Below are 57,495 nucleotides of genomic sequence, written 5' to 3'. Positions count from 1 at the left end.
CATTGCCACAATTACTTATGAAGAATATGAATCTAATGTAGTTTATGGTAAATCATCCGAACAACAATCTTCTTAAATATGTTTGTACTAAGGGATGAAAATGTCAATAGAGATTTTTTCTTAAATCAATCTCTCTGATATTTTTTAATACAGTCAAATTGCTGCTATGAATTGCTGCATAATTTTTGTTGATGACTGGCTTGGCTGCTGCTTCTGAATACTTCTACAGATATTAAACCAATACCAAATAATGACGAGATGAACAACCTATTTGCATTTTCTGAGTACTGAAGCCTGCTCAGAGGCAGAGGGATCCAATTCTGTGGATACTTTTATTAGTCAGGATTTTAACTGACTGGAAAATAAATTGGAAACACTTTGAGTTAAACAAGATAACAGTTACTTCCTGCTGAAGCCCTTATGCTTCTTTCTTTCTCAAATTCCTGGCTGTTGTATCATTTCACTAGTAGTCCATGACTTTACTGCTTCTACAGCATTTGCAAATCACTTCTTATACAAAAGTGGCCAGCAAAGTTCCAGAAATTACAATCTTATTATTGCTAGAAAGAAAAACGAAAGATCCTTGTTTTGGACTCTCACTCACTACTTAGACAGAAGGCCGCAGCTGGAAGAAAATCAGCTTTGAAAATATTCTGTGTTGGAGAACCATATCTATAACTTAGAAGGGGGGATGCTGGGACTATGAAAGTGAGTGAGCCAGGCATGGTGGTGGCGAATGCCTTTTATCTCAGTACTTTAGAGACAGAGGCAAATGGATCTCTGTGTGTACAAGGCCTCCAAGTTCAACTTGGTCTGCATATCAAGTTGCAGGACAGCCAGGGCTCCATGGATAGACCCTGTCTCAAAACACCAAAATCCAAAAGCAATTAAAAAAAATAACAAGATTGAGTCCATGTAAAGGACCCACTTCCAGTATCTAGAATTAGCATGTGATGTCTTGAGAATGATGGCACTGGCTGGACTCCAGGCCTTATGGTATAACTGCAGTATGCCTCCATGTGAGTACAGGGAAAAGAGTCTGTGTACAGCCTTCATGTTCACCATGTAGACCAAGAGTTCCTTCCCACTTGCTGTCATTTTGTCAGAATTTCTTAGCTGTAATCTTTAGAGAAATATCACTCACAGTTCCATCCTGAAAGAGTGGCCTGTGCCAAAATTCTCTCCATGCAGCTAAACTCCAAAATTATTTCCCTTCGTGTCTTCAAGCCTGATAGTTAACTATCTTCTTTATAAGGAAGAACTACAAACATTAGAGATTATCTAAGAAATAACGGATCTTCTTCCACCCAGTGGAAGGCTTATGGTGGAGAGACTTGGGTATTTTTTAAGGAATAATATATCTACAAAACAGCTCCTGCACCTAAGCTTAGTTCAGAGACCATTACAGAAAAGTGTGTGTCGGGGCGATTGTTAGAGCTGGAGGACCCAGGAGGTGTCTGTGAAATTGTGTCTCCTAGAAATGTCAGAGTCCATAAAGTCTCACCAAAATGGATGCCTATACATAGAGCTGAACAAGGACAACATTAGACATTCCAGAGTGAGTGGGGGCGAAAAGTCACAAAACTTCAACCCTGCACAAAGAACTCTGGGCAACGAAGGAATGCTGGGAGGGGGAGAAACGGTCTTCCCCAGGGAATACCAAATAGCCAGCTTGGATAACATACATGCAAGAACATTATACAGACTGGGCAGGTTGTACTTAGGACTATATATGTGTACACAATGTGAAACAATATATTGTTTTATATATACATACATGTTTTATATATATACGTACATTACATGAATATATTCATGTAATGTAATATGTAACAACAATTAATTTTAAAAAAGAGTACATGAACTTGAAAGGGAGCAAAGAGAGAAATAAGGGAGGGTTTGGAGAGGAAAGGGGAGGAGGAAATGATGTTATTACATTATAATCTCAAAAATAAAATGTATAAAAATGAAAAGGAATAAATATCATTTATAGGGGAAACTAACCCCAAAACCATGAAAGAGTTTCATCCTGGATCTGCCATCGTCATCTTTTAGATCCACCTCAGGAATCAAGAATAAGGTAGCCAAGATTGGGGTTTGCAATTCAGTAGAACTCTCTTTCTCTAAGAGAGGGATGACTTCCTGATCATTTTAATATTAAGATGTATAAAATATTGATTCTGAGGTTGGCATAGTTTTCTCTGTGGAAGACTGAAAGCAGAAATCTGTCTACAGGATTTAGTAGAGTCACGTGGAAATGATTGCACATCTCCATTGATGCTTTCAAGCTGGGGGGCCCAAAAATCAAACAGCAAATATTGAAGGAATTAAAAGGCTTGATTGATGGCAGGGGCAGGGGATGCTCTATTTCCATGCAGTTAGCAGGGCATAGAGAACTGAAATGGGGAAATACCTAAATGCCTGTTTCTGGACGTGCAGAGACGATAAGGAAATAAAGTATGTCTCTTGGCTCAGAGAGTTATAAGGGCCATGAATCTGAAGAGGAGAAATAGACCCCAAATGCGGTGCTTTTTATGAACCCCACAGCCCCCACAGCTTAGGAGGCATGAGAAGCACACAGAGGGCTTGTTCGAACATAGACACACGGCCACATACCCCAGGGTGTCTGTCTCACCACACTGGGCTGAGGTTGACAACTGGCTTTTTCCATAAGCCTATAGGTGATATTGACGGGGACAGTCTGGGACTGCATGATAAAACCACCATAGTACAGAGCTTTCATTTAAGCCAAAGTTCTTCCCATCCAAACAGTGCTGTGACTCTGCTACATCCGGAGAAAGGTGACATTTAGAGCCTGCCCACATCTCTGACATGATGGGCAGACAGCAGTGTCCAGTTCATCCAAGTACTTAATCTGTAGCTATCCATACAGCCAAATTCTGGAAAGTCTGAAGTGTCAACAAATTAACCATTTGGATTGATTTTGATTGACTTAGCATTCTGTTTCAATCCAATCTCATCTCATCCTGTAGACGCAGTCTTACTTTCTAGTAACAATTTTCAAATTGAGAAGGTACCTCCTCCTACTTGAAACGATAGAAGGTAGGTGATGCTATTGCTTTAGGGGATACCACAGTCGTGTCCCACTGGCTCCCACTGCATCTGGGTGTTTCTGATCTGTGTCATTAACTGTTTATCAGTTGACATGTCACTCACATCTCTCTTGTTGACCAACCATCTCTGTGATTTCTCAGCCAAGGAGTTTACCGTGTTACAGATGAACAGATTGGACAGAGTTAGAGTGACTCTATGCTTCTAACTTACCATGATTGATTTAAATAGCCAGAGTGCAGGTGATATTTCAATTTCCCAAACCATAGTACGGAAAGTTAATAAAATAAGACAGAAGAAATGCTGTAAATAAGGGGAGCTGGAGAGATGACTCAGCATGTGTTGCTCTTGCAGAGGACCTGGGTTCAGTTCCCAGCTCCTACATAGCAGCCCCTGTAACTCTAGTTCTAGGGAATCTGGTGCCCCCTTCTGTCCCCCTGAGCACCAGGCATGCATGTGGTGCACATATGTACACATAGGCTAACACTCATATAAGTAAAATAGAATTAATAAATCTTACAAAATAAACAATTGTGTATAGTTAGATTACTGTTATGAGTCTCTCAGGCCCCTTATATGATGGGAAAGAAAATAGCAAAAATCTGGAAAATAGAAAAAGTCTGGTCTTTCAGAATGTGCCACTTGTTTTCCAAGTAGTCTTAGAAACAACAGAATTTGAGTATAAGAAATGGATTTGTTGCACCTACAGTAATTCACAAAGTTTGAGATCTGGTTTAATTAAAATCGAAATCATTAAGTGGAAAGAAAGGAAGGGGGGGAGAAATTCTGTTTCTATACAAGCTTTTCTTTGCATTAGCTACTTCACATCAAATTATTTCAGACTAAAGACTCAATTATTTCTCATTTAGAAGGCTTATATTTTTGTGCCTCAAGACAGTGTCTCAGGTGTTGCTACTGATGTGCAGAACCATTAGCCTTAAAAGCATCTTTGAGATAAAAGCATGATACTGTATTATGCATGATGAAGAAGAAAATGAAAACTTCAAAGGGAACAGGGTTGAAATCTGGCTCTAAAACTGGCTTTACTTCACACACAAAAAAATCACTCTTAAAAAACAGGAAGACAGGCACAATTCTCTGTGCCAGATTCCAATTCTATGCCAGTGTGCTCAAATAAACACTGAATTTTGGAAATTTGATGATGTGAGGTGGAGAGCTGGAGGTGGCTCCAGTGTGCTGTGGCCCTGTAAATATCTAAGGTAATTGTTCAGGATGGCCAGTAGATCACAAATGTAGTCGTGATAATATTCATTAGTAATAATTCACCAAATCCCAAGGTGCTGAAACCCAGGGTTGTGACTAATAAAATCCCTTTTGTTTCCTGACGTGTTGTAATGAGTACAAATCCCAGCCCACAACTCACCTAGGCCTTGCTGAGCGTTTGTCTATAGGTTTGAAGATGTGAAACTGGCTGGTGTGGTTAACACAGCACAAGGGGCAGGCAAGTAGTCACAAATGAGACAACCTCCCCGCCACCCCCCGCCACCGCCCCCACCGCCTGGAGATTGAGAAGACGCCTCCTCCTACCTGAAATGGCAGACAGGTGAAGCATTGCTTCAGGGGATGCCGCTGTCATGTCCTGCTAGACGCACTGCATTTGGGTGTTTCTGACGTGTGTCACCCCTGCTTAACACTTATGTGTCATTTCTCTTACTTAAAATAAATAGTTTGTTATTTTAAATTTTAGCACAACTTTTTGAATTAACCAAATGATGGAGAAGACAGATTTTAGGGTCCTTGTGTACCCACCATTTAACAGATTCCTTTCTGGTACATGTGCCAATGTTAATGGAGTGATACTGACACAATGTTATTAACTAAAGTATGTACTTTATTTAGATTTCCTTAATTTCCCCAGATGTCCCCCACCTATCCCCAGAATCCCACTGAGGACCCCATGTAAGATTTATGTATCCTGTCCTCCCAGGCTCCTATGGGCTGTGACAATTTTCTACTTTGTCCTTGACAGTTTTGAGGAACACTGATCTAACATTTTGTGTTATTTTCCCAAGTAGATAAAATTTATCACTATTAAATGAAGACTAAGGGTTTCTTTGGGGGAGGTCACTGAGGTAACAGGCTATTTCTACTGTATCATAGGCAGGGCACACTGTCAGCATGACTTCCCATGGCTAATGTTGACTTAGATCAATCATTGAGACTCTGTCTGTCAGCTTTTTCCCTATGAAGTTGTTTCCCTCACATCTCCTTTCCACACTCTTTGGTGAGAAATCATGATTAACAAATACCTAACAAACAGTTAACAAATAAACTAAGTGTGTTAACCCACTCTTAACAAATATAACAACTCATGAGTGTTGATTGAAATGGTTGTCATTTTCACAACTTACAGAGGAAGGTAGAATTTAACTCTTTCCACAAATGATAATTTGTAAGTATGAACTAGGACCTTGTGGTAAAAGTTGTGGCCACCTGCTTGTGGCACATGGAACCTTTAGGAGGTGGGCTTGGTGGTAAAGAGTTAGGTCATTTGGGGCAGTGGACTTAAAAGGGTATTAGACATAGTCCCTTCCTCTGTACCCCTACTTCTCTCTTTATCTTACTTCCTGGCTGCCTGAGGTGAGCTGCCTTCCTCCTTCCCGCTTTCCTGCCCTGACACACTGAGCTGTTAAAGTCTCAAGAGACAGAGTCAGGTGACCATGGACTGAAACTCCTGAAGTCATGAGTCCCAATATCCCCTCAGATCTTTTGTCACAGTGAGGGGAAGCTGACTGTGATTTCCCAATGATTTGGGGGCAATGATGTCCATTCATGAAACCGAATCTTAGTGCAGCTGCTTAGAGAGGTGGTCATTGTTTCCAGGCATCCATTTCTTTGTAATACACACAAAAATAAAACAGACAACCACAAAAACAGAGCTGATACTTCAGAAACCATAAGAAAAACGCTCACCTTTTTAAAAATTTTATAAAATTTATTATAAAAAAAACTTACAATAAAAAAAATCACCAAAATATCAAACCAATATCCAAAAAAGTATGCAACTCAAGGCACTGCTATTCAGTTACAGTAGCCATTCAGATTGGAAGCTGTGGAACTTCACACTGGATTTACAAATTCACTACAGAATGTGTTTTATGCACTTATCCTCCACCAAAAATCCACAACAGAGTGAGAAGTACAAGAATAATTCACTTTCTATTCTCTTTTCATAACTCATGTCCATCACCTTCATTCAGTCCTTCCTCGTCCCCTAATAATTAGCTTTTCTTGTTCTATTTTCTACATGTCATTCTTTACCCACATGTACATTTATTTACATATATACACATTATTGGCCAGATTCTAGATATGAGAGAGAACATGCATTTTCTGAGACTGTGTGACTTCACTTAATATTTTACATTCTAAATCCATCCACTTTCCTGCAAATTTTTTTTATTATTTTTATTTGGAGTTCAATAGTTCAATATATATATTGATATATATATATATATGTGTATATATACATATACACACACACATATATTAGGATTTCTATTTCTTTGAAGAGACACCATGATCACAGCAACTCTTACAAGGAAAACATTTAATTGGGGCTGGCTTACAGTTCAGAGGTTAGTCCATTGTCATCACAACAGGGAGCATGGTGGCATGCAGCAGGAAGAGAGAGCCCCTATGTCTGTCTTGAGCATTTGAAATCTCAAAGTTCACCCCAGTAGCACACTTCCTCCAGCAAGGCCCACTCCAACAAAGCCACACCTCCTAAGAGTGCCACTTCCTAAGAGCTTATGAGGGCCAATTTCGTTCAAACTATCACATATATACATACATACATACATACATACATACATACATACATATATACATGGGGGGGGCAACTAGGCTGATTCCAGTCTTCTCAAAGGAAATTTCATCCTTTCCTTCCCTGAAAAAAGAATGATGAAAAATCCTGCCACTCTCAGCATCCTCATGGAGTAATACTTTCCTGTTCAGTTTTGTTAGTTGCCTTGATACTTGCTAGAGTAAAGATCAGATTGTCACATCAATCATGACAGTGCCCCTGAAATAAGGCAGTGTGGAGGTGAGGAGAGGGAAAAGATCAGTAACATGAAAACATATGTGCATTGAGAACCTATACATGAAGGTTAAATCTACGTCTTCCTGACAGGCTGCAAGGCAGTGATTATCATTGATATCTTTATTCCTTTTGCCTCTTTACCTCAGCCATCCCCTCAGTGAATCAGAATTCAATTGGCTTGAGCTAAGATTTATTATTGAAGTAGCTAGGTCATTAAAGATAATCAATGCCATTTTGGGGGTGTTATGTTACACGATCTCCTGCTTCCTTTCCTGTTGGACACTAAAGTACCATGACACTTCCATCACACTCCTGGCTTCCTCTTTCCTGTAAGAGCAAACCCATTTTCTACTGATATTTGAGATTCATCAATCGCTAAACCCTGTATAGAATGCTAAAGTATCCAGGTGATATGAGAAGAGTCTGGATCCCTGCACAGAGATTTCTGAGACCATGTATTGTGAACGCTAGAGAAACAACAGCACCATATGTTGGTCGCTGGTTTAAGCACACAGACGCTGTAATGGTGTGCATCATTTGGCCAACTAAAGCTTACAGCCAGCCCTTCAGCCCAGGTAGCACGTCAGATGATTCTAAATGATGAGACCCATGACAAGGATGAAGAGTTCCAGGGAAGTTAGGTTGGCTCCCTTGATGGTATTTAAAAATTAGTTATTTCGTTTAAAGTAATGCTGTGTGAGACAGAGTGAAAGGGAATAATTGGCTAACATAAATAAGAGTACTGGAAGCCTGATTGTGCAGAGAATCCCAAGTGTTTAATGCAGTGGACATCATCTCCCACTCCCAGACAGAGGGATGTACCCCACTGCTAAGCTGGACACCCATGTGTGTGAGGGCCTAGTGTCCTGTCTATGACCATAGTGAACTCAGTCTCGGTAAAGGTAAGACATCTTGGGTCCTCTAGTTCCTGGGACCCACTGGCTGAACAATTAACTCCAGAACCTGCACCTGTGACAGGGCCTTCTCTTACTTTGTCGTCTGCTCAGACACAGAAACCATCCAGTGGGTAAAAAAGTCAATGGGGTCACATTCACAGCTTCTTTCCAGGCTTCAGTGAGGCTCGTCAAGCATTATACCATGTGCTTGGTGGCTGGTTGTACAGGCGTGATGACTTGATTTCTACTCGAGAGAATTATGCCTTCGACCACCTGGACTGAGCCAAAGGCTCAAAACCGAGGGCCCTTAGAAATGCCATGGAGCTGTAATGTCTTAATGTCTTAATGCAGAACAAGTCCCTGCCCTTTGTCATACACACAGCTTGTGAAGTCATTGAGGGTATTCCGCTGCTGTCCTTCTCTTGAGTCTAATAGCCGTGCTAGCAGTGACTAGCAGAGCATCATACTGTGTGACAGGAAGTAAATACAAATGATCCCCGTGGGTTAGATTATGGCAGAGAGATAGGCCCCAGTTTGAAGCAACCGAAGTGTACTGAAGTGTCCCTCGGATGAAAACAGCATACTTCTGATACAGTTTTCCTAATTAATAGAGGAGATTAATTTGTCAAAAAATGGTAGTTATGCAACAGAGAGCAGGAGCACGGCTGATTCACGCCGGTGAAGAAAGTGATTCGGTGCTCTTGGAGACGCCACCTTAGTGCACAGCTGTCTCCTGTCATTACCTCAGACCCATTTGTCTTTACACAGGCCAAATGGGCAAGCTAAATGAGGATCTGTGGAAAAATCAGCACTCTAGAATCCTCCATGCTTTATGGTTCACACAGGGACACAGGGACACTTTTGATTTACAGTTTATGGAGGCACACTATTCCCCAAGGCTTCTTTTTCTACAAAATAGCTCTGGCTTTTTGTTTTGAGAAATTACTTGGAGATTCAGTAATAATGACTGGACATATCCCAATGGTATATTTGGAGGTATACTCTGAACATAAGATCCAGCAGGCCTACTGTGAGAAAGACAGACTAAGGCTCCAGCTGACCATACACTGTCTCCAGCTGATGAATCGCTGTGGCCTTTGAGGCTCTTAGGAATTAAAGAACCAGTCTAGAGTCAGTATAAGGTCTGTATATTCCCCTAGGTGGCTGCAGAAGGAGGCTCCTCTTCCATAGCATATTGTATAGTCTAAATGTTTTTCCTCAATGAAGCCACGCTGTCTTTTCCTCTCCACACAGGGTTCAGTTCTGAACCTGCACAATGCATCAACTGTGAGCATTTCAAACCTGAGACTTTGAACTGTGGTTGTCTCAAGTTAAATCTGTTAACTTAAGGGGCTTGCCTGGTCTCTTTAGCATAACAAATTAATCATTCCAGAACTATGCTGGAACTGCTGCTCATGCTGACAACCACATCCACATTTCCTCCTGAGGTGAACCCTTGCTCTCCAGCTTCTGCCACTTTGGTAAGTCACCAGCACCACTGAAATCAAAAGATTAGTTTCTCTGAAGGCATCTCCCACCGCCTCTCCATCAGGTGACAATTACAATGGTTACATTGGTGTGTTCTCAGGGCTTCTATGGAGGTAGACTCCTACCTAGCCTTAGTAAGACATTAAGTAGTCAGTTCCCAGATCTCTGTATTTCTCGGTCTTAAAAACCCCTTTCTGTTGGTATCTCAAGCTCATTTTATAGTTCAGACCAAATCGCAATCATGCCTGATTCCTTGAACTAATATGCTGGATTTAGACTCTCTGGTTTGTTTGCCAAAGTCAAGGAAACTTGCCATGTGATAGGCCTTCCTTCTTGGTTTGTTACAATTCATTTCCCGTGTAAAACACCCAGGTATCTGTAACTCTAACACCACACACTTTCTGGGACAATACTGGAGGTGCTGTGTCTGAGCAGGAAACGTGGGCAGCTCTTAGCACCAGCACTGAGCCCCGTCACCTGCAGCAGCTGGCTGTATGTCTCCTTGAGTAATACCGAGACGAAGAATGGCTTCTGTGATTTTTGCTCGCTCACATACGAGGCTATTGTGCTTGCGAAATGACATAAACAATGGCTTTTGAAAATGATTCAAAGATGCTTGAAAAGAAAAATCCATTCACCATGGGATGCAGGGTTGAAGTATTTGGCTTTGGGTAATGCATTATCCCAATTCTGTTTTTCTTTTGTTCTTGCTTATTTCCCTGTCAGGGGCTGAAATAGCTGCATTGAAGTTTCTCACAGGGGTGGCTTCTGCTGATTTCCCTATGCAACAACTACTTCCTTTCTTTTTATTTCCATTACATGTCTGTGGCCATGTTATTAGAGCACCATGCTATATTGTACACCTATCAATGTACAATGGCTCCCTTTGCCACAGTTTCTTGCTTTGATTTTTTTTTGTTTTGTTTCATATAATTCTTCCTATATCTTTTTGTTTTGCTTATAGCTTATGATTCTTCCCATTTTTTTCTTCATTTCAATGCAGCTATATGGAAGAAGTTTAGAGCTGAACTTGATTTTTAAATACTGTGTGACAGTATTGGCCTCTAAAGAAGGAAGCATTGTCTGTTTCTATTTATTATCCTGATTTATTTAAATAGATGCTTCTATTTTACTTAATTTGAAGACGTAAATTATATGATATACTAAAATTATTCAAAAGAGAAATGAAAAATCTGTTATAGCAAACACATTACATTGTAATTTTAAGTGAGGGCAATTTCAATGCCTAAACAAAATTGCAGGAAACAGAAAACAAGAAATAGAGAATAAAAGATCAGTGCTTCTCCGCTCAAGCATCAGCACTGCTCAGATGGAGGGATACCCTCTGCCTTTCTCTGCACGGTTTGTCTGGCAGCGCTGAGCTCAGACACCCACAGTGTTTTACCCCATTTCATCGTTATTCCTAACATGGTGAACCTAAGGTCAAATATTAAATTCAGTTCCAAATGGAAGAAAACTTCAGCCCTTCCTCCACTCTTTTGTCTCAGTGCCCAGCCAGTGTCTTGTACTCATACAAAGAAGCCCGTGGAAAATAACTAAGCAAGTTATTGAATTATCCCTACTGAAGTAACAGTGATAATATAGAAAAATTAAAATGATTTTGCATTCAAGAGGACATTTTTTTTATTTATTAAGAAATTTTTTATTCATTCTTCATACCAACTACGGATTCCTCCCTCATTCCTCTGCCCGCTCCCTCCACCCTAACCCATCCCCATCCCCTCCTCCGAAAAGGTAAGGCCTCCCATGGGGAGTCAGCAGAGCTGGACACATTCAGCCGGGGCAGGTCCAAGCCCCTCCCCCCTGCACCAAGGCTGTGCAAGGTGTCCCACCACAGGCAATGGGCAGCAAAAAGCCAGTGCATGCACCGGGGATGGATCCTGATCCCATTGTCGGGGCCCCTCAAACAGACCAAGCTACACAACTATCTTGCCCATGCAGAGGGCCCAGTCCAGAGGCTCCACAGCTGTCAGTCCAAAGTTCATGAGTTCCCACTAGCTTGGTTCAGTTATACCTGTAGGCTTCCCCATTATGATCTTGATGCCCCTTGCTCATAGAATCCCTCTTCCCTCTCTTCGACTGGATTTTCGGAGCTCGGCCTGGTGCTTGGCCTTGGCTCATAAGAGGACATCTTTATTTAAGCAATGAATTAATTCCTCCAGAATCATATTTTTGAACGATACTGAAATGAAGCAACATGCCAAGTAAAGTTGTATGTTGTTTCTGTAAGACCGAAGATATCCTTAATATTGGCTTCCCCCCCCCAAGTTGATTATCTGTTATCAATCAAAAATAACAGAAAATGTGAAATATATGCTTTAAGTTCAACTTAGGTCAAGTTCACCATGCTTGTCAAATTTATCATGCATCTCTAATATACAAGAGAATCATGCTAGTCAGCTATTGACCACAGAATAAATTAAGAACTGACAACATGGCAATTAATATCTATATTTGTTAAAGTTAAAATATCTAAATAAGCCGGGCGGTGGTGGCGCACGCCTTTAATCCCAGCACTCGGGAGGCAGAGCCAGGCGGATCTCTGTGAGTTCGAGGCCAGCCTGGGCTACCAAGTGAGTTCCAGGAAAGGCGCAAAGCTACACAGAGAAACCCTGTCTCGAAAAAAACCAAAAAAAAAAAAAAAAAAAAAAAAAAATATCTAAATAAACATATGATAGTTTTGAGGTGGATGATGTTGTCCCCAGACATCCTCTCCAAACTTGATGCATGGAGAAAAGAGAATTTGGGCAAACAGGTGATACAATTTGTGACCAAAGTTTCTGAAAATTAAGAAGAAAAGTCCTACGGAGAATTAGCACAAGGAGGCAGTCCTCAAACATTAACATAAACCACTTCTGAAACTTATTGCATCCCAGAGCTGTGCTCATATTACTGATATTTAAAGAACCCTGCTTGCGGGAAAGAGAAAACAAAAGACTTTTTTTGCTGGCAGGAATTTCAGCTTTGACCTGATAGTCATTGTGGGAGACAGAGAGTTTGGATTCAAGATTTTCCAAATCACAGTGTTTGTAAGGACACCAGAATTCGTTAAATGAATAGATACATAGATAGGTACATAGATAGATAGATAGATAGATAGATAGATAGATAGATAGATAGATAGATAGATGGATGGATAGATAGATAGATAAATCTGTTTCTTAGAAGGCAGATTAGATCCAGCACACGAGCTGTTCACCTTGGACAAAAGCAGCTTAAAGCAGATAATCCTGACAACGAATTATCATTTTACATACTTTGACTCTAAGGCTCCCTGCTGATGTCAAAAGACATGTCAGAAGCAATCACACAGGCAAGTCCATTGTAGGTGTTTTCACAACCAACCCAAACTGAAAACTGTGGTGGGGTGTTCATCAGAGCAGACTGCTCAAACAAAGGCTTACGCCCATAGAAAGTCTTTATTAGTCACCAGCCAACTACACTGGGTGTTTGGATCCCTGTGTAGCACCAAGCCTTTCTCAGGGTGGACTTTAAACACAAAAACCATACTCTGGGTTCACATACTTCAGTTAACAAGAACAGTTAGCCAGAACAGGAACTACAGAAGCCAAAAAGTAAGGTTTGTACATTTAGAGACTTTTCCATAACTATGGACTTCGATGGATTAGGTCTTAGTTTTAGTTTTGGCAGGTGATGCTGTCTATGTGCTGCGTTTTACAGCCTGAATGGCACTTCCATCATGGAGTCAGTTGTGTTAAGGTCTAGGGGCCTACTTAGGTTTGAGGCACCATTACAGAAATAATCAAAATCTCCAACAATCAAACTATTGGCCAATGAAAACGTTTGGTATATCCATACAAATGATTTCAACAACAGTAAAGGCATATGCAGCATCACTGATTCTCAAGAGCAGTGATGGGAATGGGAGAGTCAGCCTGAAAGAGCACATAGGGCCTGATTGTGTTTATATGAAGTTCCAGGCAGGCAAAGTGAAGAAGGAGGAGGAGGAGGGGGGGGGGTTCTAACAAGTCTTATGACCTTAGTTCTGTTTCCAAAACCCACAGTGGAAAGAGAGAACCAACTCCTGAAAGTTGTCCTTTGACCTCCACACAGGCACACAGCAGCCCTTCTACATACAGGCCTGCATTAGTGCTAAATAAAATTAAAGTTAAAATACATAAAAAAATACATAACAGTTTTGATTATATATAGTAACAGCACCTATTGGACATAGACCTTTACATTTAAAACAGATACTCTAAATATATTTAAATTATACTTCAACTAACTATTGTATGCAAAGAACATTTAGTTATTATTAACAGCCAGGCATTCATCACTAATATGGACTCTGTGTGACGGTGTTCAGTCTCATTTATGTAGCACACCAACCCCTGGAAATACTTTCAGTCATGCTGGAAGGTATTTCCTTCTATCTACCTTGCAGAGACAGCACACAGAAATCACACTTACAGAGGGCTTAACTCAGCCAACAGCAGCTGTCTTGCCACACAATTGGACAACAGCCCCAAGGACTGCATGAGCAGTGTCGGGCATCATGAAGGGGTGTGTACCTCTGCCAGCCTGGGCACATGATGGCTATGCGATCATAGCACCACCTGGGAGAAGGAAAGCTTTTTATGATCCCCCTTCTTTACCATTTATGGAATCTGTCATCTTTCCCCTAAGGAAAGTTGGAAGCTATGTGCTTTTCTGTCTCTTACTCTATTTTTGAGTTTTATGCAGGAGCACAGGACAACAACTCAGAGAGATTCAAAACTATGGCTCTCATTTGCTCTCACTGGAGACTTGAAAGGCAGGATTTCAGGCATGCACTGTGCAATTTGCTAGGCTAAGGCTGTGTGCTGCTAAAGGGTTTAGCTCTATCTTTTAGTAGTCACTGTGTGGTCCTAGTAGCAAAAATAGTTATGCAGTCTTTCATTTATCTGTAGCGTGAAAGTTATGAAGAGGGTTATGAAGAGGTATGGAAAACAGCTGTTTGCTGCTTTCCACTGTTAACAATCAGATCCTCTGACATTCATGTTTCAAAAGACATGATAAGTTACCCAAAGACAGGGCTTTCAGGAGCGATCACCCACATGTAAGGGATTTTCAGGTGAGTTATTGTTTTGTTGTTTCCTTGAGATTCAGTAGTTCTTCCCAAGAGCAGCACCAGGATGAGATACACAGCGCCTGGTGTATTTTACTGAAGAAAATGAAGAGAGGATTTAGTGATCCTTAAGGGTCTAGGATAATCCCCTGATCCTAGTAAATTTATTTAAATTGAATATAACCCGGGCCATCTATTCTTTTTCAAATAGATTGTTTTCCGTTTGCCCCCACAGAAATAAGAGTTTATATCTTACCAGAGAAGTCCCAGTGAGCTGTGTTCACTGACTTCATTTTGTACTCCAGAGTGAAGGCAGCCCAGCAGTCCATCAGCTGAAATTCCAGATCAGCATCAGAACACCTCAGCGACAAAGTTTCCCCTTTGCCAAGGGGACAGCATCTGGTAATTCTTGTGTTTCACACCCAACACCTGGTAATAATGCGTCCGCCGGGACCCATGCCGACACCCATTGCCATTTTCCTTCTGTTTACAGCTAACTTTATGATCCTCACCTTCCAGATGGAGTATGACCCCTAAAGTTTTTGCTCTTCAAACTTTAATATTTCATCAAAGCTTTGATTTTAGTCACATGGGTGTCCTCACCGCCAAATAATGCTGACGGCATCATTTTGTTTGCTTGTTTACCCCATTAAGTATTTACAGAGAAGGCTGTTCGGTGACTGTTGTTGGCTTATGGTGAGAACTGAAAGAGGCAATGTGGAGAAAACACTTAGCGCAGAGGTGAGCATGCTGTAAAGAGCAATGCACAGAGCGGCTGTGTGTGACGATGTTGCCCAGGGGAGGATCTTTGCTTTTTGAACTGTACATATAATAATGAGAACCAGTCTATGTCACCACTGTCTAGATACATTTGGCACAATTCCATGGGAATAATTTGAACTGTGAACACATTTGGTGGCTTTTCCTTTCTCAGAGAGGTGGCTCAGCAGTTACGTGCACTTGCTGCTTTTGTAGAGGACCTGCGTTTGATTCCCAGCACCCACGGCAGTAGCTCACAACCACCCCTAACTCCAGCTCCAGATCAAATGGCCTCTTCTAGCGTCTGAGGGCACCTGCATTCACAGGCACATATGTGCAGGTGAGCATTCATACACTTAAAATGAAATTTTTTTTTTACAGCTCTAAAGTTTTATGTAATTTTTAAAGGAAATCTTCTACCTAGTCTCAACTTGGTTAGTATTTTCTTTTCTTTATAAAAAAGGTACAGAATTGCTAAAACTTATAGGAGAAATCTTTTAATAGAATGTATACAGTCCTGTTTTGAATCCCACATTACATCGGACCCTAGTTCAGTTCCCAGTACCTACATGACTGCCCGCAACTTCCTTTACTTGAGTTCAAAAGGGCCAATGACCTCTTCTGGCCTGTGAGGGATTGCACATGCATGTGGTTCACAAATATTCAGGCAACACACTCATACACATAAATATAAAATAAATTCTTTAAACAAAAGCATGGAAGCAAATGTATCCTGTGCAATTAGGCAAATTCGATACAGCCATTTTATTTAAAAAATATACCTTGAGGTTTCATGCATTAGTCCATTAAATGACTTATTTATAAAGGTCAATGTGCATACAAGTGTGAATAATAACATTCTCACACCTAGGGTCTAACAGTCCAGCTGGGAGAGAGACAGACAAAGGAAGACTCAAAGCAATGCAGAAATCACTAATGTGCTGGTCTACAGGGTGCCATGGAAGCAGAGAGAAGAGAACCCAACTTCAGATACTTCCAGGGGTACCTAGACAAGCTGCTCCTGGCACTGAATGTGGACACATCAGTATCATATTCTCTTGAGAGGTGAGAGGACTGGGGAAGGAGTTGCTGACCATCAGAAAGAAGCTAACCAGACAGGAAGGATGAGGGGAGACTCAACAGATGGCAAGACACTCACAAGCTGAAGGTACTGTGTGGAAAATCCAGATGCGGTGGGAGCCAAGATCAAGCCGGTGAATGTGAGGTCAGAGGAGGTCGTATTCCTACATGAGCTGAGGAGGTATATTTTTGGCCTAAAAGCAAGCTTGACAATGCTGTTAGTTCCCCAGAATGTTTCAGTACATTCTAATAAAGAAAATGCTTCTTGCATTTGTTTGGATTAAGTTTTTTTCCTGACAGGTCAGGCACATTGCTACCACCTACTCAGGAACAGATTGTGCCAATACCTAATAACGGTCCACCCACACGGACTTTTAAAATCAGTGTGATTATGAGACATTGTAGCTTGTTCATGTTAGTAATGAATTTGGTAGCCTCTGTTTTTATCAACTGATAAATGAGGAACTAATTGCAGATTGTCTAGAAATACCCCCAAATTTTAAATAGACTTTTAAAACAAAAATGCTTTGAAAATTCTGTTTTGTTTTGAGTCAGATTGGGGCTGTTTTTATAAAATATCAAGTGTTGTACACCTGAATTTTCTATTTGGTAGGTGCCACAAGCTGAAGAGATTTTTTTTTTCACATCCAGTCTAATCATAGTGCTAGATGTTGGTGGACTGACAAATTTAATAGGTTCTATGGTGAATGTTCAGTGGTACACTCTTCTTGGACCCAGCCTGGAAATTCAGCACCAGGTAGACTTTTATGACATATGTCAGTTAACATACACATAAAGAAATAACAAAGTGTTCCAGTTGGTTATATTCACTAATTCACAAGCAGAAGAAAGGGTCTTCCCCCACCCACAACTAATCTCTTATAAAACTGTAGGTATTAAAATTGTTCTAAATTCTAGCACAGGAATTCAGGCTCAAATGACATTCCACAGAGGTATAGACAAGGTGTCTCTATGAAAAGTAGCAGAAGCACAGAGATTGCCTGTGTGAGTGTGAGTGAGTGTGTGTGTGTGTGTGTGTGTGTGTGTGTGTGTGTGTGTGTGTACCCCAGCTAACTCTTCCATGCCCTCTATAAGCCATCAGCCTAAGATGTTTCTCATACAGTTTTAAAGAGTCTCGCAGATGGTTAAGACAGTGGAGTTGAGGATATTTTGATATTTATGCTAGGAGGATCTTGGAGAAAAGGCAAGCAAACTTCTTGGACTTAACAGGGCTTTAGATAAAAGGACATACTGTCCATAGAACACAAGACAGTCTCTTTAATGTGCACCTCGCTTCTGACTTTTCTCTGTAACTATGTATGCTGTAAGATCATTTTACTTGGCTGTAAATTTCTTTTCAAGAAAGACCAAGGCCATATAGCTCCACAGAAAACTGCAAAGCCAGCTGTGGTGGAACACATCTGTATTCCCAGCACTTAGGAGACAGGAGGGTCTTGTAACTTTGAAACTGTCCAGGGCTACTTGTATAGATCCTGTCTATTTCCAGACACAAAGCAAGGAGCTGGCTCCATTGGTAAAGTGTTGCTATGAAAGCATGAGACCTGGATTCAGACCTGAATACCAATACATCTAAGTTAGGATTTCTATTGCTGTAAAGAGATACCATGACCATAGCAATTCTTATAAAGGAAAACATTTCATTGAGGTGGCTGCTTACAGTTCAGAGGGTCAGTCCATTATCATCATGGAAGGGAGTATGGTGGTGTGCAGAGAGACGTGGTACTGGCTACATCTTGATCAGAAGGCTACAGGAAGCCAACTGTCACACTGGAAGTAGCTTGAACATAGGAGAACTCAAAGCCCACCCCAACAGTGGCACACTTCCTCTAGCAAGGCCATAAGTACTCCAACAAAGTCACACCTTCTAATAGTGCCACTCCCTTTGGGGGCCATTTTCTTTCAAACCGCCACATCATGTAAAAGCCTTATGTGGCAGTGTGTGACTGTAATGTAATGTAATGTAATGTAATGTAATGTAATGTAATGTAATGTAATGTAATGTAATCCTAACACTGAGTGAGGATCAGGAGGATTGGTAGGGCTCCCACACCAGCCAGTCTAGCCTACATAATAAGCTCCAGGTTCACTGAGAGACCATGTATCAAAAAAAAATAAAGTACAATTTCAGGCATGTTGGCATGCCTCTTTAATCCCAGCATTCACAAAGCAGAAGCAGGCAATTCTGTGATTATGAGGCATACCATACCATTGTGAGTTCCAGGACAGCCAGGGTAATAGAGTGAGGCCCTGTCTCAAAAGAAATAATAATAATAAAGTAGAGAAGCAGCTGAGAAAAGACATTCTAACCTCAACTTCTGGCCTCTATGCTTACCTGCATCAGTAAGTACACACATACACACACACACACACACACACACACACACACACACACACACACACACAAGAACACAATCAAATGCATGTGGAAAGCATCCATGAAATACACATCAGAAAATAATGAATTTCTCTAAAGCCTTACTGTCAGATTCTAACATAGTACTGTATGCATATCTTAGGATAGTCTGCTATAACAGAAGATCTTCGGAGGGATAATTTACAAACAATACAAAATTTCTGCTCCAGTTTCTGGAAGCTGGCAAGTCCAAGTTCAAAGCAGCATCATGTGGTACAGGCCTTCTTACTTACTTATGATCTTGTTTTTCCCTGTCTTGACCTGGCAGAAGGGTCAACCCAACTCCCTTGGGCTCTTCATGAGGCATTCAGTCTATTCAGGAGTGTCTTAGTTGGGGTTCTATTGCTGTGAAGAAACACTATAGTCATGGCAACTGTTATAAAGGAAAACATTTAATTGGGGCTGGCTTACAGTTTCAGAGTTTTAGTCCATTATCATCATCGTGGGACATGGCAGCATGCAGGCAGACATGGTGCTGGAGAAGGAGCTAAGAGTTCTACATCTGGATCCACAGGTAGCAGAAGGAATATTGAGACACAGTGGCCAGACTTGAGCATATAAGGCCTCAAAGCCCATCTCCACAGTGGCACACTTCCTTCAATAAAACCACGCCTACTCCGACAAGGCCACACTTCCTAATAGTGCCAGTTCCTATGGACCAAACATTCAAACACATAAGTCTGTGGGAGCCATTACTATTCAATCCACCACAATGAGGGTGGAGCTTCATGACCTAATCGTCTTCCAAAAACCCCACTGCCTAAAACCACCACCTTGAGCTTAGGATTCAATGTAGGGATTTTAGCAGGACACAAACATTTACCCACAGTGGTCCTAAAGGACTAAAGGTTTGTCAAATTTTCTGTTAAATTCCTACCACCTAGAATTAGCCCCAGCATACATTAGTATCCAAGATAATTCACTGTGCATATAAATAGCATGTAAAATTTATACAAGCTTTATGTCCCATTTGATTCTGTTGTTCACCCAACAGTGTGCAGATCCCACACAGAGGGCAAATGTGAATAAGACTCCAGCTACGTTTAGGAAAGAATCAGGAGTCACTTATACAAGTCAACACTGGCAGGTGTCTGCTCATTTTTGTTCTTTATAAAAACTTTGTTCTGCATTCATATGTGTGAAATGGTCTTGTTTTGTAGTCACAGAGACAACATTTCTGAGGCTAGGGTTTTGGAAATTATTTATGTGGGAGAACATGATAGAGCCAACCCAGCCAGCTTCATGTAACGCCAGGGCATAGGGGACAGTAGTGGACAATTTCCTTTCTCTCTAGAAACCACCAGAAATCTACCCTTGCTCTAAATGCTCAGTGATAGACAGTGTCCAACTCAAAGCAAAGCATGTCTCTCAGAATCCCCCAGAGTCACCCAAGGAGAATCCTAATCCTGTGTTTGGTTCTCTTCATTAGCTGTTCCAGGATGCAGCCTTTTACCTCTTGGTGTCTTTGGTGTTCTGATGTCTGGTGGTCTTTGGCCTTCTGCCTTTCTCAAAATGCACCTACTATGTAGTATTTCTGTTTTTCTTTGCATCCTTAAAGTTTAATTTCCACTGGTGAGCTAATGCGGTCACTTTGATTTTCATGCCAATTCAAAGCATGTTTTAAAGATAATTGACGAAAATTTTGAAATGAGAAACCCCTTTGAAAGAACAAACACCAGAATGTGAAGTGGTCCCCACAGAATACAAGGCAACAGAGTAGAACTATAAGACATTATCTGTCTCCTTGTTATTGTTCTATTTTCTAAATAAAAATAGACTTAAAGTATATAAAATGTTAACAAGATATTAATTTTTCAAAGTACTCAGCATTTAGTTTTTATTTTGAATAATTTTGTGACCGTGATTAGCAAGTGAGAGTTTTCATTTTTTTAGAGCATCACATGTAAGGCGGCTGAAATAAATGAGGATCTCTTTCTAATCTCCCTAGTCACTGTGGCTGACAAAGGGAGAGGCCGTGCAGATGAATGACTTTAGCACTAATGGCCGTGGACTGTTAAGTGGGCACTGCACCTTTTGATGGAGTAGGGGAAAAGAAAATACTGAGATTTATAACTCCTAATTGAAGTCCCTCAGGCTTTCTTCAGGTTTCTGCGGGCTTCTGTTTCAAATTGTGTTTGCAAGGGTTATGTTCCAAACCCATTCTTTCTTAGAGCCATTAAACATGGCAACTGGCATGATTTACAAGAGCCCGAGTTTGCTCTCAAATGTGGGACTAAGAAAAGCAAGGCAGTGGGAGAGAGAGGAGTGGAGCCGTGAACCTCAAGTGGATATTCATCAGCATCTACTTCAGTCTCTGATTAGTAGGGTGAACTTGCCAAACGTCTCGCTCTATTTTGTCTGTCAGTGGGAGCCCTCAAAACTACAAACTATGGACCCATGAGGAACAATATATAGTCGAAAAATAAGGCTAAAATGAACAATTGCAGGTAAATCTAGAAGTTTCATGTAGATTGTTGTGGGATATTTGAACACACTGTGAACCCTGAGGTTGAGTTTTTTAAATAAAATCAACCACAGGTCAAGAGGAGGAGCAAGCAACCACTTGACTTAAAGTAACCATAGAGAGTGAGGGGAAGTTGGGAGGGCAGAGAGAAAGGCACAGGAAGTAGATCCAGCTGGAGGAGTTTTTGTTTCAGATCGCGTAGGAAAGGGCCCTTTTTCTGAGATGACAGCAAAGGATGAAGGTCAGCTGGGTGTTTCTCAGCCTCTCTGAGCTAGCAGGTTTTTACCCCAGCATCTGGCTCATGTCTTTACTGGTAAAATGAGAGAGAGAGAGAGAGAGAGAGAGAGAGAGAGAGAGAGAGAGAGAGAGAGAGAGAGAGAGAGAGAGAGAGAGAGTTAAATGAGAGAGAGAGAGAGAGAGAGAGAGAGAGAGAGAGAGAGAGAGAGAGAAAGAGAGAGAGTTAAAAACATTTGCCCCCCTACATGAAGGTGGCTGAGGCAGCCACAAGATGCTGCGGTGGAGGGAGGAAGGCTCCCCACCACCACCACCACCACAGCCTCAGCAGCAGAGGCACAGTCAGCAGCTGGGGCAGCAATAGGATCAGGTTCAGGTTCAGCCACTGTGCCACAGATAAAGCGACAGTAGAGGGCATGACTTCACAGACAGCATTAGAAATACCAGAATTGTTAAACATGCAGGCTTTTTTCTTCAACAGAAGAAACTGACATTGAGAAGACTGGGAATGGATATGCCAATACCTAGTAAAGCCAGCCCTCATCGAATCCTCCAGAATCCTGAGCATTGCTTCTCAGTCACCAGAACTCATCCTCATGAAAGAGGTCCCATGTGCTTTGCAAAATAGTTTGCTGTTATGCTTGTTACAAACCCTTTCTCCCTAGGCCCAGACTCCTGAGCATGTTTTTCAGTCAATAGAACTCACCACTTACTTTCCTCTCTAGGTCCTTGTCCGGAGCACTGTTTCTTGATGAAAAGGTCACAGGTGCTCGGCTATCTCTCTGCTTTGCAAAGGAGTTTCAGTGTATCCATGCCTAAAGCTTTCTTGTGATAATTGTCACACGAAAACGTCTTTCCAAAGTTTGACTGTGTTCAGATATGTAAAAAATAAACCACTTGGTGCCAGACTCCAGAAGTTTTGCCCCAGTACTGGCTAACGAAAGTTGAGCTGAACTTGAGCTTCATTCTCATGTCACCCAGATCATTTCCCTACCAGCTGTGATGCTTACAGTGACCACCAAAGTTTCTCATTCATTTGTTGGTTAAACATTTTCAACTCTCTTGGGTAAATGCCAAGGTATACAGTTGTTGGACCATAAAGTAACAGGATACATAGTTTTCCAGTTGTCTTCTAACAGGGTGTTCTCTCTACCTTCCCACCACTGGTCTTGATCAAGAATGCTCTTCACACTTTCCTTAGCACCCTCTGTCCACATTCTACATTTTCACAGTTCTAACAGGCAGTCAGTACTGTCTCATTTGCATTCTGCTGCCTTTCCAGGGCACCTTGCCACGAGTAGCATACTTTCTTCAGCTTCCCATCTTTATGGCTTTTATGATGAGGACTCTATTGAAGTCTTTGTCTCAGGAATTAATTGCATTGTTTATGTTCCTCTTGTTGAATTTTGAGGGTTGTTTGAGTATTTTGGAAAACAGCTGATTTCTTGGCATGTCTTTGCCGGTATTTTCTCCTACTCTGTGAAACATCTTTTCAACTTTCTACAGGAGTCCTTCGGAAAGCAGACATTTTTTAAAATTTTAATGATGTTCAGTTTATCACATCTTTCTTTCATTGACTATGGCTTTGCTGCTGTATTCAAAAAGTTGTTACCAAAATCCAGAACACCTAAATTTCACCTTACATTATCCGCTGGTTTTGTGGCACTTCACATTCAACTCTACAATCAATTTTTGAGCTACCTTTGTAGGCCCATGCCTAAACCGAAAATAATAATAACTGTTATTATTTATGATGTGTTGTTGGGGGCTGTGCCACAGTGCACATGTGGAGTTCAGAAGACAACATGGGATAGTTGGTTCCCCGTTTCCACCTTTATGTAGTTTCTGAGGGTGGGACTCAGGTTACCAGGTTGGCACTGCAAACACCTTAATTGCCAGGCTTTCTTTTAACAAGTGGTTATCCAGTTTTCCTTGCACCATTTGCTGAGATGATTATGTGTGCTCTGCCGTTACTGCCTTGGCTCTTACACGTACCGTCAGCTCCCTGGGTTCATGAGTCTGCTCTTTGGACCCTCTGCTCTGTGCCGTTGGCTCATGGTGACTGACCATGCTTCTTTAAACACCGACTCGAGCATGTCACCCGAGATTCCCAGTGAGGAGGTGACACCCCCAAAGGACTTGTGGAATCACTCCACTCTGTCTAACAGCAGATATTCTGAGCTGTAGCTTGGCAAGCTCAATGACCACCTCAGAACCATGTACAGGAACCGGAATCCATTTGTGAACCTGGCAACTACTCTTTACAACCATGATCTTCTTACTCTTAAGTTTTTTTTTAACTTAACATTCTGATTTTAACTATCTTTTAAATATGAATTCCTTTCAGTTAAGAGTAAAATTCTCCCTTTGACACTATAACATCAGTGACTAATTAACACATTCTGGTAACATAACATTATTAATGTATCTTACTTGATAACCAATTAAAATGATGTCATTTCTTATTATCTTGTTCTTCAAGCTTTAAAAATAACATAGTCACTTAGAGAAATTAACTAGATTTAATCATTTAAACTTCATGAATGTAAGAAGATAGAATGGCATTTTTACTATAAATTATAGTAGAAACACTTTTCAAAGATTATTTTCTGAAGCAGTTATTAAAACTGTATTTTAAGTTTCTATGATAGAAAAATTTTAACTACTTTAAAGTATTCCCACACATTGGATCAACCCTCCAGTGCTTTATAAAAGCATATAAATATTTGAAAAATAAATTCTGTGAGATAAAAGTGCTGTCAGGGTGGATATATTAACCATTAATGTGTTTATTTGACTTCTGTATCAAACATTTTAAAGGCCTTGGAAGTTTCAAGCTTGAAAATAAACTCAATCTTGAAACCATCCTTTCCCCTTTGAATTTCAAATATACAATCATAAAGGTTTACAGTCAACTCCCCCCAAAGTGTCCTTAACGGCTCTATTGAGATGTCATTCATATACCATCCAATTTACATGTTTGAGCTATAGTTGGGAGGTTTCTAGTGTATTTACACAATTCTACTGCTATCACCACAGTCAGTTTTAGAAGACCTTCCTCACCTCCTTCAAATAAACAAGCAACAACAACAAAAACCCTACTCACAGCCACCATTCCCACTTGCCCCCACACCTTCAAGCATCCATAGCCATTATGGTCTTTCTCTACAGATCTTCTCGTTGTGAGCATTTCATATAGAGCATCCTGGACATACGGCATGGAGTCTTTTCTGGAGAACTTCTTTTCACATACGTGATACTTTGCATATTAAGTACCAGAAGAATGGTTGGGTCATGAGCTAGCTCTACTGAACTCTTTTCCAATGTGACTAATTGGATCTGGATCCACATGAGCATTTCATCAGAGCTCAGTTTACTCACTCACTCTCAACACTTGTTATTGTCAGTATTCTTTTTATAGAGCCAGTCCTGCAGGTAAGGAGCTACATCCTACCACTATTTTGAGTATGTTCTCTGGTGACTGATAATGTTGGGCTTCTTTCATGAACTTGGTGGTTATCTGTTTTTTCAAAGAAATAACTCCCAGAGCTTTACCCAACTTATAATTGGCTTGTTTCACTACACAGATGTAAGGGTTCTTCCCATTTCCTAGATTCAATTTAGGTACAAGTCTGATACCCAGTTTGCCAACTTTAACATCTATCAACCTGTCCACTGATATTTTACTTTCTTGATTGTATTTTTTGATGCATTAAAATTCTTCAATATCTTGAAGCCCAATTTATCTATTACTTTTTTTCTTGTTTGTTCTTTTGGCTTAATAACTAGGAGTATTTTTATCTAGTCCAAGATACCCATTTACTACAATATTTTATTTTTGCACTTCATAATTTTAGCTTCTACATTTATGTGTCTAACTATTTTGAGTTCATTTCTGTTGATGGCAGGGAAGACCAGCTACCTTCTTTGGTCTGTCTCTCAACTGCTTAGTGAAAAGGCTATTCTTTCACCTATTGGATTAGTCTGCTGGTTTCCCAGGTAGGGGGCTGCACAGTGGGATTCTGTGGGACTTTGTCCTCCATGGATCTGCAGTCTCTCCTGTTGTCAGTCACTGTCAGTTCTGTAGCTGAACAATAATTCACAGATCCAAAAAGGTGAGCTCTACAGAACTCCTCAGTATTACTTCAGCTATCTCAAGTGTCTTCCGTTTCCCTGTGATTTAAAGTAATTTAAATTTGTTTCATACAAAACAGATGCAACACTTGGATATCTGTTATTCCGAGTAAAGGCTATGGATGTCCTCAAGTTTTATCTGAAGAGTGCTTGGACTGCTGTTACCTCCAACAGAGAGCAATGAGTGTTATTTCTGTCCCACTGGGATTCACATCTCAGCGTGTAAGGAATCAGGATCGATTTTTCAAACAATTGATCTGGCTAATTTTACTTATATTAACTCCACTTGAGTCTCCTAGTCCCTGTTAAACTTTCTTTATAAAACTGTATTGTGCTTTCCAGACGTGTTTGTGTGTGTGTGTGTGTGTGTGTGTGTGTGTGTGTGTGTGTGTACACGTGCGTGCACATCTGAGAGAATGTACACCATGGTAATGCAGGTGTCTGCAGAAGCCAGAAGGCGGCACTGGGTTCTCTGGCCCTGATGCTACGGGAGTTCTTTTGTGCCACCTGATGTGGACACTGGGACCTCAACCCAGGTTCTCTACAAGGACAGTACATGCTCCTAAGCACTGAGCCATTTCTCCAGCCCTGACTCCTATGTGTATTAGTGACTAAATTCTCTCTAAGGATATTCCAAATCAGTACCTGTAAAATAGTTTCTGATTTTTCTATAGTTTGTGTCCAACTTCTCAGTGGTTTTTCTCAATCTATCTTATATCCTAAACATATCTGACACCACACAATTCTTTTCTTTACTTCTCATACTGGATAACTGCAAAAACTATCAAATTTCAAAGGTATTCAAATATATTCAAATATCTGGTAGTTTTAAAATTGCTCCTTGAGGCAATGGAAATGCAGTTGAGTTTGAGAAACTGCAGGTCAAGATCCTTTTTTTTCTTTGATCAACACGGCAAATGTTCATTCACCATCTCTACATAGTTAAAAAAAATTGCTGATGTGGCTAAAGTCATCATTTTCCTTGTGCTGTGCAAACACTGAGCTTCATGATTACGGATATCTAAGAAAATAAGAAATAGGACATGTGGGTTTTGTTTTATGTTGTTCCAACCAATAGGAAACAATATTATCTCTTTTAAACAGCTCCTCTAATAATAAAGCAATTATTTTTAAATAACCTGTTCCTTTTCAATATATCAATACGAAAGATGGAGAAGCTGTCCCCAGGCAGCAAAGTGAAGTCATTGTTTGAAATGCCTAAAGAAAGATTTACCCCTAACTTTCTCTTTTTTAAACACTATGCTGAAGGCTGTCTTGTTTTGGTGTTTGTAGATCATCAGAGGACTGATTGTTTATGGCTGGTTTAGAACAGTGCCTCATATTAGAAGCCAAATCATCTTATTAAGTGTGGGCTCTTATGCAATAGCCTGTGGTAGCACTCACCAGTGCCTTTTTAACAAGCCAGGGGTGATGGGATTGGCCTCCCAGGTGACAGGACACAGTACAGTCAGCCCCAAGAATTTGCCTTTCTTGTGAAAAGTACACATGTTTGGGATATAATGCAAGTGTTATGATATATTGCTTCTCTTTAGCAGCTCCTTGAGTATTCTATGAGAGATACATGAGAATCACATTTGGTCATTTTACAACACAAAGAGTAGCAAGGGATAGTGCTCTCAACTATGGTGATATTTTATTTGTACTGAAATGTGACTTTATTTGTATGTTAATAAATAAAGTTGCCTAGGAGTCAGAGCTATTAGCAAGCCATCGCAGAAGCTGGGCGGTGGTGGTGCACACCTTTAATCCCAGCACTTGGTAGGCAGAGCTAGGCAGATCTCTGTGTGTTAAAGGATACAGCCAGCATGGAGACGCACGCCTTTAATCTCAATACCAACCATAGAAGACCTGGAGGTCTGTACGGACAGGCAGTGACGAGGCGATCATGTGGTTGGATTTACAACCAATGAGAAGGCAGAACAGAAAGTCTTTATAAAGACAAACACACAGGAAGTAGGTCTCTTTCGGAGAGGTAGGACCACAGCGACAGTGAAGGGTAAGGTTTTTAGCTCTTAGCTATTGCTCTGACCTCTTGACTTTCATCTCTGTATTGGCTCTGTGTTTCTTATTGAATAAGACGGTTACTTCTACACTCAACTATATTTTTTTCCTCTCTTTTCAATTCTATTATATCGTTCTCCGTTGAATATAATTTATTTATTTCTTCTTCATATATTATTTTATTCTCCAGGGTAATAATTCTAGAGAAATGTTGAAACTATAGTGCTGATAATGATATCTTTGTCCCATTTTCAGTTGAGTTGGAATGTCTCTGCCATTCATTGCATGCACCAGGCTTGGTGCTGACTAGTTCCCATACTCATGCCATATGATATGTGCCTTTGTGTATAAGTGATGGGATTGTATTTACAGAGTGGTGTTAGGTTTCATCTATCTGTTTGTATATGAGCACTGACAACTGAAATTCCACATTGTACTTTACTGACTTTCCAGCAAATGGAGATAATTTCTCTTTGTAGTGCTCTATGAACTATAGAAGTATATTTCTTGATATTGAAACATTTCTTTTCATTCTTGCTTTCAACCTATTTGATCACAGAATAGCACTGACTTTTGTTAACAACTCTATGGTAGCCAACAAACTGCATGTTCATAAAACACACATTCTGATGAATCTTGGATGACATCTTTACCCACAAAAAAACTATTTCTACTGGGTGTGAGGGAGCATCCCATTGTGTATTTACTTTTCTTGGTAACAGTGAGTATGTACATATTTTGTTCACCTATGTTGTATTAAGATTTTTTTTCTGTTCAAGATAATTTGCATTGAATATTTATTCTTCATAGAGAATTTAAGGAGTCATTCGAATGTTCTGGATCAAAGTCCTTTCCATGGGATAGAATTCTCTATTTATAGTTGACTTCTAAAATTTTCTTAACTGAACACTCAAAGGGCCAATATTTGGAAGTGTCTGTCAACATTTTAAAAGGCTGTCAGTGCTCCCCTCATTCATTCGGGTGTTCATGTGTTCATTTTATGGAATTGTGAAACCTTGTACATTGGGGTCTTCCAACTAGAAGGCACTTGGGCTGGGATCTCAGGCAGCATAAGAACAAGGCTTGCTGGGAGCTCTGTAGCCACCATGTGTGGGGACCTGCCCCACCGGGAACATAGGTCACCTGTGAAGAGGTGGCCTGGTACCGAGGAAAGGCAAGTGGGCCGCACCACTTGCCTGTTCCCCAGCCTCCCTCTTACCCGGAGACAATCAGATGCAGCCGGGTGTCAAGTCAAGCAAGACAATCAGATGCAGCCTGCAGCAGGGAGTCAAGTCAAGCAAGAACTTGTTTATTGATGGGCAGTAAGCCTCTTTTATACCAGAAAACCTCAGAACCCTAGGAGGGGATGAAGGAACCAACCAATCATTTTAAAGATCACCCTATTTACAAGTTGTTTATACCCTGACATCATCTCTTGTTTTTAGCATAAATAACTTGAGCTAACTTCCTTTCTCACTATTTGTCTTTAATCTCCATACAAACAACCCAAGCTACCTTCCTTTTAGCCATCCTTTGTATCCATTCTTTGCACAAACAGCTTAAAGCTTAAGCTCTATTTATCTAAATTTCTTTCGGCACCCTCTTTGCTGCCCATGTATGCCCCACAACCATGGATAACCCAGAAGGGAGGCTCACACCTGAGCCTTCACCTTGCTCACATTCTTCTGTGGGCGTCTGCTGATGTCCCTTCGCGTATGGTGTCTTTGGCCTTCAGTTTGGAAGGCTGTTTTTGTTGGGTAAGTTATAAAGGTTAATAGATCTGTTTTCCTTTTCTGCTGGTTGAATGTGGTTCAGTTGCTTTCTAGCTTGCACAGACCCTGACAAAAGTCGACTTCTCTGTTCTTATGTCTGTTTCATTCTTATTTTGCTCTTTTTCCCTTGGCTATATTGAAGGACTTTTCTCTCTCTTTTAAAGGTTTATGTCTATCATTTTAAATTATGTGTACGAGTGCATCTGCATGTGGACATGTGAACATGAGTGCAGGCATCCATGGAGGCCAATGGCATCAGATCCCCCTGGAACTGGCTTTAGAGACAGTTGTGAGCCAACCCACCTGACCTGGATGCTGAGAACGGAACTGGGATCCTCTGGAAGGACATCAAGTGCCCTTGACTGCTGAGCCATCTCTCCAGCACCCCCTCCCCCGGTTATTTCTAGAATACCAATGCTAATGAAAGTATTTACATGTATTCTATGTATCTTCAGTCTATAGTGGAATTGTTTGTGTGGTTTTGTTTTCCTCTAAGAACAAGAATCAACAGCCACATCTGCACACACTGGGCTTTTTATCTTTGGCTACTTCACCCTGTCTCTGAGACTTAATCTCTCCATTCATGAAAGGGGATCTTTAGTCTCCATCCCCCTGCACAGATTCAAATTCTGACTAGACAATATGTTTGCTAATTCAGCAGTAAACACAACTTCTAATGTATCAGAAACTGTCTTCTTAGGGAGGTGATTCTCAAAGGAGGAGAGAAGAGGTGAAGCATGATTGAGAGCCACCCAGTGCTGCCCTGTGAGTCCTGGTGAGCTGTAGGAAGACTCAGCTGCCCACTGCAAAGAGCCTCCACTGTCAACACTCAGCTGAGAGCTGCAGTGTGGGACCTGCTTCTGAGCCAATCACAGAAAGGAAGAAGGACGAAGCTCTCACCAGATTCTCTGGGACTCCCTTTGTTATCTGTCAGACTTTTCCCTAAAGAGAAGGTCCACCAGCCCTTCTAAACAGCATTGCTGAACTCTTCACAAACTGTGGAAGAAACCAGACACTGGAACACATGATGTGATATCTAAATCAGGACAGATCTGAGTGTTCAGGGCTGCTGAGAGACAGTCTGCCACTGTGGTGGCTGAGATGCAGTGGAGAGCTGGGGTTCTCACACACATATGATGCCAAGAGGCCAAAGTGACTGGAAGACAGGCCAACACCAGTGGCTCTAGTTCAAACTCACTGGTGATTGGCCATTAAGAGAATGTAAGCAAAAGTGGATGGACAGATAGAGGAGCAGTCGAAAAGCTGGCTCATTGTTTAAGAGCACTAGCTGCCCCTGCAGAGGACCCTGGGTTAGTTCCCAGCACCCATGGTAGTTAACTGTTTCACAAGTCTATAACTCTGACACAAAGGGATCCATCGCCTTCTCTGGCCTCTGCAGTCACCTGCATGCAAGCGATACACATACATGCACCTGGGCACACACAGGGCAAGCAAAAAATGCATATATAAATAAACATAAGCAAAGTCAAGGTTGAATTTCACATTGCTTTTCTTTCTAAATACATGCAAATGTTATGCAGTATCTTGATTATGCTAAAATATCTTATTAGCTAGAAGCTATTTCATACGATGGAAGCTTGAAATGTCTTTACAAAGCTATCAAAGTGATAATGGGAAGAATTAAGTCATACACATGAATTTAAAGCAGAGAATGGTGAACTGCAGACATGGCGCTCAGGCCATCAGTTCATTGATACTGTTGAAAGCCATAAAACTGGGGGAGAGGTCATTTATTCTGGCTCCTGAGTGCAGAGGGTTTGGTCCATCATGGTGGGAAAAATGTGCCAGAGCAGAGAATATTCAGCCTGGGGGGTGGGCGGGTGAAAGGTCAGGACTCTGCCGGCCTCTCCCCTCTCCCTTGCATTCCACCTAGGCCCTTACCATGAGGTCATGCTTCCCACTCAGAATGAGTCTTGCCCCTCTGATAATCCTCCTTGAAAACATCCTCCCACCCCAACACACACACACACACACACACACACACACACACACACACACACACACACACACAGAGTCACAGATGAGCTTCATCCACCTTCACAGTGATTTTGAATCCAGTCAAGCTGACTATGAAGGCCATCAGAAGCTCCTACTCAGCACCCAAAAGAGTTCCTGAATCTTGTTGACCTAGAAGATCATGATTTGAAAGTGGAGGAGGGTACAGGGACATTGGCAATGGGAGGGAGGGTTTGGGGGGTAGGGGTGGGCCAGTGTTGTAAAATTGTGTTCTGTTGAGTTGGGAAGTCAGCTGACAGAAAGCATCACTTTGCTGGACAAAGCTGAGTGCTAAAATGCAGACTGTCTTTACAGTGTGTTCTGTGTAGCCATAATCCTCCAGCCTCACTCAGACACAGAATTAGACAAACAATTACAAGGAACTATATGTAAGTAACATAGGAGTTTGAAGTGATTGAAACAATAAGAGAGAAGGCAATTTGGGTTGTATAAAGGAATGAATAAATGAGTAAATAAATTGAAGACTGTTATAAATGATCATATGTAATAAACATGAACTTGAGATGAAGTTCATTAGATGGAAAGCCAGAAATTAATGATCTAAGATTAGAATATTTGAAACTGAAATTCTGAGTGAGATATAATTATGGAAGTGTTGAAGTGAGATGGCAAAAAATGTATGAAAGCATGGGATCTGAATTAGAATATCTATCCAAAACCCAAATTCTAGGCAGTTGCTAATAGCAGGAGTTCTCTGACAGATTTCAACATCCCATGAAATTGTAAATCATATGTACGCAGCTAACAAAACACACTGTCATACATAGGCCAAGTCGTCCCCAAACTACATAACCTGTATAAATCAGAATGCCAGAGATTTCTATTTCCATAGTCCTGAGACAAGGCTCCTTTTAGATTCCAGAAGGGGAAAATTATATTCATCATTCCATTGTAGTTAGAATTTGTATCTAATTAAATTAGGGAACAGATTGACTAGCTTAACATATTCTAATGCTCATATGGCATTGAAAAGCCTTTGGTTGTCAGCTGTGGAAATCAGCAGGAAGTCAGGCAGAGTCAGTGAGGAAATGAATATGTAGAAGTGGAAATAGCAGAGCTATTTCTAAACGCCCCTTGCTGCTTGCCTACATGGAAACACTGGTAATTAAGGCATGACTTTAATAAGGCATTAATACATTATTAAAATATGATAGTAATTAAAACCATCTTATTTTCAATATGTTTCTGCTTAAACTTCCATATCTCACCTTTTCAATATTGAATGGTTGAACACATAAAGGAAATCAGACACTCTAGGAGTCTGGTTCTCTCTTCCATCATGGGTTCTGGGGATCAGTTTAGATCATCAGGCTCAGTGGCAGGTGTCTTTACCTACTGAGACACCTCACCCTCCCTAGAATTTTGTAAATTCATGAATGAAATAGATTCACTGTCAATCCTCCACTGGGTACTTTGCTCTTCAGTAGTTTCCCAAATCAAACAATACTGAGGTTTGAAGTTTGGGTTCTATTTTATGATAAATATGTTTCCAAAATATGATAGCTACAAGATGACATTTTGCAGACCTATTTACTCTCTGCTTAGTTTTTAGATCCTCCTCCAAGTATATTAATGGCAAAATGAAACAGTTGCATATCCTGATACAATCTGTAATTTTTCCTGATTTCAGACTCTCTTAATCAGTGTTCTGTTGCTGTGAAGAGACACCACGACCGTGGCAACTCTTATAAAGGAAAGCATTTAATGGGGCTTGGTTACAGTTTGGGAGGTTTAGTCCATTGTCATCATGGTGGGGAGCATGGCGGCATGCAACCAGACATGGTGATGGAGAAGTAACTGAAAGCTCTACATCCAGATCTACAGGCAGCAGAGAGAGAGAGCCACTGGGTCTGGTTTGGGCTTTTGAAACCTCAAAGCCCAACTCCAGTGACACACTTCCTCCAACAAGGCCCCACTTCCTAATCCTTTCAAATAGTGCCACTCCCTAAGCATTTAAATATATGAACATGGTGGCCATTCTTATTCAAACCACCACACAGGCTCTTGGAAAATAGGCATTCTTTACTTTTCAACATATGATTCTTTGGGATCTTATCCCTTTGACCCCTCTTCATTTTGTTTGGTTTTTCCCTGTATCCTGGTTATCATCTGAACTGATTTTATCATAGTCATTTTTAGGTAGCCATTTAAAGCTTATATTTATACATCTTCCAGTAATGATCAAGGAAAACCTTTTCCCTCATTGGGAGCCAGCAGGTCACAGGGACACCAAGTTTTTTCACTCCATACATCAACTCCAAAAACAGCTTCAAAATGTGAGGAAATTCCATCAGGTGTCAAGTATTCTCCGAAAAGCATTTTAAATGATGATTCTATCGTTGAAAAAAAAAGTCACAAATATTGCTTGTTGTTCTTTAGGAAATACCAGAAGAAAATATTATTAGTCTAGTTCTTATGCTGTTCACAAAGTGGAAACACTAATCCCTCCAGCCCGAATTTAGGTGGATATCTTTCAGGAACGGTGTCCTTGATTTCGATAACTACTTACAGATTCTCTGAAGAATCTCTCACTTTGGAAAACCAGGAAAGAGTCAGGTTTTTAATTTTACCTTTCAGCCCCAGAGGCTCTTACCAGGCCTACACCAGCATGCAGGAGAAATAGATTTTCTAACATCAGTTGTTTGAGAGCTTTTAGCTCCTATTATTTCTAATCCAATTTGAATTATTTGTGCGATTCATTAAGATGCATGCATTTCCACTCTGTCTAGTTGGCTCTCCTCCTTATTCCCATTAGTTAGCGCTTGACATTTTCACGAGAATTGATTCTGAAGTGAGCGATTGGCAGTGCTTTGTGCTAAACCAAGTGCAACTGTTTTCAGTGAAGGTGAATTTCCTCTGCTCCACTTTCCATGCATTTGATACTCCCAAGTCAAGGAAACAGAGAATGTTCTCCATGGAGGAATTCACTTTTATTTAAAAGAGCAGCCTCAATGATAGAAGGCTACAGGGAAGACTGCTGTGATTTGTCTGGCTGTGTCCTCCCTTTGGACATGGCCAGTGCTCTGGACTTGGTCATGGTATAAACTCAGCCCATCTCCCACCTCCTCACTCTGCAGGATAGCATCTGTAGGGTCATCTCCCAACTTGACCCAATGTTGCAGAATATTTGTATACTGTGAAGATCTGTCTTTGCCAAGGCGCCTTCTGATTGGTTTAATAATGAGCTGAATGGTCATTAGCTAGGCAGGAAGAGGATAGGCAGGATTTCCAGGGAGGGAGAGGAAACAGAAGGTACAAGATAGAAGAGAGAGAACACCACATAATGAAATGTAGATTAATATAAGTGGGTTAATTTAAGCTATAAAAGCTAATTGAGACAAGCCTAAACTAAAGGCCAAGCTTTCATAATTAATGGTAAGTCTCCATGTCATTACTTGGGAGCTGGCTGGTGGGACAGAAAAAGACTCATTACAGCCCAATGCTTCTGTTCATTTTCTCAGCTAGCCCATCTTTCCTTCACCAATTACACCCAGATGGATGAGTTGCAGGCTTATAATTTTCTTCTGCTTGGTCCTTAAAGGCTCCTTAGGAACTATTTCTCTCTACACCTGGACTTTCCATTGAATATAAATGGGCTTTAGAATCTATAAATAACCCAATCAACACTGTGAGCTGCCTTCAATTACCGACAAGATGCTGTTCTGGGGGAGTTCACACTGAGCCTACATGCTGTTGGCATCAGTAAACCTTTCCCTTTTAATTTACTCAGTATGTATACATTCTTTGTGCTATTCACTTTGAAGTTTTGAAAATAGAAAAAAGAAAGAAGAAGAAGAAGAAGAAGAAGAAGAAGAAGAAGAAGAAGAAGAAGAAGAAGAAGAAGAAGAAGAAGTTGCTGCTGGCTCAAGTCCTGTGCAAGAAACCTTGCCAAATGGCCTTTTACCTACTTCTTAGAATTGAGGTTGCTAAGTAGACAATGAGGGAATTGTTCTTAATCTGTTATTTGTATAAGAACAATGTTTATGAGTGGCTTATGTACTCTTTAAATTTTTTCTGACTTGCAGTGACTTTTAATATTACTAGACTATACACCCAAACTTCCTAATTCAGCTTAATTTAGAAATCATGGGAAAGATGCAATTTTCTAATGGGACAACATTATTGAAGTTTAGAGGTTTCTTTAACTTTAAAATTCTTAATGAGAAGCCTATAAATATTATGTAATTGTATCTAATTTTTAACATAAATACACTAATTTCTAACAAAAATCAAAATTAAGAGGTATTATACATTGTTCACAAAACTTGGGAAAATTGGCTCCAACTGATTACATTTCAACCAGTATATGGTAGACATTTTTATATATACAACAAAATTGAAAAACAAAAACAACAACAAAACCCACCAGTAATGATTCACATGCAGAAAAAGCAGCCCATTTTCCCCTAAGAGGAGAAACAGCCACTGACAATCGGTTATGCCAAAAGTCAGGGCAAATTCTGGGAGAGAAAATGAAAATTACTTAGAAGTAGTGCATGCTGCTGACCCTGTGCACAGCATCAGAAAGAGCAGACACCAGGCTCAGTGATGTGAGACACAGCAGGCCAACGTGATCTCTCAGGCCAGTGTCACCCAAGAGATTTTAAAGTTTCCTAAGTTTATATTAATGCAAAGGGTAGTTTAGTATAACTAAGAAAAATAGATCAGAATTTTAACATTTCTTAGATGCTATGAAAGAAATAAAACACAATTTTCATAAATATTAAGGTTCTGATTTTCCTTCATATGATAATTTGTTTTAGAAATCTAGAAAAACAAAACTGAGAATTATATTTGGTTCACCTCAAATATATTTCCTTCTTAATTGTAAATGATATCTACTGAAGTCAAATCTGAATATAAATACCATGGAATGTACTGTACCCATAGGGTATAATTTCTGAGATCTTTCTAACATAGGCAATGCATTAATAGTCTAAGATTAATCCTTGAATATCCCAGTAACTGGTAGAAGTTGCTCCTCAGTCTTTGTCTTCCTAAAGAATTCAGTGATAAGACACAAACAGTTTAAGCAGAAACTTAGTGAGACTAGAGTAAACTGTCCTGCAAGTGGTGAGCAGCATGTTGGGGTCTGTGATGAGATTTTTAATGGATATGTATGGTGTGCAGGGCATATTTGGGGTAGGGTAAATCCTACTCCCTCCCAATCAGAGTGGACCCGATCTCCATTTTAAAGTATTTCTTCTCCCATGATCTCTTTGAAAAGCTCATGATGGTTATTGGGTGAAAGTCACAATGCAAATTATACTATAACAAGAGTGCAGGCCCTTCGTTGATGTAAATGTGGGGAAATGAGTAAGCATCCTGGCACCTTAATTCATGATATAAGGGAAGCAACCCAACTGCAGCGTCAAGGATGTTTAATAACCTCTCTCTACCACCCACAGACACAACCACCCAGGGAGAGCTGCATCTGTCTTTGGGTACCTCATCTGTACTTCTGGTCTGCCTAGGTACCACCCTACTTCATTTTAGCAACAGTGGCCTTCATTCAGACAGTACTGACTTCTCTCCCCATGGAAGGGATGAATGAATACATTGTTGAAGAACAAGCATCAAGCATTTTTTTTTTAATAAAAAGAGGATTTTTCTTAAGAATAAAGTTTTTTTTTTTTTTTTTTTTTTTTTTGGTTTTTCAAGACAGGGTTTCTCTGTGTAGCTTTGCTCCTTTCCTGGATCTCGCTCTGTAGACCAGGCTGGCCTCGAACTCACAGAGATCCGCCTGCCTCTGCCTCCCGAGTGCTGGGATTAAAGGCGTGTGCCACCACCGCCCGGCCAAGAATAAAGTTTTTAAGGCATAAACACAATGTTTGCCTATATAAAAGAAACAAATCTCTCACCTAGAAAGTATGTATTTTTGGAATTGGGCAAATATTTTATTAGTCAACGAAAATATGAAACTCTCCAGATGAAATGTTTTCTTATCTTCCTTCCCAGGAATGTCTAAGTGATAAAAGATATAAAGTCCTTTTCCCTAGATGTCAGAGTTATTGTTTTTCTCTTCACATGAAAGAGAAGCATCTCTCAGAAACATCCTTAATGTTTTCTACTTCAATGCTTTTTAGCCTAAACAATTTACTTCCTATGTATTCTATAAGAACTAATATGAAACCATTATTATTATTATTATTATTATTATTATTATTATTATTATTATTATTTCAGGTAAGGTATCTGTACAAATTACCCCCCAAATTTAGAGGCTTGATTGTATCTTGTAGGATCTATGATGGGCTTTTAGTTTGCTTAATGCTGCAGTTGGCACAGGGAAGGCACATGCATTTTCTATTTTTGGATATCACCTGAAGTGGGAATAACTTGAGTGTAAGATAATTCAACTTTTAATTTTCTGAGGAACCACCATAGTGTGTAATGTAACAGGTGTCCATCTCACATTCCCAGTAACAGCACATCAGAGAGTTTTGTTTTGTTTTGTTTTTGATAGCATTTATCTTTCACTTTGTTGATAACAGTGATTCTGACAGGCATGATGTAATATATCCTTGAGGCCTTGATTTGGCTCCAAACCAAAGTTGTCAATATTGTTGAAATGCGTACTGAATTTCTGTCCAGCGGAATCTCTTTCCAGGCATCTGCAATACCAGGTAGGGCCTGCTACATTTTAGATATGGCATGGGGGTGCCCCCCATAGACTCATGTGTTGGAAACTCACTCACCAGTGTAGCAGTGTTAGATTATGGAGCCTTAACAAATGGTCCTAGTGGACAGGGTTAAGCAATGGGACCAAATGCTGACAAGGGAGTAATGTTCTCTTAGGATGGCAGTCTTGAGAGTTATTATAGCAAACCTGGCTTCATATGGGCACCTCCCTCTCTTGCATACTGTCTTAGAATATCCATCCCCCTCTCTCTTTCCCTTACTCTGCCATGGCTATGATGACATTCTCCATGTAGGCATCAGTAGAGCTAAGCACTTGCTAATGCAGTCATCTTCAATCTCTGGAATGCCTCTTTTCCTTATAAAATACCCAGCCTCTGGCATGTTGCTATGGCAACACAAAGGGACTAATAGACAACTTAGGTGTTTGGGGAATTAAAGGAATTTTGCAACAACTTCTGTTTACAGTGGGCATGACTGTCTCATCCTGAGGGAAGCCTGTTAATTTATCCAATATCACAAATAAATATTGTGATTTAAAGTTATTCTGTTTAATGTGAAAAAATGCTTTTTTTTCTGAAAAGAAGAGCTAGAGTGGGAATTTGTTTGAAGTTATCCCCCAGCACACAAGGTAAAGGCACCTAGTTCAGAGAAGATGATTCTGCCATATTGAAGGGAGGCAGCAGTCAAAAAAAATGAGGCTTTCTTTCTTTCTTTCCTTCCTTCCTACTCTGAAAAAACAGTGTACATTATTATTCCCTTTACTTTATACTAAAGCAAGACAGACAGGGTAATTTTGAAATACATGCCATGACTGCTTTTAATTGCACCCTTTAAGTATGTGTGGCTTATGTCTGGAAACAATAAGTTATATCAAAGAAAAATGGCTCCTCTCACCTGTAAGAGATCCTGTATGAGAAGAAAATTATGGCTCCAGGTCTCAGTCTCCAAAGCACCATTCAAGTAAAAGAGTCCATCGAAACAGCTGTATTCGCCAGTGCACTAGTCCAGAACAAAATCTCAGAGTCTCTATTCTGTCTGAATGCAAGACCGGAAGTGTCTCTCCTGCAATGACTGAGCTTTCACGAGCTTGTTGGTTGCTGGAGCCTTGAGCTCCAACACGCATGTTTGTAAAGACACGACTACATCGAGGCTCTGCTTCAGCAGGACCTGACTTTATCCTTTTAAACACAGATTGTGTTTATTTATTTATTTATTATTTTATTATGATAACTATAAAGATACTCTATCTTGATGGCTTTGGCCAAAGAGTTTTCTGTGTATGGTAAGCAGAAGTATCTGTTTAGGACTTTGGCTACATGTATTCTCAACTACACGGTTAGGGAGAGATTTTGAAATCCTTGCGTGAGGAGGTTGGCTCACTGTTAATGCGCATTAGAAGGCTACTAGACCAGGGGTTCTCAATGGTGTGTGGTACATGCTTGCTATCCCAGTACTCCAGAAGCCGAGGCAGGAGGATTGTGCTTTCAAGGCCAGCTGAAGCTCTGTAGAGAGACCCTGTCTCAGAATGCAAGTAGGAGAGGAAGAAGAAGAAATAGGATTGACTGGGAATTAGAGTTCTCAGCCATTTGTGGATATTGGAATTTTAAAACATCCCCAAGATCTAGGACTTGTTTCCAAGGGGTGTTGATTAATTAATCCAGGGCTATATTCTGGGAATAAATGGATTTGTAGTTACTCGTTTGACTTTTTTCTGTGTATGTGTATGTGCGTGTACATGTGTTTGTTGTAGGTGTGTGCACGTGTGAGTGGGAATATGTGTACTCATGTGTGCATATGTGGAAGCCAGAGGTTCATATAAGGTGTCTTCCTGTGTAGCTATCCTTTGGGGGGGCACGTTCTCTGGGGCTTCAAGAATTGCAACAATACTGACTCACAGGAACAAGAGGCTGGTGGTCCACAACACAGCAAGGTGCAGTAATTCCCTGTAGATTTCAAGCAGCTAAAGGAACGGCCTTTGAAAGTGTCTGCCATGAAGAAATGGTAATGACACATGTAGGCTGATTTCAATATTACATAATGTAGACATTGTTGAAAGTCACACATCACCTCATTCGTATCTACATTTTCTTATTTTATGCACCACTTAAATTTAATTTTAAAAAAACAAGGAAAGAAAAGAAATTAATTCTGCCATCAACTTAAAAAAGCAAGTTAAGAAATATTATACTAGAATCTACCTAAAGAAATACAATTCTGCTGAAGTCTAGGTCTTATCCCAGTATGGCTCATGTCAGAAAATATTTACATTGTTTAAGGTCTTAGTTTGTTTATAGCACCAATATAAATAATTATATAATTACATAGAAAATAATAGGATAAATTAAAAGTTTTAGAACAGATTTAGAATCATAGAAAACTTACTAAAGAAAGTTCCTTACACTCCAGATCTCATCTCCCCCATTGTGAACATGTATCACACACTAATCATTAAATGAAAGACTGATGGCTTTTACTTAATCGTCAGTTTCATGCAAATATGTCCGATTTTTGTGTAGGTTCTCCTGTCCGTACAAAGTACAACCATCACCCCATCCAAGCCCAACCCTGTCCCAGAATGCTTGTTTCGGACAACCTTAGCAATCCGGCAAAGCATACAGAGGTACTTTGTATAGTTTCCCTCAGTTCGAATTTGTCTGATATTTGAGGCAGGGGTTATGGGGAGACGGAGAGAGGAGGGAAGTTAAAGTGAAGAATCACTCTCATCAGACCATATTGAAGGCAATTAACCCTGTGAATTCCTCATCAGGTGTGTTACCAAGGTCAGTACCTTTGGATTCAGTAATTGGAAAGTTAGTCTTTTAGAGGCGTCAAGTTGCCTTGCTTTTTCATGCATGTGGTGGGGGGGGGCGTGTTTCTGTATTGTGATTTGTGCATCTGTTGGCTTAGGTATTTCTCCCAGTTTTATTTGAGAATCTAATTAGTGACAAGCATACTCATGAGGACACAAAACCCCAGTACCATGAAGAAAGGAGAAAACAGACTGCCTTTAACAGCAGCAACACTAAACTGAGAAAGATAAACAGTTAAAACTAATTAGAGCCCAGTTTGACACCACTAATGTCCATAAAACAAGAAAATGATTCTGGAATGTGCTTTGAAGTTTTCCAAATTATTTATAATAAAATAGAAATAGTGACAAATGAGAAAAAGACAAAGACTGCGAAGAAGAGAGAATGGAGAACCAGAAATGTTGAGTAAAAGAAAGGACGAAGACAATCAAGAGTGTAGAGAAATGGGGGGGAGGGAAGCACGGGATTTACAAATGACTACCCAATAAATAAATGAAAATAAAATTAGATAAATGTCTGGAGTAGAATTTTAAAAAGCTTTATATACTCAAATTACTAATGGAAGTGTATTGAAAATTAAAAAGGAATACGAGACAAAAAAATCAGTAACTAAAAGACAACATGTTGGGGCTGCCTGTGTCCTCTAAAACTGCAGTCTGTCAGGTGGATAAGGTGGTGGGGCCATGGTAATTGGACAGTCTCTTGCTCCCCCACACCGCTACACACACACACACACACACACACACACACACACACACACACACACACACACACACACACCATTCAGCCAGAGCTCACTTAGTCTACACTGGATAGTTCTCTGATGCCCCAAACTTCTGTTTTTACTTTGTAAACTTCTGTTTTTTTGAACACCAAGAACCTCTGGAGTCTACACATGAGTCTGTAGTCTACAGGCTGAGGCATTGTCTCCCACCTTCACACACCATGGTGTAGCTAATGTTGTAGACAGGGGATCTCTTTGAATGTGTCAGGAATGGGAAAGGGAACAGCTCTGAGGGCTCTGTTGGTGAACTTGTCCTTGTACTTTTAAAGCACTAAATGCCCCACTGAGGCTCCAGCTATCAAGTAATTTACTGGACCTTCAGTGTTCACAGACCTGTGACTGTCAGCCTTGAGGCACATAGGTGACTCCAGAGGTTTATATAGCGACTCACCTCAGAGTCAAGGCAATCCTATTCCAGTTATTCCCAGGTCATATATCTGTGCCTTACCCCCAATTATAAAGACTTTGAGCCTGCTGCTCTGTATACCCCTCAGCTTATCAGTATCCTCACCCTCCATAACTGTCCCCCTGGCTGTCATTTGCCTGCAGTTGTTACACGTTGACCCTAGGCTCCTTGACTTGTGATTGTTCCATGTTCCCAGGTGTGTAGCTTTCAGTTTTAATGTAGCAGGTTCCCCTTGATATGGCATTTTGAGGGTTCAGCCCCGAGCCATGAAACTCATCCCTATTCCTGACCCATCCCACTGGAAGAGTCCCTGTCTCACCAAAACCCCAACTGGATTTTCAGAAAGCCTGAACTGCTGGGCTTGCCCCAGGGAAGGGGCTGACTGGCTCACCTCCCTTGCCCCACACCAGTGAGCCATGTGGTTGAAGCCCCAGGAGCACTTCTTTTGTTTCTAAGCATCTTTTGGCTGTACTGTCATCCCTGTGTGATGTGATTCCAGGGCTGTTCTGTTATTTCTCTGTTGAAAAACAAAATGCATCCTTCCTTATCCCTATTCTTCTGAGTCAATGAATGCATCACCCACAATGCCATCCTACCTCAGATGCCATTATCACGTTGTCTTGACATGTGAATGAATTGGAGCTGAACATATGGTTGGAAATTATAATGTAATTCTTTCATATTTTAAAAAGGAGTCTGACAAAATATATGAAAAAAATCTAAACAAGCTTAAGAAAATCTAATGATTGTGCCAGGTCTAAGTTCTGACAGACATGTTTAAGGAATGCCTGTCAAGAATAGACTCAAGTGTCAGCTCTCTAGTATGTACACTTCTTTTGTTTTATGTCACTCCAAATGTCTTTGCTTGGAGGTTGTTTGGTTTGGTTAGGTTTGGTTTGGCTTGTCTGGCAGTGCTGGGAATGCATTCCAGAGCCCTGATCTACCTCTGGTCAACACTGGCAGCACTCAAACTTCAATCTTGCTACAGTCTTTGAGGGTTCATTTTGCTCTCCTTAACTTCCAGCAATTCTTTTTTGAGAAAAGAGAAGTCACAAAAATATGTCTTGGTTCATGGAACAGGGTGGAGAACCTTTTTTTCTTTTTTTGTTTGATGACTTACATGGAAGAGAGGAGGAAGGGATGAAGATACTTATTGGTATCACTGGCTAAATGGTCCCTCTCTCTGCTCCAGGGATTCCACCCTCAAAACAAATGATGGATGGACAAAGGTGAAAATGTTATTAGCACACTGTTAGAACAGACTTTCCCACCCACATGTTCTCAGATATCAGTTCGGGGTGTATAGACAGTGACTCCTTCTCCTTGCCTCTGAAAACTGTCTCAACCCGTACTTCAGGGTGTGACTACAAATGTCATCACTTCCACTGTGTGCCTTGATGTATGAAGGGTGTGAAAGAACTCAGAGAACCCTGATTCCAAGGCATTCTAAAAGGACATCTGTAGTTTGCCAGGCAGGGCACAACTGGATTCCCTAGAGTTTATAGATAAGGGATATAATAAAAATGTTCTCATCCCCCGACCCACCCACCGCCACTTGCTGCAATTTTGAGTCAGTGACTTTGCAGTTGTGGATCTTCAGCAAGGAGAGGTCAATTGATTCTACGGCTATCATGTCCCTTGAATCTGTGGTTGTCTATCTATTAGCAAATGCATACACAGAGACAAAGTCAAGATGCAGACCTCCATGCTGCCCATCAGTGCCAGCTCTGTGCTGTGTTTCTGGATTCATGATTCTCCCTACAGTGATCCTTTTTGTCACATAGATTTCTCCAGTGTTTATCTAATTAAAGCCAAGAATCAGACCACATCCTCCCAGGCGATCTTTTCACCTGCAGTAAAATTTCTCCAAAAGAAGAGAAAGTAGGTTAAATATTTTAAATAAGTGTTGCTAGAGTAGATCTGAACAACCGAAGACAATAGGAAACTTTGACAATGCATCCTACAATTTTCCACTGAATGCCAATTCACATCATAAAAAGGGATGTTTGATTTTTACAGAGAAGGTTCAGATATTTTATCAGTTCTTAGGAGGTAGCCATTTCAGTTACCTTTAAACATGAATAAAACCAAAAAGTCCTTAAGAAAATGTTGGAATGTTTACATCACACTTTACAGTTTCTGCAAGAAAGTGGGCAAAGTTATGGCCAAAATGTTTAGTAGGATTTGTGGTGCTTTTTCTGCCTTGCCAAAGATTTCTAAATATTTTGAATATGTATCTATCTTCAGAATGGCTATGTCTGCAATGGGGACTGTTTCCAGGCAGCCAGATCTGGGGAAGCACCAATTGTCTGAGTAACAGAGCATCTTCTAACACACGAGGCTGTCACAGAGAATGCTGCCTCCGGGGGGTGTAATGAGGTGTGGAGACAGTAAGGGGGACGACACACATTCAGCCCGTGTCAGGCCCCTTCTCACTTCTCACCATTGTTAACGTCTTAGTTTTCTGCTAAAGTCTTTTTCCCATTTCCAGTTTCATGTAATTCTGAGGGAGGCATGCAAATACTTTGATCATTAATTGAAATTTCTGTCTAAAAACTCATCATCCCATCCCTGACTCCAGACCATCTTTGAATTACAAATTTATGTTCTGAGGGTCTGGAGAGATGCATCAGTGGTTAAAAATACTAACTCCTCTTCCAGAGCATGGGGAGTAAACGACAAAGGACCTGGCATATAAAATGTACCAGGTAGAACCTAGACTCAGGAATGTGTTTAAACAATTGCTGTGGTTTTGAATACTGTTCCAAACTCTTAAGACACTGTCTATATTAAGAACAGTGTTGTATTCTTTCTCCTTCAGTTGGCCAAAAGGGTACCAGCAACTTTTTGATAGACAGTCATGTATGTCCCCTCCATTTCTCATATTCATCCTCTCAGTAGACCAGTTATCAGACTGAGAGATGCAGTCATCAAAAAGTCATTGGCAAATGACCCAAGGAAGAGGTTTCCATGCACCCACCCTTCTGGTCATCTCACTCTAGATCAGTGGTTCTCCACCTGTGAGTCATGACCCCTATAGAGGGGTCATAGATCAGATATCTTGCATATCAGGTATTTACATTATGATAGGTAGCAAAATTACAGTTAAGAAGTAGCAATGAAATAATTGTATGGTTTGGAGTCACTGCACCATGAGGAACTGTATTAAAGGGTCACAGCATTAGGAAGGTTGAGAACCACTGTTCTAGATGGAAATGTGAGGAAATGAACCTTCTAGGTGATTCTAGAATCTAGACATTTGAGGAACACCATAGGTGCAGGTACCCTGTTTATTGTATTGGTTAAATTGTTCGTTGACAATTTCCTACAAATACCTAATGCATTCTGGTTGCTCTCACTCCCAGCCACCCTCCTTGTCGTTCCCAGCCCTGCCAATGCTCACCTCCTCCCTACAAGCACTTTGCCTACATTTGTGTCTTTTGTTAGGTGATCCACTGGCCTTAATCAGGCTTGTCTGTGTTTGGAGGCATGAAGCTCCTCATTAGAGATGCAGATTTTTCTTGTCTGAGCTCACAGACCTGGTGAGAGGATAAAAATCATTTCTCTAATTCCAAAGACCCCATGAACACAGTAAAGCAATCACTTTGTGTCCCAGATTTGAGGGCAGTGCTAACTAGCAATAACAAGTTAACCTAATGATACAGTCACTGTTTTTGAATTTTATGCAGGGTATTTATAGCCTAAACCTATCTTATCATGTTTTTCTCCCAGAATTGCATTTAAAACATAGTCACTTCAGTCAGGCAGTGGCGGTGCACATCTTTAATCCCAGCACTTGGGAGGCAGAGGCAGGTGGATCTCTTGAGTTTGAGGCCAGTCTGGTCCACAGAGTGAGTTCCAGGACAGCTACACAGAGAAACCATGTCTTGAAAAACCAACCAACCAACAAACAAAATAACTAGTCATTTTGTCATGATTCAATCATAGCTCATTTCCCTTCATTGTTGTATAGTACTCCGTTGTATAAATACACCTTAGTTTATTCATGCATTCTGCTGTCAATTAACACTGTTTATTTCTAGGTTAGGAACTATTGCAAACAGTGCTGTTGAGAACATTCTTATTCATGATCCCTAGTGTACATATTCACAAATGTAATTTAGAACTAGAATGGAAATGTTTCCAAACTAGTTATGATGACTCAGATCGCAGGAGAGTTTTGTATGGTCATTCTCTTGCCGGGAAGCTTTGAGAACATGGTCAAGTCCTCTCCAGAAGTCTTTTCCAAAACCTATATTCAGGGAGTTTCTGGATGTTTTCTATCATAATTTAGTATTCAAATCAAGTCATTTATTCTGTTTATAAGACACCGAATTTGCTGAGCAAAATTACAAGCTTTCTGATGAAGCCATCCTCAAAATGATGTCCCCTGTGGTGTGTTAGTAAGAAAATAGTGGTGAACTTAAAAGTAATGATAGAGCTTTGAAAATCAAAGAAACCATTAATAAGTATACAAAAAAGTACTAGAGCCCCCATCCACTTTCCGTTTTCCTTCTGAACTCCTGTCGCAAGACCTTTTTCTAAAGCCATTTTATTCCTTGTCCTTTAATTCTGGTGGAGTCATCACTGTTTGAGTCTTTCCCAGTCCTCTCATGAACACAAAGAGGCCACAGACTTCCAGCATGATGTACAAATGCCAGCATGACGTGCACCTTCCTTTGTTTGCCCAGGCATTTAATTCCTCTTAACACACACCTGGCCACCTGCAATGACAGCACCACTGGTCACAAATAGACATGTGTGACACATCTTACCAGCTGTTGTTTCTCCCTTTCATCTTTCCTTGTTTAAAAATCCTACTCACTCTTTGCGTCTCAAACCAAGCATCACTTCTCCACAAAAGGCCCTTTATCAAACCAACTCTCCTTGCTAAGCTCTCAAGGGATGTTTTCTTTATTGCTTTCATAGGCTGGAGGCAATTTGGAAGAACTGAGAAAGAGCAGTTGAAATCACAGACTGGAATACAGGTGGATAACCAAGAGTGACGGTGTAGACTTTGAATTTAGCACATTGACGTAATAAGTGAACGCACTATCAGATGTGATAAGAGTTCGGTAAATAAGGATTTTAATGAACCTTGCCTAATGGCTGTGACACGGGCCTATTTTGAGGAATTGCCAAAGCGGAAGAGGCTGTGTTTGAAATCTACAATAAAAACAAGTGCAGCACTCAGTGCTGGTTGCTTATGGTGTCATCTTTCACGATCCTCTTAAGAACCTGCTTGTTTGGGGCTTGCTGGACTCCTAAGTGTTGGGTTAATGTCGTTTAATGTTTCTGAGGATATTTTAAGCACACACAAAGAAAGCCTCTCCGGCTCTCTGCAGCATTTCTTCCTAAGTGTGTTCTGTTGATTCGTTCACCCACCTGCTTACTCTCTCCTCCTTGGAGCTTGTGGAAATCTGTGAAGCTCGGTGAAGGGGATTACTGGTGGACAAAATGATGGAGATGGTTGACTCTGAACGTGGGCGTCCTAAAGAAATAGTGGGCGGAAGGCTTTGTAAGGACAAACGAAGCAAAAGGGCCTTCTGCAGTTAAGAAAGTGCACAGGCAATGACCACAGCTTTTGGTCATGGAAATAAAATGGTAAGGTTCAGGAAACAGTGACTGATACAAGTGGAAGACTGGAAGCTGGGAAAATGCGCTATTACAATAACCCATTTGATATAGAATTGTCAGTAGAATAGATGAGAAGGGAAAGGGTGGAGATGGCTTGGGAAGTGTGTTCCTTTGGATGAGAAATGTCCCCCCGCCCCCTGCCATAGGCTCAGGTGCTTAACACTTGGTCCCAGTGGGTGGTGCTCATTGTGGCATCATTATGGACTTTTAGGAGGCACAGCCTTGCTGGAGGAAGTACATCATTGGGGGTGGCTTTTGAGAGTTCATAGTCTGCTCACTTCCAGTTTCCTGTTTCCTGTTTGCAACTGAAGATGTGACCTCCCAGCTCCCTGCTCTGACTGTCTGCTGCCATGCCTCCCCCACCATTATGAATTTTTCCCTATGGACTAGAAGCCAAAATAAACTCTTTGTTCCATATGTTGCCTTTGGCCATGAGGTTTTATCGCAACATCAGAAAAGTGACTAACAGAGAAAGTAAAAATTTTTTAAATTTTCATTTGAAAAATAGTTAAATGTATGGCTTCAAATGAGGCTTACTACAAAATTCACAGGTTCCAGTTCAAATGCTTGATGATAAAAAAAAAAAACTGTTGTACTGGCTAGTTTTGTGTGTCAACTTGACACAAGCTAGAGTCATCAGAGGAAGGAGCCTCAATGAGGAAATGTCTCCACGATGTCCAGCTGTAGCATTTTCTCAATTAGTGATCAGTGGGAGAGAGCCCAGCCCATAGTGGGTGAGGCCATCCCTGGGCTGCTGGTCCTGGGTTCTATAAGAAAGCAGCAGGCTGAGCATCCATGGGAAGAAGCCAGTAAGCAGCTCCCCTCCATGACCTCTGCATCAGCTCCTGCCTCCAGGTGCCTGCCCTGTGTGAGTTCCTGTCCTGACTTCCTTCAGTGATGAACAGCAGTGCTGAAGTGTAAGCCAAAGAAACCCTTTCCTCCTCCACTTGCTTTTTGGTCATGGTGTTTCATCATAGCAATAGAAACTCTACCTAAGACAACTGTTGAGTTCATTTTTCTGAAAGCAAGCAAAAAAATATTAGGAATGGAACTAAAGAGTGAAACTTCTTTAAAATCTTTTCACTTAGGGAATTTAAGGATAACAGAGATAAAGGAGAAAAAACATAAACTTCACATAGTTAAAAATACCACTGCTATAATTTGCTATACTATTGGAACAGAATCACTGTAGCGATACAGTGCACCAATTGAATACTAGAGTTTTCCTACTTACATTGTAGTGATTTATTATGTCACCACAATTTATTCTCTGGATACAAAATGCTTCCAATATGACCAGATTTTGAAAGTGATGACTGCTCTTAACAAATATACAATGCCAATTTACTATTTTATAATTTTGAGAAGAATTGTTTATGCTCATTTAATTGTTATTGGAGCTGTGAAGAAAAGTTTATAGGCCAGTAAAACATTCTAATAAAAAAAAATTAAACACACACACACACACACACACACACACACACACACACACAGATACAAGACAGCTGGAGTTGAGAATTCTCATAGGTTGTTCCTGAAAAAATTTTCAAAAGGCTTCTTTCAATAAGTCCCTTTTGCATAATTTGTTCTTCCTTGTTCAGTTCTACACTGAAAGGTACATTTTTACAATGGTGTTCTAATATCTCTGATACCTCTCTAATCTAGGAACATTTGAACAATCATAAAAACAGCTTCAAAATTAAAAATACCCACTTATGTAATTGTTGTTTACATTATTTTCACTTACATTCTCCACTAAAATGAGAAGTTAGTTAAAATGCATTTCCCTTATTAAGAATTTCTTCTTTGCCGGGCAGTGGTGGCGCATGCCTTTAATCCCAGCACTTGGGAGGCAGAGCCAGGCGGATCTCTGTGAGTTCGAGGCCAGCCTGGGCTATCAAGTGAGTCCCAGGAAAGGCGCAAAGCTATACAGAGAAACCCTGTCTCGAAAAAAAAAAAAAAAAAAAAAAAAAAAAAAAAAAAATTTCTTCTTTGGAACATTTAGGATATTTACATTTCACTTCTTTCTCCAGTCCTGTAATATCTGTTCCTTTGTAATCATACAGCAGGTTTCAAGACTAGGGATTCAGATTCTCTCTTTTTTTTTTAGATCTTTTACCACAAAAAAATTAAATATAGTTTTTAAAATTAGCTTACAATGTAACAGGTTTCCTTATGGCATTTTCACACATACCCCATTTTGGTTGATTTTCACACACACACACACACACACACACACACACACACACACACACACACACACATACACACTCGCTCCTCACCACCCTATCCCAACTGCACCCTTCCCCTTCCACTTCTAATTTGTATCTCCTGTCCTTTATTGCCCTCCTAGCTCATCAATTAAAGCCTTGTTTTCTCCCTTCTCATGGCCACCTTTCTAGTTTCCTGGCCAGAACCCACTGTACTCCCACCTAAGTATACATATTTAACATTCAGAAGCCAGGATCCATGTATGAGAGAAAGCATGTGGTGTCTGCATTTCTAAGCATGGGTTGGCTCACTTAATGTCACGTTTTTCATTTCTACAGATTTTCCTGCAGATTTCATGCTTTCCTTATCCATCCATCTGATGGCAGGCATCTAGGCTGGATGCTGCTGCCTTGCCACTATAAAAAGAGAAACAATGAGCACAGGAGTGCAAGTACCTCTGTGAGGAGATATAGAGTCCTTTGGGTGCATGCCCAGGAGCGGCATAGCTGAGTCTTTGTTTTTGAGAAGCCTCTACTCTGATTTCCATAGTGGTTGCACCAGTTGAGAGTCCCACCAACAGTAAATAGGGTTTCTCTTTCCTCCCCAAACTCATCTGCTATCATTTGTTGTCTTGATGATGGCCTTTCTGGACAGGGTGAGATGAAATCTCAAAGTAGTTTTAATTTGCATTTCTCTAAACTTTAGGGATGATGAACACTTTATGAAAGTATTTATTGAGCATTTGCTTTTCTTTTTGAGAACTGTTTTTCGTTGCATTGGCCCATTTCTTGATTGGCAGTTTTGATTTGTATCTTGGTGTTTAATGTTTCAGCTCTTCATATATTCTAGATGTTAACCTCCTGTCTGGAGTATAGTCAGCAAAGATTTTCTCTGATACTTTAGGCTATCTGTCCATTCTGTTAATAGTTTTTCTTATCGTACACAAGACTTTTAATTTCATGAAAATGCCATCTGTCCATGCTCGGAGCTATTTTCTGTGCTGTTAGAATCCTTCCCAGAAATACCTTGCCTATCCTAAAAGGCTTTCATTTCCTCCATAGACTTCCCTGTGACATGAATATGCCTACCACCTTGAGGACCTCCTGTATACTGCCCCCGTGCCCACACCTACCGGTGGCCACAGCCCTGATGAACGTCAAGTCTCCCTGTCCATGTGGTCTTTGTCTGATCTGTCTTTATCTCACAAAGCACAAGTTGAAAGATAAAAGGAAGATGTTGATCATGGAGCATTAGACCAAACTCAGAAGCCTGTGGGAGAAGTACAGGTCAGAGGACCGTGGCACCATCTCCAAGCATGAGGAAAGAGAAATCCACCTGAAGTGACTGCAAAGGCTAAGACTTAGGGAGCGCTGTGACTATGAGTGTTGTTACTCACCTTTCTTGTTGCTCTGACAAAACACCTGAGGAGAAGCAACCTAAGGGAAGAAAGGTCTGTTTGGATTCACAGTTCAAGAGATACAATCCAATATGGGGGAGGAGACTTGGTGACGGGCCAGCTCCTGTCCCTGGGGGCAGGAGGCCATTTGTACAAACCCTTGCAGAGGAAGGGAATGCCAGTGCTCACGTGGTCTTCTGACTTTCCACTGTTTATCCTCAGGCTGTGACTCCAGCACGAGACATGTACCGTTCACACTCAGGGTGATTCTCCCCTTCCTCTCTCAGCTGTATCCAGAAACGCTCTCTTTTGAGATACACATCCAGGGTGTATCTCCTAGACAACGTCAAATAAGATCAAGTTGGCAATGAAGGCCAATCATCGTATATCTTGAATACTTAGTTTGAAAGGCCAGAGATAGCGAGAGTCAAAAGACAGTGAGTTCATTTTTCTTATCACCTGCATCGGGAGTTAAGTGTGGAACAGTCCACTGTTTGAACCGCAGACAGCTTCACTGAAGACTCAGTTGGCAGATACAAGCACCTGTGAAGAAGCTTCCTAGTCCACTTTAATTTTGCCTGTGTTTTTCCCCACTTGAGTTCTATTTTCAGCTTCCATCTTTTTCCCACTTGTCTTTTATGTTCCATTGCTGCTGTATAGATGTCTAATGGACCCTCAAAAGTCCACAAGCTAAATAAAGGCTGGGTACCCAGCATGATGCTACTGGAATGTGGTGGAACATTAGAAGGCAGATTCTAGTGAGAGAAAGTTAGGTCATTGGATTATTCCTTGAAGAGACTGGGTGATCACAGTCCTTTTTTGTATTCCTTTCCAGGACATAAAGAGAATGGCTTTGCTTGACCAAACTCTACCACCATGATATGTGTGCTGCTTCACCTTGGGTTTTAACAATGGACTCAACTAATTACGAGCTGAAAATTTCAAAGCATGACCCCAAATAAACTTTTTCTGTTTAAAAGTTAATTATCTCAAGTATTTTGCTATAGTGATAGAAACCTGAGTTATACACTCAGGAATATTATATCTTCCTAATATAGTTCATGCAGCTTAATGCACATAGTTTCTGCGGTTTGTGACTGGTTCTCAATGTTCTCAATCTCTAGATGTCTCTTAGAAGAGACAATGTCTCTTAAGAGCTAACACAACACTACAAGACACCCCAGGCTTATGGAGAATTCGCGTGTACTTTTTCTAGCCTGTATTCTGTCTTTTAGTTATTTTAGCGCAGGTACTGTACCTGGAAGTGCAATGGCCACAGCCAAGCCTGCCTCAAGCCCTCTAGGCCTAAGCTATCACACCCAGTCTTCAAGTCCTCCAAGTGAAGTTCCAGATACACTGAAATAGTGTCAATTCAGCCCTGCTGTGTCGCTTTTAGATTCTTACATCACAAAAATGAAAGCATAATGAAATGAATGTTTTGTGCCACTAAATTTAACCCAGCAATGATAACCAACATGGTCTCTCTCTTCAATACAAGTTGGGGCCAAATTGGCATTTCTTTCTCTTTTTCTTCTCAAGTTACTAGAATATATTGGCATTTTAAAGGCTTTCATCAAATTTTGGTGGGTAACAAAAAATAAAATAATACAAAGAATGTAGAAATAAGTGTCCTGTGTGGCTTTTCCTAGGATGGTATGAACAAATACCCATTCATAACAGACAACACACTGATGACTGACCAAAGCAATGATTCTACTCAGTGAACTAATGAACATTGGGTAATTATTTACAGGAATGTGGCTGAGAGGTTACTTATAGGACATGGGTGACTCCCAACAGATAGATCACCAAAACATCCCATGACCTCATGGAAACTGCATTGTGGGATTCTGTCTTCAGTTACCTTTCCACATCCAGTGTACTCCAGCACCTGCCAATTTGTATTCAGTGGGAGAAGGGACTGAGAATAATGGATGGGATTCAGGTTGAAGGTCCTGTTGCTCTCCCTCCCCAGAATCTTACAGGGTTTATTAATAGCACCGTTACAATTCCTGAAGACCCAACTATCACTGTGTCATTTTGTTTATTTCATTTTCAGGGTTGTCTCTGCTCCATGGTGGTGATCAGACAGTCACAAAATTCCTGGAGGATAAGCCTCCTCTGCCATGGCACAGGGAATTTGATGCTTACAAGGTTTAGATTTCCTTTTTTAAAAATTATTTATTCTTTCACATTTTTATATCTATATTTCTTTGGTCAAAGTCCCCCTCCCAAGTTCTTCTGCTTTTTTGCATGTTTTATATGTGTGTGAAAGAGAGGGGGAGAGAGAGAGAGAGAGAGAATTTAGTTAAGGTTGTCTGCATAGGTATGTGTTAGAGCATGGGCAGTAGGCCTGTGACTTGGACACCCCTGGAACTGAACTGCCTATAGCTCCTTAAGGAAGGATGGTGGTCCATGGTGAAATGTTGATGGGTCCTTCTCTTTCAGGTCTTATGCAAGAAGGTACTGCTGCTGTGAACTCACTGGTACAACAGCATGCTGTGTCCAGAGGACAGCACTTTACAGCACTCTTTCCCATAGTCCAAGGCCCATTCTCTCTGCCTCCTCTTTACAGTGTTTCCTGAGCCTTCAGGCAGTGGCGTAGTTAGCTGATTTAGGACTGAGCACTCAACTGTCACCTTTTCAGCACACTGACCAGTTCTGAGTCTCCATAGTAACTGTTACCCACTAAAAATGGAAGCTCTCTGAGTAAGGCTGAGAGCACATTAATCTATGGGTACTAGCATAAATATTTCGAGGGAAGTTCAATATTGTGCCCATTTGGCAAAGCAACAGTATTAGGTTCCTCCCTGGGGCTTTTGAAAGATTTACAGTACCAGGCATGAGCTCTTCCCGTGGAATAGACCTAAAACCCATTCAGAAAGCAATTGACTACCCCCAGAACATCCCTGTCACGACTTCACCGGTGGGCACATCTTGCCTGGTAACATGGTGCTGTGATTTGCAAGGTTCAAGCCAGGTAGGAAGACTGATGACTTTTCTCCCTCAACAGCCCACATAGAACCTTCTGGCATCATGAAAGCCAGCCAACAGAAAAGGAGCTTCTAGCTCAATGCTAAGTTGATTTCTCCCTATGTCCTGCAACCAAAGTATGTATTGCCTTTAGTAACAGTGCCTTACCATCTATTTGTGATGGGCTACCAAGAGGAATGGCAAGAGTCTGTTGCTTTATGGGCCTCTGGGGCCTCTCTGTTCAAAGAGGTTTCTTACACTTAGCACTGAGATGGTTTGTTTGTTTTCTTGATCCACAGCTTCCAGTAGCATTATTAACCAACAGTTTAGGATATCACCCTTCAATTTCTTTCTTTCTTTTTTTTTTTTTAGTGTAGTTTTAACTGGCTTAGAAGATGGGTAAACACATGGTTTTTTTCACACACCCTTCATTTTGGTTAACTCTCCCTCCCTATCTTCTACCCATCACCATCCCGATTTAAACATGTCCACTCCCAGTGTCCACCTCCTCTACTTTTACATTATCTTGGTTCTATTATACACCCTCCCTTAAAGAATCTCCCTCCCTGACTTGCTGGTCCCTTTCTAGCTTCCTAGGTTAGATTTCTGATACGAATATATATTCTTAAACTCTTCTTTCCATAGGTCTTTACAGTACATTTCTTAGATTTGTATGTATTGATTATTAATGCCGGTGCACCTGTATGCTGGGGGTCAATGCACACCATGGCAGGCCTGTAGCAGTCAGAGAACAACTTTGTGGAGTCCGTTCTCTCCTTCCACTCATATTTGTTTTCTGGGTAATTGAACCAGGTCACTATGCTTTGTGGCAAGAGCTTTCACTTGCTCCATCCTGCCACCCTCTGACCCCCGTTTGTATTTCTTGTTCCACAAAGAATTTCTCTGTCCATATACCGAGCCTTCCAGGGCAAGCAGTACAAACACATAGTCCCAGATGAACAACGCAACACAGTCCATCGTTAGACACGGGAAACCTACCAATCTAAGCACAGAAATGCTCCCACCAACCATTTATTAGAGAAGGTGGATAATACCTCCCCCAACAAAGAGCAGTGAGACAGGGTCTTAAAGGACATCGTGTGCCTGCTAAATACCTGAAAATCAACAAAAATTGTGAAGAAGAAAATGGAAAAATCAAATTGCCAAAGGAACACCAAAACGATCAGTGGACAGAAGTGGGGTTGTTTAACAGAGCCCGGCAATGCAGAGCTGGGCCCTCTGCCTGGGCCTCTAAAGGCAGTGAATGTGAAGGTGGACAAAAGGAAGCCTGTCTCCAACGCAGCTGGGCAGACGGCGTGAGCACCACCTGCCAGCCCACGAACCATATTTATTTTCATCTAAAACTTTACTCTTACAAACCTTATTGCCAGAGAAATAAGTCTTTAGTCAAAAGTTGCTTGATTCTTTTTCATTTCAGTGTTTAATTACCAAGCTATTTTTAAGCTAAGTCCTTTTAATTGAGTATTAAAAATACCTGTGATGAAGGCTTTTGAAACTCCTGGTAAATTTCACCAAATTCCCCTTTCCATGTATCCTTTTCTGCATATGATTTGAAAAAAATCAAAGCGATTTTATAAACTTGAAAGGCCATTTTACTTAATAAGTGTTAATAGGGCTTACAATTAGAGCCATGAAAAGCCACTGGACAACTTCAAAGAGAAATAGCAATTAAAGACATTCGATTTTGGAGAAATTCACAGTATTATTTTAAAGAGTAGAGGTTAAGTGTTCCACGGGCACGCTGCATCTCTAGTGTCTCTGGTGGCATAGGATGGGGCAAGGATGGACAGCAAACAGAATTTATGCTGACATAGAAAGTCAACCACAATCTTAAAGGCTCAGTGCAGAAAAACTGACCTCATAAAAATGTCTGTAATCCAAGCCAAAAATGTAGGATTCCCTCTCTCTCCAAATACCTGAACACTGAATGAATTCAATATGCTACTTGAAAATACCCACTGTTACAAGAAAACATGATTCCCTCTGTCATCTAGCTGCTGGTGAAGACAGTTTCTTGGTCAAACACTCCCTGGTAACTGGTACCCCTCTGCAGCTTCAGAGGAATGCTAAACGGCAGGTACTGCCATGCTAGAGATAAACCACAAACGGTTTGTGCTCAGAGTTTGTCTTCAGAGACTTAACTGCACTGTCTGTTGTGAAAATCTATTCTATGATGACATGGCCAAAAGTGTTTATTGAACTCAATCTTTTTTAATAAGAAAACCATCAAGATTTCTCTTGCTCTCATACTCCCAGATTTTGTGTGCATGCGTATGTGTGTGTGTGTAATAGTGTTTGTACACAGTTTGACATCTTTACATATTTTGAATATTTTATACTTTTCATTAGAAACACAAAGCTGTGGTATGACGGCAAATAACACACCCTTGGGAAGGATGTTTTTTCAAACACTTCCAGATATTTTCCCCACCTTTTGACACTGAATTTGGATTTTTGTCTCAAAGTCAAGCTATATACAATTTAAACCGAGAAGCCACCAAGAAAAGCTTTTGCCATGTAATGGTTCACTTAACAATTTCTGTTTTTACAATCGGCCACACCAAGCACTCTCACAGCTTAAGAGGATGCCACCTGTGTGCCAAGTTGACAAAAGGTGGACCTCTGATGACTACCTTTCACTGTCAATTTGACTGGCTTTCTAAGCACATCTGGCAAGGGATGCCTCTGGGTATGTCTGAGACGGAATTTTCAGAGAAGACCCACTGGCAGGCATTCTCTCCCTCTGCTTCCTGATGCCTGAGATGTGAACTGCTCTGTGCTCCATGTGTCCCCATGTGTCCCCATCGTGATAGAATGAAACCATAGGCAAAATAAATGCTTCCCCAGTTGAACCTGTTTATGCCAGGTGTCCTGTCTATGATGAAGTCTTTTGTAAGCACTATTTGTGACACTGGTAAATAGAAAAAGATTACTTCAGTGAGACTTCTGCCTTCAAAAAGTTTCCATTTGGGTCTGCATTGAAGGAAAATGGGAGTTGAGGAATAAATCTGAGTGAATGCAATGTTTCACTTGTTTTTTTTTAAATATTTATTTACTGTTTTTAGAGT

The 57,495-nt window shown here is 40.7% G+C and overlaps 1 long non-coding RNA gene across 1 annotated transcript; it reads left to right on the top strand.

Moving 5' to 3' along the window:
• Positions 1 to 13,767: 13,767 nt before the first annotated feature.
• On the top strand, positions 13,768 to 16,876 carry LOC128106308 (uncharacterized). The gene is made up of 3 exons (XR_008216655.1): positions 13,768 to 15,013; positions 15,546 to 15,710; positions 16,242 to 16,876. It is a non-coding gene; the product is annotated as an uncharacterized LOC128106308 (long non-coding RNA).
• Positions 16,877 to 57,495: the final 40,619 nt, after the last annotated feature.

Source organism: Peromyscus californicus, unplaced genomic scaffold, assembly GCF_007827085.1.
Source record: "Peromyscus californicus insignis strain IS unplaced genomic scaffold, ASM782708v3 Scaffold_9__1_contigs__length_137607984, whole genome shotgun sequence".
In the NCBI taxonomy this organism is placed as follows: domain Eukaryota; kingdom Metazoa; phylum Chordata; class Mammalia; order Rodentia; family Cricetidae; genus Peromyscus; species Peromyscus californicus.
Note: the sequence above shows the minus strand (reverse complement) of the source record. Positions and strands in the feature narration are given on the sequence as shown.